This window comes from Martes martes (assembly GCF_963455335.1).
Source record: "Martes martes genome assembly, chromosome: X".
NCBI lineage: Eukaryota > Metazoa > Chordata > Mammalia > Carnivora > Mustelidae > Martes > Martes martes.
This window is the reverse complement of record NC_137897.1, coordinates 28097587-28169675: the sequence shown is the minus strand read 5'-3', so window position 1 is coordinate 28169675 and position 72089 is coordinate 28097587.

Here is a 72089-nt window from a genome sequence, read left to right as displayed (position 1 = left end):
ATGCAAAAAAATGCTCTGTTTTCCAATTTTCCATATTTTTATCATGAATCGTTAATTTAAGCTATTATTAATCTTAAATTTTAAAGAATTGTGTTTAGGGTGCTTGGGTGGCATAGTCAGTTAATTGTCCCACTCTTGATTTCATCTTAGGTCATGATCTCAGTGTCAAGAGATTGAACCCTACATCAGGCTCTGTGCTCAGTGCAGTCTGCTAAGGACTCTCTCTCTCTCCCCCTCCCTCCTGTGCTCACTCTCCCTCAAACAAACAAATAAATCTTTAAAAATAAGTATTGTATGTAGGGATTATGGATTCTATAATTTATAATTTATATGACACATTTATGTAAATGTTTGAACAAAGCTTAAAATGCTTTATTTTCTTCAGTTTCAATTTTCTAAATAGACTTATTATAATCCCAAGAAATCTTAATGTTATTTTTAAAAATGTTATTGATTTCAGAAGGAAAGGGGCAAGGGGATGAGGTAGCTAGGTAATGAATATTAAGGAGGGCACATGTGGTGATGAGCACTGGGTGTTATACACAACTAATAAATCATTGAATGCTACATCAAAAACTAATGATGTACTTACTATATGTTGGCTAACTGAACAAAATAAAAAAAATTCTTGATATGTTAAATGTTGAGAGATATGTTACATGTCCCTTAAAAATGTGTATCTGCAACTGATTCCCATGGTTCCCTTTTTTTGTTGTTGTTTTTAAATTTTTAAACATTAATCTGTGCTCAAGAATTTGTTAATGTAATGCCATCATTCTGAAGCAGGCTGTTAAAGGATAGAAAAATATCACTGTTTTCTTCTTAAATGCTGACCAAAATTTATTGTGTTTTGATTTTGATACTGCTATGACTGTTTGCTTTTTGCTTTTCAAGTGCATAACTCCCATCTATCCTTTTATTTTGAAATATCTCTGTGTATGTATACATGTGTTTTCTTGTTACAATGTATTATGATTTTGTTCTTTAAATGACTAATAGTACTTTTAATTTGGATAGAGGAATTCAATTTGTCATATTTTTATTCCTTATATTTTATTATCCTTATTTCAATAATTATTTATGCTCTTTGGTTCAGTCATTCCTTGCCATTTTTGTCTTTCTTTTTTGGTTATGTACTTATTTAATCCAAAATATATATTAAGGAACTTAAATGGCAAGACATGTGTTCAAATGTTATTTGAAAATCTGTCTTCCCCTAACACATGATAGAAATTTAATACATCTGTTTCTCTGCTACACCTGACCAAAGTCCATTCTTCAATAATTTTTAAACCTTAACCAGTTCACTATAATATACATTTATCACTGTTCAACTTTTTCCTTCTAAGATTTTTGTTTTTGCTCTTTTGTAATCAGGTTTTTTTTTGAAAGAAAGAAGAGAGAGTGTGCACGTGAATGAGAAGGGAGGAACAGAGGGAGAGATAGAGAGTGAATTTTTTTTTTATTATTATTGTGTTGTGTTAGTCACCATAGAGTACATCATTAGTTTTTGATGTAGTGTTCCATAATAAGCAGGCTGCACACCCAGTGTAGAGCCTGACATGGGGCTTGATCTCATGACCCTGAGATCATGACCTGAGCTACCCAAGCATCCCTTTTATACTCGATTCTCTAACCATATTTATTCCATGTATTTATATCCAAAACTGCTATCAGTACACACCTGTGATTTTTGAGGTTTCGTTTTTGACCTATTTGCCCATGAAGGAAGTTTCAGAGTGTGATATTTTGTGTTAACATCCATTTCAGAATGTGTTTTTATGACCCTGTCAATTTAATGGGTTAACTATTTTAGGGACCAAAAATAGGCTGCCCCCAAATATACCACTTTGGCATATTGATTATTTTAAATGAAAGCTACTTAGCAAAGAGCTCAGCAGGTAGTCTGCTTAAGGTTCTCTTTCTCCCTCTTCTTCTGCCCTCCCCCACCTCTCTTTCTCTCTAAAATTAATAAATAAATGTTTAAAAAGAAAAAAAAGAAAAATTTCCTCCCCAACACTATGTATGTAAGTACAAATTTAATTTTTTAAACCACAGAATACAGGGGATTCTTTTTCTTTTTCTTCAGATATAGAGATTAAGATTAAGAAACCTAAAACCAGATTATTGTAGAGGAAAATAGAAGAATGTTTTCTTAATGATTAGAAGACTTTTTTCATTATCACTAAATTTCGAAAAGGCTACCATGTACCGATGTTGAATATAATTAAAATGGAAAAAACATTGGTTATGTGGAGGAAAAAATGGTTTCTTCAAGGTAGAAAAACTTAAAGGATTAAACTTAAGCATGTTGTGATGTTATATTTTCCCCTTATATACAAGTCATGTGGTTTCATCTAATTTTGTTAATGCTTAATGATATTTAGTTTTAGTTTTTTAGAGGTCATGTTCCTTTGCAATTTTTAAAAAACATCCAGCGGTTGTTTTTGAATTTTTTTCCCCTGTCTTTTATAAATCAAAACAAAGCAAAGCAACCCCCAAAGCATAGCAGAGATATATTCTTTCTTCAAGGCAGCAGAGAAAGGTGTCTTCTCCATAGGACTCTACCTTCATTTTTTTTCAGTTGAGGAACTGAAAGCATCTTCATTTCAGATATAAATTTAAAGACAAATTAACCTTTTGATTAAAAATACCTAGCAGCTATTCATTGAGAATGGGGAGCAAAGATTTGAAGTTTAATTCTTTCCATATTCTGGACACTCCAGAGTCTTGCAGAATACTACTACTACTAGAATTTTTCCTAATTATACTCCTGCATTAGTACTTCATCTGTGAAAAATGACACTTCCCAGAATGTTTATCGTATATAGGGAGGAAAAATAATTTTCCCTCTACCCTTCTAGGTTCTTGGCTGAGAACCCTGGAATAAAAGATTAACAGGAGAAAAGCAAACAGTAGTTTAATAACATATATACCTCCTGAGTATATGGGAGATACCCAGGAAAACTAACTCCCTCAAATGGGCTTTAGTACCACCTTAAATACCATCTTCAGCAAGACAAAACAAGGTGTTGATGGAGAGACCACTTATAGGAGGTTATCAGAACACAGTAAACAAAGATGTGGGTGTTATGAAGATTTAAGTCCATGCTTTCTTCATTGACAAGAGTTTCTAGAGATTTAGAGTCATCCTAGTCTTCCCGATACAGAAAAGGAGACACCTTACAAGTGGAGGTTTCCCTTATACATATAAATGTCTCCTACAAAAGAATAACTTCTACTTGTTTTTCAGAGCTTGTCCTGTGTCTGCTCTTTCTTAAAAATAACCAGCCCAGGGACACCTGGGTGGCTCAGTGGGTTAAAGCCTCTGCCTTTGCCTCAGGTCATGATCCCAGGGTCCTGGGATCCCGCAGGCATCCATCCATCGGGCTCTCTGCTCAGCAGGGAGCCCGCTTCCCCCTCTCTCTGCCTGCCTCTCTGCCTACTTGTGATCTCTGTCTGTCAAATAAATAAATAAAGTCTTTAACCAGCCCAAGATAAACCTTATGCTAAGAGGCATATTTTGGGATGACAAATTTCATTCCCCTTCAGTCATCACCAGTTCATGTCCATGATCCAGTTTCCTGAACTACTATGTGTATGATGAATATAGATGCACCAAAATGAACCAGCTCATGATGCCTCAAATATTAGCTTTTGTTAGATAAATAACTATATAGTGTTCTGATTTTCACTGATGCCAAAGAAAAGAATGGATGGAAAGAAGTTGATGTAGCTCTGTACTGTCTTCTTTTTAACACTGGTATAGGGGTGCCTGGGTGGCTCAGTGGCTTAAAGCCTCTGCCTTCAGCTCAGGTCATGATCGCAGAGTCCTGGGATCAAGCCCCGCATCGGGCTCTCTGCTTGGCAGGGAGCCTGCTTCCTCCTCTCTCAGTCTCTCTCTGCCTGCCTCTCTGCCTACTTGTGATTTCTGTCTGTCAAATAAATAAATAAAATTAAAAAAAAAACAAAAACACTGGTATATTTGCTTCACAGCCTTTGATGTTAGTATTTATTCCAGATTCATGTAATTAACTGCCTAATTCCTTTCTCTCTCTCTCTCTCTCTTTTTTTCCCTGTGTTCTTGTAACTATTTTAGTCAAAAGTATAAGCAAGCAAGTCAGGGACAGCCAGATGTATGCTAATTGAATAGTCTTCAGTATTTCAGTTCTTGAAATAATCTTGCATCCCTCAGTGATTTTTTTTGTACCAAAACCAAGACAAACATCACTTTATTTAAGAAAAAATAAGTTCATTTTCTAAAGGTAAGATTTTATAAGACTGGAAATGTCATTATTGCACTATACTTTGTTTATTTATACCCTAAAAAGTTATTTTGAGAACTTCCTCCCAAGGTAGACTGTAAAATCCTGAGGACAGGTGAGAGATGGTGACTTATTTCCATACTAACAAGTAAGTTAAGAAAACCCAATAAATTTGCGTTGAGTAGAGTTTAAAAGTCATCTGCCTTACTTCTCACTCTTGTCCCTATTTTCCCAAGGGTTACCAGTGTTATTTATAGCCTTTGTTGGGAAAGAAACATTTTTCTCTCTCTTTCAAGATTCTTTTAGCTGGTCTAAGAATTAAACTGACATAAGAAATATTAACAGAAGGAAATCAATTATAATTATGTATGGATGGTGGCTTCATAAGAATATGAGGCCTACAGGCAGCCAAGTAGTTGAAGCTTGTATGCCATCCAAAGCTAAGGATATGGGGGTAGAGGTCTGGAGTTTCAGAGCGACAGAAGGCAATTCACAGGTAGATGAAGAGAGTAAATATTTGGCAAAAAATATGTGCTGGGCCATACAGAAATGATAGGACACAGAGATGAATTTTAAGATTTTTTAAAAAGTTTTTATTTATTTATTTGACAGACAGAAATCACAAGTAGGCAGAGAGGCAGGCAGAGAGAGGAAGGGAAGCAGGCTCCCTGCTGAGCAGAGAGCCCGATGTGGGGCTCGATCCCAAGACCCTGGGATCATGACCCGAGCCGAAGGCAGAGGCTTTAACCCACTGAGCCACCCAGGCGCCCCCAGAGATGAATTTTAATAAGTAGACTTTGCTAAATTCCTCCATGTCTATCAGCCCTGTGTTGTATTATACTGCATTTACCTATGGTGATAGCAGCTTCCTTCCTGAAGCAGGTCCTCTATCTAAATTATTTTAGGAATTTAGCAGAAAGGTCAAAGATTAGTCCCAAGGCTTCTGTTTCTTAAAAATAATCAGCCTTGAATAATCCACCTGACAAAGAGACACATTTTGAGGTGGCAATTTTTGCTTCCCTACACCTTTTTTACTAACTATAGCTAATATTTTGAAAATAAATAAAAATAAAGCCATTGATTGAAACTCAAAATTAAGAAGATAAAAAATTCCTCTGGCTAATATGGGTCCCACTACTTATATGGCATAATACTTTTAATAGCATTGTGAAAACCTATGTTCTAATGCTTTCCTCTCTATGGAAGTTTCTCTTAATACTATAATTTTATCTATATCTGCCTTAAGTCCTTTTTGATGAAAAAGAAACTCCAGAATAGATTCTGTACCAATCATCATGCTGAGAAAAATCAAAGATACTCTCTAACTACTCAGAGTATCCCTTTCATTCTTTCAGTGAAACTAAATTTTAAGCCTATACTCTCCCTGATCTGCCCTATTCTATTGTGAACATGTTAGTTCAGACGGAAAGAGAAGTAAAACCTTGCAAGTCAAACCAGCTTCAGAGCCAAGTAGTGACATTCATTCTTGTATAAGATAAATGAAAATTATAACTGGTGAGACCATTGCATACTTCAGTGTTTATTCAAATGAAATGGAAAATATGCATGTAGCATGGGAAATAAAACTAATTCCCAGCACCAGTACAACAAAATTATTTATACTCAGCAGCAAACATTATAAATGGTATATTTCAGCAATAATTCTTAACCATAATGCCAAACTATTACTGGCCATGCTTAGCTGTTACTGCATGCAATATTTGCATATTTCTACTCCTATTAATTCTGGAAAACAGTGCAATGCAAAAGACACACCCACTATTTTGATATAGAATTTGTATTGAACATATGTTCCTTCCATACTTTTAGTCTGAATATTAAATTAACACAAACCTTAAGTATGTGCAAAAGGAGTTGTTAAAATTTGTTACTAAATACATCTTGTGTGTACAGATACTAGTACAACCAAACTCCAAAGTTGTAATATGTTAATGTTTATAGATGTATAGATAAATAGAATAATAGATCAATATAAGTATGTCACCACTTCATGAGAACCTTTAAAAATATATAGTGTTTAAAATTTTAACCAAAAATCTGAATATATTGTTTCTTAAGGATATAGAAAAACTCAGAAGAATTAAAATAATATTTAAATCCTCATATAAGTCAGATTTCAGGAAGGAAAAGAAAGCCCTCACCAGATCGTTCAGTAGAAAATATTTAAACATGTTGGAAAAAATGAAACTGCAAGCCAAGAACCTGAAGTAACCCAGAGATTTTCAGTATTGGGAAGCTCTTTCCCTTCCTAGGGTTGGAGGATAATTGAAACAAGTCCCTTAGAAAATAATTCAGAATTGATTTAGGTCTTAAATGTCAAACCTGAAACCACAAAACTACAAGTAAACATTGGGGAAAATGTCCTTGACATTGGTCTTGGAAATCATTTTTTGGATATGACACCAAAAGCACAAGCGACAAAAAGCAAAAAACAACAAAGGGGACTTATCAAGCTTAACAGTTTCTGCACAGCAAAGGAAATGATTAACAAAATGCAAAGGCAATGTACAGAAAGGGAGAAAATATTTGTAAACCACATATTTGATAAGGAGCTGTTGTCTAAAATATATAAGGAAATAAAAATGACAACTGCAATGAGATATCACTTAACAACTGTCAGAATGGCTAAAATCAATAACACAAGAAAGAGCAGGTATTCACAAGGATGTGGAGAAAGGGGAACCCTCCTACAGTGTTGGTGGGAATGCACACCTGGGCAGCCACTGTGGAAAACAGTATGAAGGTTCCTCAAAGAGTTAAAACTAGAACTACCTTCTGATCCAGCAATTGAACTATTAGGTATTCACCGCAAAGAGTTCAAAAATACTAATTCAAAGGGATACATGCACCCTGATGTTTATAGCAGCATTGTCTACAATAGCCGAATTATGGAAATTTCCATATCCCTAGTGTCCATCAACTGATGAAGGGATAAAGAAGAAGTGGTATATATATATACAATGGAATATTACTCAGCCATAAAAAGAATGAAAACTTGCCATTTGCAATGATATAGATGGAGCTGTAGAGTACCATGCTAAGTGAAATAACTCAGAGAAAAACAACATATGATTTCACTCATATGTGGAATTTAAGAAACAAACAAATGAGCAAAGGGGACAAAAGAGAGAGAGAGAGAGAAAGAGAGAGGCAAGCCAAGAAACAGACTCTCTCTCTCTTTTTTTTCAGATTTTATTTCTTTATTTGACAGAGAGAGGGAGAGCACAAGTAGGCAGAGCAGCAGGCAGAGGGAGAGGGAGAAGCAGACTCCCCACTGAGCAGGGAGCCTGATCCAGGGCTCAATCCCAGGACCCTGGGATCATGACCTGAGCCAAAGGCAGATGCCTAACCATTTGAGCCAACCAGGTGCCCCTGAATCACTATCTTGCACATCTGAAACTGATATTACACCATATGTTAACTAACTGGAATTTAAATAAAAACTTAAAACATGTATATAAATGAAAGAAAGAGATCATACAACTATAGAGCAAAAACATGAAATAAGTCAATTAAAACATGTGCTAAAGACCTAAATAGACTTTTTTTTTTTTCCCAAAGAAGACATAAATGGCAACAGGTACTTGAGAAAGTGGTCAACATCACTATTAATCATTGGGAAAATGCAAGCCAAAATTTCAATGAGTTCTCATTTGACAACTGTTAGAATGACTATTATCAAAAAGGCAAGAGATAAGAAGTGCTGGTGAGGATGAGGAGAAAAGGAACCCTGGTACACTGTTAGTGGATCTGTAAATTGGTGCAGCTACTATGGAAAACAGTATTAATTAAATCACAAAATTAAAAAAAAATAGAACTATCATTTGATCCCACAATTCCACTTCTGGGTATATACCCAAAGAAAATGAAATCACTGTCTTGAAGAGATATCTGCACCCCCATCACCAACATTTTTATTATAGAAATATTTACAATAGCCCAGACATGGAAATAATCTACATGTAAACAGATGAAATATAAAGAAAATGTGGGATATAGATGTCTATCTATAGATATAGATCTATCTATCTATATATATAGATACCAATATAGATATAGATAGATATAGATACAGATATGTAATAGAATATTATGCTGCCCTACAAGGAAGGAAATCTTGTCATTGTGATGACATGAATAAAATTTAAAGGCATTATGCTAAATGAAAGAGAAGAAAAAGAAAAAGACAAATACTGTACGATATAACTCATGGGTAGAATGTAAGAGAAAACTCATAGAAAAGGAATAGATTTGTGGTTGCTGCCTTGAGGTTGGGATGAGGGAAATGGGTGAAAATAGGCACAGGGTGCAAACTTTCATTTATAAGGTGAGTTAGTTCTGAGGATCTACTGTACAGCATGTTGACCCTAGTTAACAGTACGCTAGTGTGTACTTGAAAGTTACTAAGAAAGTAGATCTTAAAAGTTCTCACCACAAAAAAGAAGAAAAAAAAGTAACTGAGGTAATGGATTTGTTAACTAACCTTATCAAGATAATAATTTTGTAATATATAGATACATCAAATCATTGTTTTGTATAACTTAAACTTATACAATAGAGTGTTAATTATATCTCAATAAAGCTGGGAAAAAATTAAATAAATAAGAAAGGAGATAAGGTAAGAAGTGGTATTAAAGTAACATAACTGGGGCAGAGAGGTATAACTGGAGACCATGAATGAAGAGCCTGTCTTTGAAAGCAGGAATCACAGAAGAAACATGTTGTGGAAGCAGCAACTTCATGGAAATACTGCTTATTCAGAGGGAGAGGGTGGATATACCTGGTCTTCTTTCTCCTTCCTGCCAATCTCCTGCTGGTACCTCTTATGGGTCGAATCTAACAGGAATTCTTTTGGCAAAGGAACCTGGGAAATGTAGTCTTCAATGGTTGATATCTGATTAGGCAGGATAAAGCAGGGGTAGGACAAGAATAGATCTGAGGGCAAAGAGATGACTGATCCAATCCTTAAAACCATGGCAGGGGTGATGTTCAACAGGAAATCTCAAGAGATCATAGATGGAAACTACAGTTAACCTGAGAAAAGATCATATAAATTCTATAAATGCTTATCAAAGTAATAAAGGCAGAAGCTTGTAATTAGAATTTGCTTTTTAATCATTTTAATATGGAGGACTTTCTGCCACTAGAAATTTCTTTCATGCAAAGACGGTTGAGAGAGAAAAAAAGGGATGTTTTTCTGATAGCTTTGCCTGGAAAGGAGGCATTTTCCTACTCAAATGGCAAGGTTTCCTGAGGAGAAAAAAAATGGTTCCTGCTGAGTATCAGAATGAAAACCACAGAGTGACTGAAGCTTGGGCATAATTACAGACAGCCTAGAAGAAGCTTGAAAATGGATAAGAGACAGTGAATTTCATTTATAAAGTTTACTTCTACGCCACATCTCTCTGAAGTTGTTTGAGGGGGCTTCAAGCAAAACCCATATACAATAAGAATACAGAATAGTCTCTGAATATTTGGTCCAAGGAAAGGAGTAATTAAAATACCCCCCCCAAATTATAGCTTTTTTTTTTTTTTTTTTTTTTTTTTTAATTTTTTTATTTTAATAAACATATAATGTATTTTTATCCCCAGGGGTACAGGTCTGTGAATCGTCTGGTTTACACATTTCACAGCACTCATCATAGCACATACCCTCCCCAATGTCCATTTCCCCACCACCCTCTCCCGTCCCCCTTCCCCCCCGCAACCCTCAGTCTGTTTCTTGAGATTGAGTCTTTTATGGTTTGTCTCCCTCCCAATCCCATCTTTTCATTTTTTCTTTTCCTACCTCCCCCCAAACCCCCCCACCTTGCATCTCCACTTCCTCATATCAAAGAGATCATATGATAGTTATATTTCTCCGATTGACTTATTTCGCTAAGCATGATACCCTCTAGTTCCATCCACGTCGTCGCAAATGGCAAGATTTCATGTCTTTTGATGGCTGCATAGTATTCCATTGTGTATATATACCACATCTTCTTTATCCATTCATCTGTTGATGGACATCTAGGCGCTTTCCACAGTTTGGCTATTGTGGACATTGCTGCTATAAACATTCGGGTGCACGTGCCCCTTCGGAGCACCACGTTTGTATCTTTAGGATATATACCCAGGAGTGCAATTGCTGGGTCGTAGGGTAGCTCTATTTTCAGTTTTTTGAGGAACCTCCACACTGTTTTCCAGAGTGGTTGCACCAGCTTGCATTCCCACCAACAGTGTAGGAGGGTTCCCCTCTCTCCGCATCCTCGCCAGCATCTGTCATTTCTTGACTTGTTAATTTTAGCCATTCTGACTGGTGTGAGGTGGTATCTCATTGTGGTTTTGATTTGTATTTCCCTGATGCCGAGTGATGTGGAGCATTTTTTCATGTGTCTGTTGGCCATCTGGATGTCTTCCTTGCAGAAATGTCTGTTCATGTCCTCTGCCCATTTCTTGACTGGATTATTTGTTCTTTGGGTATTGAGTTTGATAAGCTCTTTATAGATTTTGGATACGAGCCCTTTATCTGATATGTCGTTTGCAAATATCTTCTCCCATTCTGTCAGTTGTCTTTTGGTTTTGTTAACTGTTTCCTTTGCTGTGCAAAAGCTTTTGATCTTGATGAAATCCCAATAGTTCATTTTTGCCCTTGCTTCTGTTGCCTTTGGCGATGTTCCTAGGAAGAAGTTGCTGCGGTGGAGGTCAAAGAGGTTGCTGCCTGCATTCTCCTCAAGGATTATGATAGATTCCTTTCGCACATTGAGGTCCTTCATCCACTTTGAGTCTATTTTCGTGTGTGGTGTAAGGAAATAGTCCAATTTCATTTTTCTGCATGTGGCTGTCCAATTTTCCCAGCACCATTTGTTGAAGAGGCTGTCTTTTTTCCATTGGATATTCTTTCCTGCTTTGTCGAAGATTAGTTGACCATAGAGTTGAGGGTCTATTTCTGGGCTCTCTATTCTGTTCCATTGGTCTATATGTCTGTTTTTGTGCCAGTACCATACTGTCTTGATGATGACAGCTTTGTAATAGAGCTTGAAGTCTGGAATTGTGATACCACCGACTTTGGCTTTCTTTTTCAATATTCCTTTGGCTATTCGAGGTCTTTTCTGGTTCCATATAAATTTTAGGATTATTTGTTCTATTTCTTTAAAAAAAATGGATGGGATTTTGATAGGGATTGCATTAAATGTGTAGATTGCTTTAGGTAAAATAGACATTTTCACAATATTTGTTCTTCCAATCCATGAGCATGGAATATTTTTCCATTTCTTTGTGTCTTCCTCAATTTCTTTCATGAGTACTTTATAGTTTTCTGAGTATAGATTCTTTGCCTCTTTGGTTAGATTTATTCCTAGGTATCTTATGGTTTTGGGTACGATTGTAAATGGGACTGACTCCTCAATTTCTCTTTCTTCTGTCTTGTTGTTAGTGTAAAGAAATGCGACTGATTTCTGTGCATTGACTTTATATCCTGACACTTTACTGAATTCCTGTATAAGTTCTAGCAGTTTTGGAGTGGAGCCTTTTGGGTTTTCCACATATAGTATCATATCATCTGCAAAGAGTGATAGTTTGACTTCTTCTTTGCCGATTTGGATGCCTTTAATTTCTTTTTGTTGTCTGATTGCTGAGGCTAGGACTTCTAGTACTATGTTGAACAGCAGTGGTGATAACGGACATCCCTGCCGTGTTCCTGACCTTAGCGGAAAAGCTTTCAGTTTTTCTCCATTGAGAATGATATTTGCGGTGGGTTTTTCATAGATGGCTTTGATAATATTGAGGTATGTGCCTTCTATCCCTACACTTTGAAGAGTTTTAATCAGGAAGGGATGCTGCACTTTGTCAAATGCTTTTTCAGCATCTATTGAGAGTATCATATGGTTCTTACTCTTTCTTTTATTAATGTATTGTATCACATTGATGGATTTGCGGATGTTGAACCAACCTTGCAGCCCTGGAATAAATCCCACTTGGTCGTGGTGAATGATCCTTTTAATGTACTGTTGGATCCTATTGGCCAGTATTTTGGTGAGAATTTTCGCATCTGTGTTCATCAAGGATATTGGTCTGTAATTCTCTTTTTTGGTGGGATCCTTGTCTGGTTTTGGGATCAAGGTGATGCTGGCCTCATAGAATGAGTTTGGAAGTTTTCCTTCCATTTCTATTTTTTGGAACAGTTTCAGGAGAATAGGAATTAATTCTTCTTTAAATGTTTGGTAGAATTCCCCTGGGAAGCCGTCTGGTCCTGGACTTTTGTTTGTTTGGAGATTTTTGATGACTGTTTCAATCTCCTTACTGGTTATGGGTCTGTTCAGGTTATCTATTTCTTCCTGGTTCAGTTGTGGTAGTTTATACATCTCTAGAAATGTATCCATTTCTTCCAGGTTGTCAAATTTGTTGCCATAGAGTTGCTTGTAGTATGTTCTTATAATTGTTTGTATTTCTTTGGTGTTGGTTGTGATCTCTCCTCTTTCATTCATGATTTTATTTATTTGCGTCCTTTCTCTTTTCTTTTTGATAAGTCTGGCCAGGGGCTTATCAATCTTATTAATTCTTTCAAAGAACCAGCTCCTAGTTTTGTTGATTTGTTCTATTGTTTTTTTAGTTTCTATTTCATTGATTTCTGCTCTGATCTTTATGATTTCTCTTCTCCTGCTGGGTTTAGGCTTTCTTTGTTGTTCTCTCTCCAGCTCCTTTAGGTGTAGGGTTAGGTTGTGTATTTGAGACCTTTCTTGTTTCTTGAGAAAGGCTTGCACTGCTATATATTTTCCTCTCAGGACTGCCTTTGTTGTGTCCCACAGATTTTGAACTGTTGTGTTTTCATTATCATTTGTTTCCATGAATTTTTTCAATTCTTCTTTAATTTCCTGGTTGACCCATTCATTTTTTAGAAGGATGCTGTTTAGTCTCCATGTATTTGCGTTCTTTCCAAATTTCCTCTTGTGATTGAGTTCTAGCTTCAGAGCATTGTGGTCTGAAAATATGCAGGGAATGATCTCGATCTTTTGGTACCGATTGAGACCTGATTTATGACCCAGGATGTGGTCTATTCTGGAGAATGTTCCATGTGCACTAGAGAAGAATGTATATTCTGTTGCTTTGGGATGGAATGTTCTGAATATATCTGTGATGTCCATCTGGTCCAGTGTGTCATTTAAGGCCTTTATTTCCTTGTTGATCTTTTGCTTAGATGATCTGTCCATTTCAGTGAGGGGAGTGTTAAAGTCCCCTGCTATTATTGTATTACTGTTGATGTATTTCTTTGATTTTGTTATTAATTGGTTTATATAGTTGGCTGCTCCCATGTTAGGGGCATAGATATTTAAGATTGTTAGATCTTCTTGTTGGACAGACCCTTTGAGTATGATATAGTGTCCTTCCTCATCTCTTATTATAGTCTTTGGCTTAAAATCTAATTGATCTGATATAAGGATTGCCACCCCAGCTTTCTTCTGATGTCCATTAGCATGGTACATTGTTTTCCACCCCCTCACTTTAAATCTGGAGGTGTCTTCGGGTCTAAAATGAGTTTCTTGTAGGCAGCATATGGATGGGTTTTGTTTTTTTATCCATTCTGATACCCTGTGTCTTTTGATTGGGGCATTGAGCCCATTAACATTCAGGGTAACTATTGAGAGATATGAATTTAGTGCCATTGTATTGCCTGTAAGATGATTGTTACTGTATATTGTTTCTGTTTCTTTCTGATCTACTACTTTTAGGGTCTCTCTTTGCTTAGAGGACCCCTTTCAATATTTCCTGTAGAGCTGGTTTGGTGTTTGCAAATTCTTTCAGCTTTTGTTTGTCCTGGAAGCTCTTTATCTCTCCTTCTATTTTCAATGATAGCCTAGCCGGATATAGTATTCTTGGCTGCATGTTTTTCTCGTTTAGTGCTCTGAATATATCATGCCAGTTCTTTCTGGCCTGCCAGGTCTCTGTGGATAGGTCCGCTGCCAATCTAATGTTTTTACCCTTGTATGTTACAGACTTCTTTTCCCGGGCTGCTTTCAGGATTTTCTCTTTGTCGCTAAGACTTGTAAATTTTACTATCAGGTGACGAGGTGTGGACCTATTTTTATTGATTTTGAGGGGCGTTCTTAGCATCTCCTGGATTTTGATGTTTGTTCCCTTTGCCATATTAGGGAAATTCTCTCCAATAATTGTCTCCAATATACCTTCTGCTCCCCTCTCTCTTTCTTCTTCTTCTGGAATCCCAATTATTCTAATGTTGTGTCGTCTTATGGTGTCACTTATCTCTCGAATCCTCTCCTCGTGTTCCAGTAGTTGTTTGTCTCTCTTTTGCTCAGCTTCTTTATTCTCTGTCATTTGGTCTTCTATGTCACTAATTCTTTCTTCTGCCTCATTTATCCTGGCAGTGAGAGCTTCCATTTTTGATTGCACCTCATGAATAGCTTTTTTGGTTTCAACTTGGTTAGATTTTAGTTCTTTTATTTCTCCAGAAAGGGCTTTTATCTCTCCGGAGAGGGTTTCTCTAATATCTTCTATGCCTTTTTCGAGCCCGGCTAGAACCTTGAGAATTGTCATTCTGAACTCTAGATCTGTCATGCTACCTATGTCTGTATTGATTAGGTCTCCAGCCTTCGGTGCGGCCTCTTGTTCTTTTTTTTGAGGTGAGTTTTTCCGCCTTGTCATTTTGTCCAGGTAGGATTTGCTTTCTCCTGCTGTGGAATTCCGCTGTTCTTGGTGACTGAAGTTGGTTTTGGATGGTTTCTTGTTGATCTTCTGGGGGAGGGGCCTGTTGTAGTGATTCTCAAGTGTCTTTGCCGCAGGCGGAATTGCACCACCCTTGCCAGGGGCCAGGCTAAGTAATCCGCTCGGGTTCGCTTTCGGGAGCTTTTGTTCCCTGAGCGCTTTCCGTAGAGTTCCGGAGGACGGGAATGAAGATGGCGGCCTCCCAATCTCTCGGGCCCGGAGGAGCCGAGAGCTTGGGGTTCCGCTCCTCAGTGCACTCTCAGAGCAAAGCGCCCAATAGCCCCGCCTCCCTGGCTTGCGGTCGCGCCTCGAGGAAAGCAGTCAATTGTTGGAGCTGGAGAAAAGCGCCGGGTCGCTTTTGTCTCCGTGGCCTCCGGCCGCGCTCCGAGCCCACCCAGCCTGCGACCGGCACAAGGTAACCCCGGGCTTAGAGCTCACTCCTCGGCTTTGTCGCTATAGCCGGCTTCCCCGCTCTAATACCTGCGAGCTCTGCGGCACTCAGACATCCCCAGTCCTTCTGTGACCCTGCGGGTCCTGGGGTTATGCTGACCCCGCCTGGGTTTCCCCCCAGTTTAGCCTCTGGAGCGATGTCTCCCAGTGGAGCCGACTTTTAAAAGTCCCGATTTTGTGCTCCGTCGCTCCGCCGCTTGCCGGGTGCCGGCCCCTCCCCCCGGGGTCTATCTTCCCGTCGCTTTGGATTCACTTCTCCGCAGGTCCTACCTTTCAGAAAGTGATCGATTTTCTGTTTCTGGGATTGTTGCTCTTCTTCTCTTCGATTTCCCGTTGGATTTATAGGTGTTCACAATGGTTAGATAAGCTATCTAGCTGATCTCCTGCTACCCGATGTCGTCTCAGCCTGCTACTTCTCCGCCATCTTGACTCCCCAATACCCCAAATTATAGCTTTTTAAGTTTGCTATGAATGTACATGAAAATTTGACTTTTGACTTTTGGGCAAGGAAGGCCAAATGTGATATACTGACCTAGTTCTCACAATCAGCGTGGGAAAGTATACCATTTATTCAGGGGAGTTATAAGTATTTCCAGACATATAGTCCTAGAAATTCTCAATAGAAATTTATCTAAAAACATTGTATGATGAAGTGTACATTGACTACAATAACATTTTATAGCAAAGGTGAACGTTATATACCATAGGAATCTTTCATATTATCAAGTATGAGAGAATCTGAACATATAACATTAAACCATATTTCAGAGAAGTCAGTTGTTCAAGAGCTTGACTAACTTGATGTAGTAAACATTAATGGTTTCATTAATAGCCATGTCCATAATGCGCTCCAGAGAGTACAAACTCCATAATATAAAAGATGTTCAAAATGCCCACTTAAGTTTGTGAAATGCTGTATCATGTACTATAACCCTCCGGGATATTCTAATTTAATAAGACCATACAAAGGATATGAGTAGTTTCTCAGAGAGAAATCTATTGAAAGTTGTTCAGCCTAATGTTTTCCAAACACTTTTGATCACAGAATCTATTTGAGACTGAAGTTAGTTAATATTTTGGGGGACCAGGTTTTCACACTTCTCACTTTGGGGAATTCTAGACTCATTTCATCACACAAATAAATTTAGGATGTGTATAATAAGCATTATATGAATACCGTGTTCACTATTATCATTAATAGTAAACAAAGCGCTGCCCCTTATTAGATGCTACTTAGAAGCTATTAAGTACTGATAATGTTGAGCATCTCCTATAGATCAAGAAAGTGTGGCCTATGAATAATTTATCTCATCACAACCAATTAAGTAGCCATTGTGCCCATTTAATAAATGATAGTGAAATTTCTTTGAATACCAGAAAATAAAAATCACTTTTTATTTAGAAAACTGAAAAAATTAATAAAGTGGAACTTTCCAGAGCAAGGAATCTGCCTTTTGTCCCACAATGAGAAATGTCTTCATGAAAATCCAGGAAATTCAATAGTGCTCAAATTTGGAACTACTGTAGCATTTGATACCTTTGGGTTATATACATTTTGGTAGGACACACATGATGGTGCCCTAGGAACAGTATGGGGCAAGTGTGAACGGCTCTGGTCCTTAACTAGGAAACCATTACTAATGATAAGTTGATCCATTTTATTTTAATCACCAAAAATTCCCAGTGATTTTCACTCAGCCATATAGAAAAATATCTAACTCAGGGGTTTTGTGACAATTAATAGATTTTTGAGGGTTTGTTTTATTCCCCAGTTCTCTACCAATCATCTGTTGAGCACTATAACAATTTAACCTTACAGTGCTAAACAATAAAATGAAAATGCACTGACCAAACTATTAAGAAACTTCCACAGGAAGGCATTTAATAGATGTTCCATGATTATTTTCTTTTTTCTGCTTGTCTTTCAAAGTTCCAGATAATATACATAAGCTCAGAGGGCCTCAAACCTAAGTGCACATTGAAATCTTCAGCAGAGTTTTCAAGTGAAAAAAACATAACAGAGGCAACCAGAAATCATTAAATCAGAATCTCTAGTGTACCATCTGGACATAAATACTTTTTTTTAAAGCTTTCCACATTTTTCTAACAGCAGCTAAGATGGAAAACTCTGAATCAGTTGTAAATGTAGTCTCAGAAGTATCAAATGAGGAAGTAGAGTGAATAAAATAGAAAGAAACAACATCCAGAGATGACCAAGAAAGTAAAACATAAAATTATAACCTGTGACATTAGCATAATAAGTTTAATAGGAGCTAGGCAGTGAGGTACTACAGGGAAAATCTATAAACATCTTTAAAATATAACTCCAGCAGAAATTATCTACAGCAGTGATTAGCAAACCTTGTTGCTTAATTGAATCATCTGGGTGAGACTGTAAAAAGCCAGATGCCTAGGTTGCACCCCAGACCATATAAATCAGTATTTCTGGAGTTGGTGCCTTTTGGCTTGGGGTATTGGTACTTTTAAAGCTTCAATGCGCAATAATGAATGTTTCTCAAATTTCAATGTTCATATGAATAACTGGGGATCCTGTTAAAAATCAGATTCTGATTATGCAGGTCTGGGGCTGGACCCAAGATTCTACAGTCTCAGTATTTCCCATCTGCTGCTGTTGCTGCTGCTGCTCTAAGAAACACGCTTTACATAATAAGGATTTTAACACTGGCTCTCAAACTTGGCTGCATATTGGAATGACCTGGGGAACTTTAAAATTTGCTGATGCTTTGATCCCAACCCCAGATGGTCTGACAGACATGGAGACAGTATGGTATAAACCACTCATTGATATGCTTTTGATTGCCTTTCTCCCTTCCCATCCATCCCTTCTGTGCTTCCCTAATCTTTCAAATCAATTACCTGCACCCACATCCTTGTGTTAAAGTTGACTTTTAGGGGATCCCATGCCAAGGCCCCACCTTCAGCTTTGTAACACAACTCATCTGATATGATGTTCTTTTCCTGTTTCCTCTTTTTTCAAGGTTCAGTTTTTTTTCATGTCAGCATTTGCTCTATTCCTTCCAGTCTAATGCTTTCAGTCTGACAGAAAGAAAAAAAAAATTGAGGGGTGCCTTGGTGGCTCAGTCAGTTAAGTGCCTGCCTTTGGCTCTGTTCATGACCCTGAAGTCCTGGGATAGAGCCCCACATCAGGCTCCCTGCTCAACGGAGAGCCTCTTCTCCCTCTACCCCTCACCCTGCTTGTGTTCCCTCTCTCTTTCAACTAAATAAATAAGATATTTAAAAAATTGAAACAAAGTAGAAGCTGAGACTTTCTATTTTTGTCACTTTATAACATTGCCTTATGCACTCCCAATAAATTAAACTGATTTTTGATTGATGTGAGTCTTGCTCTGAAAATGATTGTAAAATCTTGTATGTTATTCTTTATATTTTTTTTTCAATTTTAGCTCAATTTTAGTTAGCTCTTTCATGAAATTACTCTAAGGAGTTCAGATCCTCCTCTAGTTTGTATTCATCATTGGTCATTTTCTTAGGGTTCACTAATCTGGCATTCTCATTTTTGACAATGTGAGAAAACAGGTAAATAATGAAGGAAAAGTCTGTAAGTAAAAGTCATACAACAGGGACTCATCCATCCATCCATGCATCCAATCATTCAGTCAGTGTTTAATGAATATCCACTATGCATCAGGGAGGTGTCTGAATACTGGAAAGCAGGGTAAAGAGGACAGACAGACAAGCATTTTGACTAATGATTAGTAACTGTAAAGCAAAAATATGATGATTTCATATTATGCCAGTTACTGTAAAGGAAATATACAGAGTGTGATAGAAGTAGGTGTGTGTGTTTGGAAGTGCAACTTTATAGACAATGGTCAGTGAAGGTTGCTCTGAGGAGGAGTTATTTGATATAAATTTCAAAAGATCAGCCCCTTTTATTCATAAGAGAATGTTTTAGGCAATCATCACATCTAGTAAATACATACAGTACAGTCCTAACTGGTTAGATTCTTTGATTTACAAAGCCAAACTAAATTATATGATGCTTGTATTTGCCTTATCTCTATTTGAACAGTCATAGAATATATTTAGAACATTACACAGCAAACTGTTATGAAGAATTACCTTAAAAGTGGGAGAATGGGGAGAAAGTGGTAAGAGGATTTTGCTCAGCGATAACTTATGCCCTCCAATTTTGATAGTATATTTATAATGTTGTATGTGGTACATGATGTTTACAATGTTGTATACAATAATTATAAGAAAGGGGAAGTAGACAAATAAGAAACAGTTGGTGGTAGATAGTACAGGTAGAAAGAAATACAAAGCACAAAAATTAAAGTTTTAAAAGATGAAAAAAATTGAATTAGGATTAAAAATAAAATAATTTGAATTTGAAAAAAATTAAACATTAAAAAGTAATTTAAAATGGGGTGTCTGGGTGGCTCACTTGGTTAAGTGTCTACTTTTGGCTTGGGACATGATCCTAAGGTCCTAGGATAGAGGGCCTGCATTGGGTTCCCTGCTCTGCCAAGAGTGGGCTTTTCCCTCTCCCTCTGCCCCTCTGCCACTTGTGTGTATGTGCTCGCTCCCTCTCATATAAATAAAATCTTTTAAAAATTAAAAAAAATAAAATCCATCTACACAAATTCCTGAAACATAGATCTTTCTTTCCATTTTAACCCATAAATAAATAGCCCTGTCCCTTAGAGAATATTATTGTTGTAGGTCATTATTGAAATTCAGTCAATAAATTTGATTTTTTTTCCTTAAGAAAAAAATCCTTTAGGAAGCTGGTGTTACCATTTTGGAAGCTTTCTATCACAAATATTTAAATACAAAAAGTTTGCTCTTCATAGAGATAAGCTTTAAACATGTACAAAATGGTCTCAGAGCATCTTATTATTTGACAGTGGAATGTAAATAAGAGACCCACCCACAAAGGATTGAAAATTTTCCTCTGTGGCCCTCACATACTTTTATACCTATTCCTCCCCATACTTATTATTTTTTTAATTATTTATTTTCAGCGTAACAGTATTCATTGTTTTTTCACCACACCCAGTGCTCCATGCAATCCGTGCCCTCCCTAAGACCCACCACCTGGTTCCCCCAACCTCCCACCCCCCATCCCTTCAAAACCCTCAGGTTGTTTTTCAGAGTCCATAGTCTCTCATGGTTATTGATAAAATTTAAATTTCCCAGCCTTCATCTGCAATTCACAAGATTGATTCCTTCCTCTTCTGAGAACCAATTTGAAGTAATTATTCCCAAACTAGCTGATATTTGACTAACCCTCTTGTTAAAGCTAAAGTTATAGTAAAAAAAAAATCTTTCCTTCTTCCTCTAAGACAGAACATTCCTTCAGATCATGCATGTTGAATTAAAGGCTTAAGTTTAATGGTTTTTTTGGCTTATCTTATTCTATAGGTAAGTGCTTTACATTAAATTATTTAAATATAAGTATAAAATATAGAGCTTAGTATAATTTCATAATACAATATATGAATAGAATGATATAATAGTATTAAAATAACAATATGAATAATATTGTGACAATGCAAATTTATTATCTCACAATTCTGTGGTTCAGAAGTCTAGGTTAGTGCTGCTGGTTTCTTGGCTCCAAATTACCCAAGGCTGAAATCAAGGTGTTAGCTGGCTGGACTCTTATCAAAGGTAGCAAAGACATGTTAATTTCTTCTCATACTTGGAATCTCTTTAACTTTCCTGTCATTCTCATCTCTCCTCTGCCTCCAAGCCAGAGGAACGTCTCTGCTTTTAAAGACTCATGTGATTATATTAGGCCCACATGAATAATCTAGGATAATCTCCCTATTTTAAAATCTATAATATTACTAGTATGTTCAGAGCTCCTTTTGTCATTGTAAGATAACATGGTCACAAATGTGAGGAATAAAAGAATGGACTATATTGGCTTACAGGTAATATAAATTTAATAGTCTCCTGGTAAAAAACTATATGCACATGTATATGTATGACATGCATAGAAGTAGTATGAAAGTTATATTCTATGTATATCTCTATTATCTGAATTTACCAGAATAAACACATTTTATTTGCAGTTTTAGAAAGAAATATTATTTTAAAATAAGGAAGCACAGGAAGAGGAAAAAATGTTTTATTTTAAATTTCCAGTTGACTTACATTTTAATTCCATATTTGGAAAAATAAGTGTTACCCTGTTTCCTTTTTGTGATAAATTAGAAATAGAGAGGTTGACTGCTTAATATGTGAGATTATAATACCTAATCCAGTGCACTCCTTATATCTTCTTGTTGCTAAGGAGTGAGAATTAGAAAGAATTACACGATATGTACTATTTTATAAAACATATAGTATCATAACATATAATACACTATAATCTCCTTGTAAAGTAAATCCCTACTAATTCTTGGTAGATACCAAGAGAATCTCATGTTTCAGAATAAGAAAAAAATAGAGTGATAATACAACTAAAGACCCTGATTCTACATTTATAATTGTCTTACCATATCAACTATGTAAGTTTTCCCCATACCCATAAGGATATTTATGTACTTTGGGTACACTTGTTTTCAGATTTTACTACTAGAAGTAAAGGAAATAGTTAAAATCATGTAGAAAAAAGTATCTTAAGTGTCTATTAATATTTGAAAAAAATACTAAAAACCTACAAAATTCACATATTTAGTGAATATTTCCATATATTAACAGTCAGATGTTCAGTCATAATTGCCTTGGTCAATATAAATTTAATCTTTCTTGAAGAAAAAAGTTAATTTTAGTTCATTCTAAAACAACTAAAGCAGGGTTAATTTGAAAAACAGTCATTTTCAAGGTAGACGTTACATGCTTCGGGCAAAGACCTTTGCACTATTTGCAGAGTAATGTTTCAGAGTTAAGTGTGAAGCTGTTTTTGATCCTGAAATATTTAGTACTCTATAAAAAGAATCATCAAACCAACATATTGCCATGCAGATTTAACTAAAATAAATAGTGCCTAAAATAAACAGTGTTGTGATTTTTAAACCAGACATATTCTTAGTGGGAAAAAAATGTGCATCTCTGTATTAACTAGATTTTTCCAGATTAAACTTAAATTAGGTAAAGTGGTCATCATGCAAATTGTGAAATAAATCTAGATAAACAAGTTTAGATAATGATGAAAATCACATTTTAGAGCTCTACAAATATAAATTTCCGAGGCTAAAAAGTAGCAACCTCTAATCATGGAAGTGCCTGTGGTCTGGAACAAAATGGTATATTTCTAAGCAGTGGTGAAGAATAAACTGTCCTCTAAATCAATAAATGCTTGCTAGTGCAATTGGCTTTCTATTAGTAAATACAATTAATTTAGACCTATTTCAGTTCTACACAGAAATAAATTCTAGATGGAATAGTGAGCTACACCATAAAAAAAATAATAGTTGAAAACATTAAATGTCACTTTGAGAAAGGCCTACTTAAATACCGGAGGAGTCATAAATAAAAATATTAACATCTTTTAGTATATATCATGTCAAATGGAGAGTTACGATGTAGGAAAAAATTGTAACTCATTTTGTAAATGAAGACAAATATTTTAAAAACTGGAGTTTCTACATATTCTATAAAAAGTGGCAGAAGTCAATTGTTAACAAAACATATGAGGGCAAGTCGGAAAGTACAAAATATAAATGACCAGTGAACATATGAAAATATGCACAAAGTTATAAAAAAATTGTCAGAGAGCAAATTAGAAAACTGCAAAGTATAATTTTTTCTTAATCATAATAAGATCAGTAACATTAGATGTTAGTGTGAATGTGAGGAAATGGGTACATGAATACATTCTCATTGGAATAAATTTGTTAACCATTTTTGGAAGGTAATTTATCGGTATCTATCAAAATGTGAAAAGCCAATACTTTTTTTAAAAAACAAATTCCAGTTCAAAGAAATTATTTTATGGAAACCCTACACATGTGTCCAGTAATCAGTATGCAAAATATTCCTTGGAGCATTGACTATATAGCCTAAATAAACAAGTAAATTTAAAACAGTCATCATAAGAGAGTGGTTAAATATATTGGGTTACACCTTCTCTATGTAATGTTTTGTAGTTAGTTTTAAGAAAATGAAGTATATATTGTTAGGGGAATAAAAATTTTATAAATCCTCGTGTAAGGAACAAAATATAGATGGGTGTCTGTGTATCCATGTTTAAGTAAAGGAAATTTAGATGGACAAATGGTCACCCATCTCAGGACAAATATGCTTCTCTAAATAGTAGAATACAAGAAGGAGGACAAAGAGATATTTATATTTCACTCTTTGCACTTTGTATCATTTGGATCTTTTACATGTATATTGCTGTATTATCTCTAGAAAGAAGGAAGGAAGGGAGGGGGGAAGGAAGGAGGAGGAATGGTACACTCCTGTGTTTTATAATTTAAGGAGAAAGACAGAAAAGAAGGGAGAAAAGAAATAAAAAAGGAAAGAAGTCTGGTTAGTCTGTCTTAAAGGGCAGGGATTTTGAATTTTTGTTCCCACTGTACTGATACATTATAATCACTTAAAAAGTACTTGTTAAATAAAGAAGGAAGGAGGGAGTGTAGAATGGATTTCTATGATTTCTTCTCAATACCTGGAAAATATACAAATAACAGTGTGATGATATCTCTTGTGATCACTGTATTTATCTTAAACTATGTGGTAGAATGTAGTTTTTTTAAATTCATATATAAAATATTATTTGTTTCGGGGTACAGGTCTGTGAATCGCCAGGTTTACACAATTCACAGCACTCACCATAGCACATACCCTCCCCAGTGTCCATCACCCAGCCACCCTATCCCTCCCACCCCCTCCCCTCCAGCAACCCTCAGTCTGTTTCCTGAGATTGAGTCTCCTATTCCTGTGGATCAACTGTTTTACAACAAAAGCATAAACATTAGAGTCTTAGAAATAAGACATAGAAACAGTATATCAGTTTACCTAGATCAGGCTTTTATTTTCAGTGGTAAGGCGGTGCTTGTTCTAAGAAAATACTTTGAAAAGCAATATCTTTTTTGTCCAAATACTTATTTTCTGTTAACAGTGTACTAACATTGTGGTGTATATTTCCTTAGTCATTATTTCTGTGAAACTTACTTACAACTTAAAATATACATTAAAGATTTGAAATTAAATTAAGAATTAAGAAGTAGTGGGTGGTAAAATTAAGACAACAAATTTGATTAACAATGAAAATTTTATCTATTGTATATTTCCATTGCTTCCTCCATTTCATATTTTTTGTTTCCTACATTTATATTAAAAAACTCATAAAAACAAAAAATAACCTATCATATTAAGTTAATCATTATGAAATGCCATTTCCTTTTAATTCTCACATATTTTGCTCTTTATTCCTGATATTTGCATTGGATCTCTAGACAAATGATGGCAAAGTTTAGTTGTCATTGTGAAAATGTAAATGCATACTTTATTTTTAATTAATTTTCCCCATCTGTTTATTCATATTCCCAGTTGGTCTATATTATCTTTTCCTATCCCTTTCTAATTATCATGCATTCCTTCTGTATGAAATTCTATGATTCTAATTATAAAATTATGATATATAATTGTTATGTATTAATCAGTTAATCCAACAAGTATTTATTGAGTGTACCCATTACTATTTTAGGCACTGGGGATCCAGTAAGAAAAATATCACTGTCCATCATGGAGCTTCTAGTCTAGGGGGAAATGACAGACCATAAGCATAATAATTCACATGTGCTAAAACAGATTGTCATAATTGCTATAAAAATGACAGGATGAGGGGCGCCTGGGTGGCTCAGTGGGTTAAAGCCTCTGCCTTCGGCTCAGGTCATGATCCCAGCGTCCTGGGATCGAGCCCCGCATCGGGCTCTCTGCTCAGCAGGGAGCCTGCTTCCTCCCTTCTCTCTGCCTGCCTCTCTGCCTACTTGTGATCTGTCTGTCAAATAAATAAATAAAATCTTTAAAAAAAAAAAAAGACAGGATGAAAGGAACAGGGAGTCCTGGGGAAGGAAACCTCTCAAAATGATAGGAAGTGAGGGAGGAAGCCGCTTAGGTATCTAGGGAAAGAGATTGCTAGGCAAAGGAAACAGTTGCAAACAACTGAGGGAGAAACATGTATGGTGAGATTCCAGGAAGAACAAGGCTAGAGCACTGGAATGGAGTTGGATAGGCATCGACAGATGGTGGATAAGATCACAGAAGCCAAGAGGCAGGGTGAGGCAGGTCCCCTGTGTAAGCCTTTTAAAGCATTTTTACTTTTACTCTAAATAGACTCTTGAACAGAGAAATGACATCATTTGTCATGCATTTATAAAGATCTCTCTGGCTGCTGCTGGAAAATAGACTTCAATGGAGCAAAGGCAAAAGCAGGGCAACAAGGAGGCTATGTTATAATCCAGAGAGATGATGGTGCTTGGACCACAGTGGTCACTTTGATGCTGTAAGATCATTTCAGAATCTATAAATATTTTGAAGTATATAAACTAGATATGGAGTAAGAAGGAGAAGAATTAATGATGACTCATGCAAACAACAGGAATTGACTCAGTTTAGCTCAGCAGAAAGAATTACTGTGGGGATGCCCATTAAGCTAAAACTAGAACTGAGCTGGTTAATCAAGAAACATGATGGTCCTTGGATTGCTTTCTCCCTCATGGCACCTCTGCTTCATTCTGAAAGTGAGAACTGCCCAGCCCAGGAGTTACTACTTGATGAAGTGTTTTTTGTTTTTGTTTTCTTAAATTTCTTGGTTGACTTCAATTAGTTCCTTGAAATATACTGGATTTAAATATAAAACCAGCGAGAGGCACCTGGGTGGCTCAGCGGGTTAAAGCTTCTGCCTTCTGCTCAGGTCATGATCCCAGGGTCCTGGGATCGAGACCCACATTGGGCTCTCTGCTCAGTGGGGAGCCTGCTTCCTCCCCACTCTCTCTCTCTCGGCCTGCCTCTCCACCTACTTGAGATCTCTGTCTCTCAAATGAATAAATAAAATCTTTACAAAATATAAAACCAGAGAGAATGTAGGAAAATAAAGGGAAAGGATCTTAAGAACGAAGAAAGCAGGAATGATAGATTTTGAAAATCGGTGACCAATAATCAAATAACTGAGGTGAAGAACGGAAAACAGTGAGAGAAAACAAAACAAACCCAATGGAATACTTTTAAAACACCACTCTTACATAGTATGACACTTGCATGTTTAATGGCTTTCAATTCAGTAGCAAACATCATTTTCACTAAAGGAGATGTTATTTTTTAAAGGCAGTTAGGGAAGCCTGGGTGGCTCAGTAGGTTGGGTGGCTGCCTTCAGCTCAGGTCATGCTCCCAGGGTCCTGGGTTGGAGCCCCGGGTTGGGCTCCCTGCAAAGCGGAGAGCCTGCTTCTCTGTCTCCCTCTGCCTGCCACTCTCCCTACTTGTGCTATCTCTCTGTCAAATAAATAAATAAATAAATAAATGGCAGTTAGATGGACTATATATACTGATGGTCTTAAACATCAGGTCACCCAACAGTGTTCTGTACCCTGAAATGGAGTTTATTACCTGATTTCACAAGGCCTTACCAGCTGGATATTACTTTTTTGTTTGTGTGTTTTTTATCAAATTGCCAAGTTCAGTTTGTTGATCTTCAAAATCAATTAGGCCAATATCTTCCCCTGTTGACTATTTGTATTTTAGTCAATTATTATTAATAGAATGATTATGCTTTGATTATGAAAAGGGGACTATCCCTACGGCCAAGACAAGTCTTATTATGGTAATTACTTTACTAGTTATAATTTAAATATTTGGAAACTTCGAGATCACACTGAATTTCAAATATATGGTACTAATAGAAGAGTGAATATCTGGCATTTGTAATGATGCTACTAATGTTCTCCTGAGGCATTTGGGACACAGTTGCTTTCTTCTTCAACCAACGTTTACTACTATTACTGATAAAGTAATTTCCATATTTTATTGTGGATATACTCATTGCAGGAAATCCAAATTCCACAGTAAAATCGTTCATTTTATTCTTTACAATAGATCCTTCTTCTTTGTACTAACTAGTGAGTATCCATTGTTACTGTAAAAATTTTAATCTTTGCAGTGCAGTCATTTTATAAGCATACCCATATTTAGTGTAAGAATAATATTTGTCCAAATTCTGGCCTAATACCTAATAATGGCATTTACTGTATTGTTCTTTTTAAGAGTCTCTATATTGAAATGTTATTGTATATAAAACTACTATTTAAAACACAAAGGATTTAAGAAATAGTGAGAAACAAAAATTCAATGGACATAAAGATGACAAAAAGTATTGCTTTGGAAAAAAGTATGCAGCTGGAAATATTGTCATGGTGATTTTAATTCTGGGATATCTTTCAGGAGTTTTAAAGTCATGAATGCCAAGTTGATGTTTAATAAATACCTCTGGAAAGGAGATTTAATTACATGGAATTTGTGGATTTTTTTCTGGCCTCTTTGACTTTGAAACAATACAAAACAACATGAAAACATTTTATTATATTAAAAAATGAGGGCTGGAATAATTAGGAGTGTAAGTTCAGAATTACATGTGTATAATCTAATTTTATATTGTATTACCCAGAAGAAGTGCTAATGTCACACATATCCAATTCTACCCATGACTTTTCTGAGGAGGACTTCAGGAACTTGGGACTACCTAGAATTGTTATTACCTTATAATATGCATTCTGTTAATTAATTAATGAAATTAATGAACATAAGTGTTATGAAAATTATATTTAGAATATTTAAAATGCAGGTAAATAAATTAATTGCTCCCGAAGGTCATTTTACTTTCAAACTCTACAAGTATCATTAATGTATGAAATGTTCTGTGACTTTCCACTTTCATGGATAAAAAGAATAAAAATAATGCTGGAAACAAACAATTCACTGGTAATATTAGTAAAAAGGAGAGCTAGATTAAAGGGAATTTTAGCCTCACAAGTTGTAATATCATACAGTTTGATTATAAGTAACATCTTAATTTGGGAAAGGTAAAACAAAACAAAATCATTAACTTTTCTTTGGAGTCTATATTCCAAATGTATACATACAAGAGAAAGATAAAACCCAAATAAGCTCTAGGAATATTAATTTTGTAGAGCAGTATGACCAAAATGAGGTTCTTAGAAACAACATGAAATGATTAAAAACCCAAATTTTCTTTAGTGTTTAATGTACTTGAATAATTTCTTCCTCCTGATTTCCATTGATGGAAATGTTTGATAATTGCACTTTGCAGTGCCATCAGAGAATAGGATTTTAGAGAGGAATGGTATATGCTTTCAAATAATATGATTTAAAACTAAGTGGAGTATTATGTAGTGCTATTAAGCCCCAATTTCTTCAATCCCCTACCTCCCTTTAAAGGACAACTTCTCCCAGCCTGATTCTCAGCATTCTTATGCTGGGACCACATATCCTTCTTCAGTAGAGCCTGAGATAAGTATCTAAAATGAATTCACACTGAGTTGTTGATAATTGTGTCAAGTATCGTTTCTTCACATGCATCTCCTCTTTCTAACTGTGAGTTACTTAAAGGCAGGAATTATGTTTTATTCATGATTATTTTTAGGACTGCTCATGGTGCTGAAGTTAGGATACAGTCACTACCTCAACAATTCAACAAAACAAAATTTTTTTTAATGCGGAACAACTCACCCTTCCTTATTGTGAACCATCTAGGATCTGAAGAAACAGGAAAGGGTAAAATAAAAAGAAAAATTTAAGTGATGATGGGGAAGGGGAGTGAGTGATTGAATAAACATGGTGCATGGAGAAAACAAGCAAAGGATGTTTGGGTCAGGCTGCTTCCATTTAGTAATAGGAGAAAGAGTATTTGGAAAACAAGGAAGAAAGAGACACGTATTGAAGAACCCATGAATGTGTTCCTCCAGCCAGGTATCCCCACTGTATTATTCATTTGATATTGTTAACACTATTTCACTTATGAGAAAACTAAGGTTCAGAGAAATGACCAAAATATGGAACTACCAAGAGGCAGAAGTAGGTAGGCAGTTTATGTCTTTCTAAAATCTGTCAAAGGAGAAACAAAGATCACTACAACATGATGATCTTTTTTAAATGAATGTACTTTAAGGTTTTTTTCAACAGTTTTATGTTCACAGAAAAATTGAAAAGTTAGTAAGGAGAATTAAAAAAAAAAAACCTCTCTCCCATTTTCCACTATTATTGACATCTCTTGAATTAGTGTGGTGCATTTGTTAAAACTGATGAACCAATATTGATATATTATTAAATTAAAAAAAAACATAGTTTACATTAGGGTTCACCCTTTGCATTGTACAAGTCTATAGATTTCAACAAATGTATAATGTCATGTGTCCACCATTACAGTATCTCACAGTAAAGTTCCATCACAGAATAGATTCATTATAACACCAATGCTTCACCTATTTATCCCTTCCCCTGGAAACCACTGATTTTTTATTTTTTTACTCTACAGTATTATTGTTTTGAAAATATATAGTTGAAATCATTCCGTATGTAGCCTTTTCAGACTGACATCTTGTACATAGGAATAACCTTTAAGTTTAAGTTTCCTGTATGTCTTTTCATGGCTTGATAGCTCCTCTCTTTTTTAGTGATTAATAATATTCCACTACATGGATATACCACTGTTTTATTTATGCACCTATTGAGGGACATCTTTATTGCTTCCAGTTTCTGGTAATTATGAATAAGGCTATAGTAACATGTAGGAGGTTTTGTGTGGATATAAGCTTTGAACACATTTTTATAAATACCTAGGGGTATGGTTATTGGATTGACTGGTAATCTTTTTTTTAGTTTTATAAAGAAATTACCAAACTGACTTCTAAAATGGCTATACCATTTTGCATTTCCACCAACAGTGGATGAGAGTTTCTGTTGCTCCACATCTTCACCAGCATTTAGTATCATCAGGTTTTTTTTTTTTTAATTTTAGCAATTCTAATAGGTGTGAAGTATTATCTCATTTTTAATTTGTGATTCCCTAATATATAATGTTGAGTATATTTGCATGTGCATATTTTCTTTTTTTTAAATTAATTTATTTATTTTAATAAATATATAATGTATTTTTATCCCCAGGGGTACAGGTCTGTGAATCGCCAGGTTTACACATTTCACAGCACTCATCATAGCACATACCCTCCCCAATGTCCATATCCCCACCACCCTCTCCTGTCCCCAATCCCCCCAGCAACCCTCAGACTGTTTTTTGAGATTGAGTCTTTTATGGTTTGTCTCCCTCCCAATCCTATCTTCTTTCATTTTTTCTTTTCCTACCTCCCCCCAACTCCCCACATTGCATCTCCACTTCCTCATATCAAAGAGATCATATGATAGTTGTCTTTCTCTGATTGACTTATTTTGCTAAGCATGATACCCTCTAGTTCCATCCACGTCGTCACAAATGGCAAGATTTCATTTCTTTTGATGGCTGCATAGTATTCCCTTGTGAATATATACCACATCTTCTTTATCCATTCATCTGTTGATGGACATCTAGGTTCTTTCCATCGTTTGGCTATTGTGGACATTGCTGCTATAAACATTCGGGTGCACGTGTCCCTTCAGAGCACCACGTTTCTATCTTTAGGATATATACCCAGTAGTGCAATTGCTGGGTCATAGGGTACCTCTATTTTCAGTTTTTTGAGGAACCTCCACACTGTTTTCCAGAGTGGTTGCACCAGCTTGCATTCCCACCAACAGCGTAGGAGGGTTCCCCTCTCTCCGCATCCTCGCCAGCATCTGTCATTTCTTGACTTGTTAGTTTTAGCCACTCTCACTGGTGTGAGGTTCATATCTCATTGTGGTTTTGACTTGTATTTCCCTGATGCTGAGTGATGTGGAGCATTTTTTCATGTGTCTGTTGGCCATCTGGATGTCTTCTTTGCAGAAAGGTCTGTTCATGTCCTCTGCCCATTTCTTGATTGGATTATTTGTTCTTTGGGTGTTGATTTTGCTAAGCTCTTTATAGATTTTGGATACTAGCCCTTTATCTGATATGTCATTTGCAAATATCTTCTCCCATTCTGTCAGTTGTCTTTTGGTTTTGTTAACTGTTTCCTTTGCTGTGCAAAAGCTTTTGATCTTGATGAAATACCAATAGTTCATTTTTGCCCTTGCTTCTGTTGCCTTTGGCGATGTTCCTAGGAAGAAGTTGCTGCGGTTGAGGTCAAAGAGGTTGCTGCCTGTGTTGTCCTCAAGGATTTTGATGGATTCCTTTCTCACATAGAGGTCCTTCATCCTTTTTGAGTCTATTATCGTGTATGGTGTAAGGAAACAGTCCAATTTCATTTTTCTGCATGTGGCTGTCCAATTTTCCCAGCACCATTTGTTGAAAAGGCTGTCTTTTTTCCATTGGACATTCCTTCCTGCTTTGTTGAAGATTAGTTGAACATGGAGTTGAGGGTCTATTTCTGGGCTCTCTATTCTGTTCCATTGATCTATGTGTCTGTTTTTGAGCCAGTACCATACTGTCTTGATGATGACAGCTTTGTAATAGAGCTTGAAGTCTGGAATTGTGATGCCACCAACTTTGGCTTTCTTTTTCAATATTCCTTTCACTATTCGAGGTCTTTTCTGGTTCCATATAAATTTTAGGATTATTTGTTCTATTTCTTTGAAAAAAATGGATGGGATTTTGATAGGGATTGCATTAAATGTGTAGATTGCTTTAGGTAGCATAGACATTTTCACAATATTTGCTCTTCCAATACATGAGCATGGAACATTTTCCCATTTCTTTGTGTCTTCCTCAATTTCTTTCATGAGTACTTTATAGTTTTCTGAGTATAGATTCTTTGCCTCTTTGGTTAGGTTTATTCCTAGGTATCTTATGGTTTTGGGTGCAATTGTAAATGGGACTGACTCCTCAATTTCTCTTTCTTCTGTCTTGTTGTTAGTGTAAAGAAATGCAACTGATTTCTGTGCATTGACTTTATATTCTGACACTTTACTGAATTCCTGTACAAGTTCTAGCAGTTTTGGAGTGGAGCCTTGTGGGTTTTCCACATATAGTATCATATCATCTGCAAAGAGTGATACTTTGACTTCTTCTTTGCTAATTTGGATGCCTTTAATTTATTTTTGTTGTCTGAATGCTGAGTCTAGGACTTCTGTACTATGTTGAACAGCAGTGGTGATAACAGACATCCTTGCCATGTTCCTGACCTTAGCAGAAAAGCTTTCAGTTTTTCTCCATTGAGAATGATATTTGCAGTGGGTTTTTCATAGATGGCTTTGATAATATTGAGGTATGTGCCCTCTATCCCTACACTTTGAGGAGTTTTAATCAGGAAGGGATGCTGCACTTTGTCAAATGCTTTTTCAGCATCTCTTGAGAGTATCATATGTTTCTTATTCTTTCTTTTGTTAATGTATTGTATCACATTGATGGATTTGCGGATGTCGAACCAACCTTGCAGCCCTGGAATAAATCCCACTTGGTCGTGGTGAAGAATCCTTTTAATGTACTGTTGGATCCTATTGGCCAGTATTTTGGTGAGAATTTTCGCATCTGTGTTCATCAAGGATATTGGTCTGTAATTCTCTTTTTTGATGGGATCCTTGTCTGGTTTTGGGATCAAGGTGATGCTGGCCTCATAAAATGAGTTTGGAAGTTTTCCTTCCATTTCTGTTTTTTGGAACAGTTTCAGGAGAATAGGAATTAATTCTTCTTTAAATGTTTGGTAGAATTCCCCTGGGAAGCCGTCTGGTCCTGGACTTTCGTTTGTTTGGAGATTTTTGATGACTGTTTCAATCTCCTTACTGGTTATGGGTCTGTTCAGGTTTTCTATTTCTTCCTGGTTCAGTTGTGGTAGTTTATATGTCTCTAGAAATGTATCCATTTCTTCCAGATTGTCAAATGTGTTGGCGTAAAGTTGCTTTTGTATGTTCTTATAATTTTTTGTATTTCTTTGGTTTTGGTTGTGATCTCTCCTCTTTCTTTTATGATTTTATCAATTTGGGTCCTTTCTCTTTTCTTTTTGATAAGTCTGGCCAGGGGTTTGTCAATCTTATTAATTCTTTCAAAGAACCAGCTCCTAGTTTCATTGATTTGTTCTATTGTTTTTTTTTTAGTTTCTATTTCATTGATTTCTGCTCGGATCTTTATGATTTCTCTTCTCCTGCCGGGTTTAGGCTTTCTTTCTTGTTCTTTCTCCAGCTCCTTTAGGTGTAGGGTTAGGTTGTGTATTTGAGACCTTTCTTGTTTCTTGAGAAAGGCTTGTACCACTATATATTTTCCTCTCAGGACTGCCTTTGTTGTGTCCCACAGATTTTGAACCATTGTGTTTTCATTATCATTTGTTTCCATGAATTTTTTCAATTCTTCTTTAATTTCCTGGTTGACCCATTCATTTTTTAGAAGGATGCTGTTTAGTCTCCATGTATTTGGGTTCTTTCCAAATTTCCTCTTGTGATTGAGTTCTAGCTTCAGAGCATTGTGGTCTGTAAATATGCAGGGAATGATCCCAATCTTTTGGTACCAGTTGAGACCTGATTTATGACCCAGGATGTGGTCTATTCTGGAGAATGTCCCATGTGCACTGGAGAAGAATGTATATTCTGTTGCTTTGGGATGGAATGTTCTGAATATTTCTGTGATGTCCATCTGGTCCAGTGTGTCATTTAAGGCCTATATTTCCTTGTTGATCTTTTGCTTAGATGATCTGTCCATTTCAGTGAGGGGAGTGTTAAAGTCCCCTGCTATTATTGTATTACTGTCAATGCATTTCTTTGATTTTGTTATTAATTGGTTTATATAGTTGGCTGCTCCCATGTTAGGGGCATAGATATTTAAGATTGTTATGTCTTCTTGTTGGACAGACCCTTTGAGTATGATATAGTGTCCTTCCTCATCTCTTATTATAGTCTTTGGCTTAAAATCTAATTGGTCTGATATAAGGATTGCCACCCCAGCCTTCTTCTGATGTCCATTAGCATGGTACATTGTTTTTCACCCCCTCACTTTAAATCTGGAGGTGTCTTTGGGTCTAAAATGAGTTTCTTGTAGGCAGCATATTGATGGGTTTTGTTTTTTTTATCCATTCTGATACCCTGTGTCTTTTGATTCGGGCATTTAGCCCATTAACATTCAGGGTAACTATTGAGAGATTTGAATTTAGTGCCATTGTATTTCCTGTAAGGTTACTATTGCTGTATATTGTCTCTGTTTCTTTCTGATCTACTACTTTTAGGGCCTCTCTTTGCTTAGAGGACCCCTTTCAATATTTCCTGTAGAGCTGGTTTGGTGTTTGCAAATTCTTTCAGCTTTTGTTTGTTCTGGAAGCTCTTTATCTCTCTTTCTATTTTCAATGATAGCCTATCTGGATATACTATTCTTGGCTGCATGTTTTTCTCATTTAATGCTCTGAATATATCATGCCAGTTCTTTCTGGCCTGCGAGGTCTCTGTGGATAAGTCTGCTGCTAATCTAATGTTTTTACCCTTGTATGTTACAGACTCCTTTTCCCGGGCTGCTTTCAGGATCTTCTCTTTGTCGCTAAGACTTGTAAATTTTACTATCAGGTGACGAGGTGTGGACCTATTTTTATTGATTTTGAGGGGCGTTCTTAGCATCTCCTGGATTTTGATGTTTGTTCCCTTTGCCATATTAGGGAAATTCTCTCCAGGAATTCTCTCCAATATACATTCTGCTCCCGTCTCTCTTTCTTCTTCTTCTGGAATCCCAATTATCCTAATGTTGTGTCGTCTTATGGTGTCGCTTATCTCTCAAATTCTCTCCTCATGATCCAGTGTTTGTTTGTCTCTCTTTTGCTCAGCTTCTTTTTACTCTGTCATTTGGTCTTCTATGTCACTAATTCTTTCTTCTGCCTCATTTATCCTAGCAGTGAGAACTTTCATTTTTGATTGCACCTCATTAATTGCTTTTTTGATTTCAACTTGGTTAGATTTTAGTTCTTTTATTTCCCCAGAAAGGGCTTTTATCTCTCCGGAGAGGGTTTGTCTAATATCTTCTATGTCTTTTTCGAGCCTGGCTAGAACCTTGAGAATTGTCATTCTGAACTCTAGATCTGTCATATTACCAATGTCTGTATTGATTATGTCCCCAGCCTTCTGTACTGCCTCTTGTTCTTTTTTTGTAGTGAGTTTTTCCGCCTTGTCATTTTGTCCAGACAAGATTTGCTTTCTCCTGCTGTGGAATTCTGTTGTTCTTGGTGAGTGAATTTGGTCTTGGCTGGGTTTCTTGTTGATCTTCTGGGGGAGGGGCCTGTTGTAGTGATTCTCAAGTGTCTTTGCCGCAGGTGGAATTGCACCGCCCTTGCCAGGGGCTGGGCTAAGTAATCCGCTCCGGTTTGCTTTCAGGAGCTTTTGTTCCCTGAGTGCTTTCTGTAGAGTTCCAGAGGACGGGAATGAAGATGGCGGCCTCTCAATCTCTGGCCTGGAGGAGCCGAGAGCTTGAGGTCCCGCTCCTCAGTGCACCCTCAGAGAAAAGCGCCCAACTGCTCCTGCCTCCCTGGCCTCCGGTCGCGCCTGGAGGAATGCAGTCAATTGCTGGCACTTGGAGAAAAGCGCCTGGACGCTTCTGTCTTCGTGGCCTCCAGGCGTGCCCGAGCCCACCCAGCCTGCGATGGGTTCAAGGTAACCCTGGGCTGAGAGCTCACTCCTCAGCTTTGTCGCTGTAGCCAGCTTCCCTGCTCTAATACCTGCGAGCTCTGTGGCACTCAGACACCCCCGGTCCTTCTCTGACCCCGTGGGACCTGGGGTTACGGCTGACCCCGCCTGGCCTTCCCCCCAGTTTAGCCTCTGGAGCGATGTCCCTCCGTGGAGCAGACCTTTAAAAGTCCCGATTTTGTGCTCCGTTGCTCCGCCGCTTGCCGGGAGCCAACCCCTCCCCCCACGGTCTGTCTTCTTGTCGCTTTGGATTCACTTCTCCGCAGGTCCTACCTTTCAGAAACTGATAGATTTTCTGTTTCTAGTATTGTTGCTCTTCTCTTCGATTTCCCATTGGATTTGTAGGTGTTCACACTGGTTAGATAAGCTATCTAGCTGATCTCCTGCTACCCGATGTCGTCTCAGCCTGCTACTTCTCCGCCATCTTGATTCTTCCCCCTCCATGTGCATATTTTCTGTTTAACTTCTTTGGTGAAGTGTCTGTCCATACCTTTTATTATTTATAACTGAATTGTTTGTTTGCTTATTGCTGAGTTTTAAGAGATCACTACTTAGTTTGGATACAAATCCTTTATCAGATATATGCTTTGCAAACATTTTCTCCAAGTCAGTAGCTGGTCTTTTCATTCTCTTAACAGTGTCTCACAGAGCAGAACATTTTAATTTCAGTAGGGTTCAGCTTGTCAATTTTTTTCTTCTATGGACCATGCTTTCATTGTTGTTTCTAAAAACTACTTACCAAACCCAAGATCACCTAGATTATCTCTTATGCTATATCTAAAAGTTCTGTATTTTTTTTGCACTTTACATTGAGGTCTGTGATACAACCTGAGTTAATTCTTCTGAAAAGTATAAGGTCTTTGTCTATATTTAATTTTTGCATGTGGATGTCCAGTTATTTCAGTACTATTTGTTGAAAAGACTATCCTCTCTCCATAGAATTGCTTTTGCTCTTTTGTCAGAGATCAGTTGGCTGTATCTGTGGGTCTAGTTTTGGGATCTCTGTTCTGTTTCATTGATTTATTTGTCTATTCTTCTACTAATACCACATTATCTTGATTATTGCAGCTTTATAGTAGGTCTTAAAATTGGTATTGCCAGTCTTCTAACATTGTTATTCTTCAGTATCATGTTGGCTATTATAGATTGTTGGTTTTTAAGTTACCAATCAAGATCACATATAATAAAGAAATGCATTAAGTAATTCCCCAAGAAAAAATATCTTATTCTCATTCTCTTATGGTTTTATTAATCAAGAAGTATAAGTTTACACTCTAGGTAACACATAATGAATCCAGTAGTCTAGTTTTGATTTATAAATCAAGAAATTCTAATATCCATTTTCTGGAAAGGGTTATAGTAGCAACCATTAACATGCCACTCAAATTTCCCTTTGAAAGAGGACTTGTAAGGGGAAGAGTAATTGGGTGAGAGCCTCCAGCTAACACACCTTTTGGATATACCTTTGCATTCTTTTAATGGTATACTTTTTTCAGGCCAGTCCCAGTAAGTGACTGAACACAGTAAGTATACAAGAGCCAACATATCCCTGCCCCACATGGAAATTTTCTAATGGGCATCTATGTTCTGGGACTGCTCATCCATCTGGACAAGACTTTCTCAAAGCAGCCCTGAAGTCTGAGGGTCTTTCTACCACATTCTCCTTCCTTCTTTCTCCTCTTTCACAGGGGCAGATCTGCACTGCAGTTGGAAGTTTCTCCCCATGTAGTCCTGTTCCCACTCTTTACTATCTTTCAGAAGTATTTCTCTTAATAAATCTTTTATGTGTCCAATACCATTGAATTGTCTGCTTCTCAGAGGACCCAAACTGATAGAATCTTCAATTAGATGGGGTAAGGTTGAATTAGACAGGGTTGCTCAAAGTTCGTGGATTCAAGGTATATGGAACTGAGCTTTGCAACTAAGTTTCTTGGCTCTCAAAATAGAGTGTACTAGTCAACTACTAGTCAATAACAGAGTCCAACTATAGAGCCAACCAGCTGAGTCTAACATAAACCAGGTGATGCCAGGGGATTCTAATAATAAATAGTTATTTTAAACCACTGGCTTTGAGTTAGTTATTCATGTAGCAAAACTAACTGATCCAGCGTTTCTCACCAATCTATTATCATCAGTCATAAAGTCATAGACTCAAACAGTTATAATGCAAATAGGAAATTTTATAAATGAAAAAATATAAATATAGTTTTATGGTATTTTCTCTAAGTTACCAAAATCAAGAGAAGCTTTAGCACAGAAAAAAACAAGCCTACTAGAAGAAAACTAAATGAGGATCTAGCTAGAATACAAAGGTGTAAGGAAAAATACAAGAACAATACAACAGGGAAGATTTAGCACATTAGAGGAAGATTTCTAAGAAGTCAGAATTCAACAGTTATGTGTTTGGAAATACAACCTATTCCATGCTCAGCACCTGACAAGATAAGATATATTAGGTTGCTACTACAGAAAGTAAATAGAATTGCTCTTTAATGGAAATTCTAAGAAGTTCTGATAGGCAAGGGCCAGCATTAGAAAAACAGGAGTAAATACATTGTACATACAACGTCAGCCACCAGCAAGATGTTAATGAGGGGGAAAGGTACAAATTTTTCTATTCCTTTTCATTAAAGTCAGTTCTCTTTCTCTCTCTATCTCTCTCTCTCTCTGCCCCCCCTTTTCCTCCCTACTCCCCCCCCATACTAGGAGAAAATTGCCTTATGTGAAGGAAATATAAAAGAGAAAGTGACTCAACTTGATATATTCACTATGATCTTACTCATTGTAAATTCTGAGTACTCTGAGTATCTGTGTACTAGGCTGTGTATATGTAGAAAAATATACATGAGCTCTTCAAAATATTATAGTGGTTACTGTGAATTTGGAAGAAAATATCACATAAGTGAATTGTCAGAGCTTGAAATTTGTGATGCAAAGATGTCTACAACATAGGCCCTATTGAAGAAAACTCTTATGCAGGGATCAATAATCACAATAAAATGAGATGAATGAAATTATAGAGACATGCATAGAATGCAACAGAGAGAAAAAGGACACTTGTCCATAGAAAATAGTAAGGAAGGTGAGTAGAGATGGCAAACTTGAAAAGAGGAGTTAACATTACTTTTGCTAGTCATTAAATTATGAGACAGAAGTGTTGAGAGATTAAGTCTGAAAAGAAAAGGAGGGACCATTCTTTGGAGACCATGCATGCCATGCTAAGGAATAAACATTTTACTATATTGTAGGTTACCAGGGACCAGTGTAAGATACAAGTGTTTATGTTGTGGAGGGGGCTCTTGAGGAGGGCGGAGGTTTTCGTATTTGAAAAGTTTTAATTTGAGATATATTACCTAGATTATAATATGGAAAGCAGATAAAAAAGTCTTTAAATATTTCCTCTTTAAAGATGCTTTGGGAACTAGCAGAGTTAAGACAAAATACTGATTTCAAAGATTGGAGCTGCAAAATATATTTAATTTGTGTTTCGAGAAAATTTCATAGCACAGAACTAATATGCTAAAAAAAACTATATATGGAACAGAGTTGTGCTTAATATTTGTTGTGTTTGGAGAGGCATATGAACATTCTGGAAATTTTGCTCTAGAGACTAATTAAAAAGATAGCTGAAGATAAGTTGCCAGGGAATATACTGCTCTTTAACTGACAAGCCTTACCACAGCTACAACTTAATGAAAGGGAAATAAAAGAGAGATACTATGCCATATAAAGCAATTTTTTCTAAAAATAAAGGATTTACTTTAACAATTATCCATTGTTAAATTAATTTCTTTAAGATAATCATTTGATAAAAGGGGAAGTTAAGTTTCTAAACCAAGATAAAATATTTTTGAAATACTAATCAATGTCAGATGTAAATTTAAATTTTTGCAGAAATCTACTTTTCCCCACTTTTGTTTTTTTCATTGCATAATCATACTTAACAAAGTTTACCATTTTTAATTTTTTATTGAGATGGAATCTAGATCTAAATTATCTAACTGAGTTATTTTTTTAACTTTGAGTTATTTTTAAGGATACAAAACAGGCCTATGAAGTTTCAAAATGTAACTGCTTAAGTTGATGATCAGCTTTATAGATGGTATCCTTTTCAGTATATATGTTTTGCACTGTTAATTCAATGACTTTTACAGATAGCTCTCAGTTTAATGGACATGGATCTAATTCCTTAGCCTGTGAATACATTTTTTTTTCACATAGTTACTCTCTTTATCGTATATCTACCTTAAGAAATAAAGTGACTTGGACTGAAAATGAAAAAGTTAAAAAATGGAAACTTAACCTTTATATGAGTTGCAAATACCCACTTTCCTTACAACCTGTAAAGTTTTATTTTTAGTTTATTTGAAAATCTGTAAAAGCTCAATGATCAATAGATGCAAAAGGGAAATGTTTGTAACCTAACACAAAGACTTGCATATGCATTTGGCATGCTTATCTTTTAAAAAATTTGGTTTGGGGAGATTATTAAGCTTTAATTTCTATTTGGAATTTTATACTACTTTTATGTTAGGATATTATTCTAAACAAATGACTCTCATAGTAATTGAATCTTTTTACATCAGCATATGCTGTAATAAAAATTTGGTATTCCTTTCTGAACAATGCAGTTTGTAATTAATGTTTCTTGGTGCCCAAATATGAAAACTAAAATCATCAAAAGTAAAACAATTCATTTCATGTATTTATAATTTTTTCTCTTCTTTGTGTTGAGGAAGATGGGGAAAATTAGAAAATGCTATGAAGTGCTAAATAGTGTCTGGCACATACTAAGTGGTCAAAAATGATAGTTATTACTATTTTTCATAGTATATTTGAATATACTATTTGTATATTATACAAATATAATAGATATTTGAATTGATTTATCTTTCCTTCCTTTTTGATATGTCTAATAAATGTTTGTGACTTAAACTCTGTGACAGATCTGGATATATACCATTCATATTCTTCATCAGATAGGAATTTACTGCCTAGCTCCAAGGATTATGGTTAGTTGACACCCTCCAGCTAATTAGCTTCACCAACATCCATGTTAACTTGTAACCAAAGTTATGATCTCCTAGGGCAGTAATGGAGAGGTGGCGGTCCAAGGGCCTATACAGCCTCCCAGTGAGGATCTCCTTATTGAGTAATCTTTGTCTGGAGCTCCCAGTTGGCCTGTTAGAAATTCTGTCAGGTCAGAATTGTGGGGGAAGAAAAATTTCTCTCTAGCCTTGTAGTTTATTGGCTGAGACCACCCCCCCAAAATAAAAGATTAATAAGAGAAAAACAAGTGGAAGTTTAATAACATGGTTACCTCCTGTATACATGGAAGAGACCCAGGAAAACTGAGTAACTCCCCAAAATGGCCCAAGCTACCACCTTAAATAACATCTCCAGCTAAAGACAAAAGATGCTGGGGGAAAGAAGGGAGACCAGTGATGGGAGGTTATCAGGAAAAGCACACTAATCAAGGGTAAGGTTATCGTGCAGATTTAAGCCATTGCCTTCTGCATTGATAAGAGTTTCTAGATTTAGAGTCAGCTTCCCCTTCTTTGTACAGAGAAAGATATACCCTTACAAACAAAGATTTCCCTTATAAATGTAAATATTCCTTACAAAAGAGTAACTTTGACTTGGTTTTCAGAGCTTCTTCCATGTCTGCTGTCTTAAAAATAACCAGCTTAAAATAATCCTTATGCCAAAGAGGCATATTTTGGGGTGACAAATTCTACTTCCCTTCACAATCATGTTCTGTCAGCTCCTTGTGTCTAATCTTACTTCCTCCCTTTTCTTACTCCATCTGTTACTCTACAATAAATGTTTTTACTCTTAACTCCATCCTAGCATCTACTTCCCAGAGAACTCTACCTGAAACTAACATCAAATTTCTCTTTGCATATATCTGAAAAAAAGTGCCATGTGAAGTTTGAAATAGTTGGTCTGTTGAATCATATTTTTTAAATAGAGAATGGAGAATGAACATGTCAAATATTTATTTGTGGGGCCAGTAAACCTACCAAGATATAATTTGGAAATTATAAAATATTATAAATATATATTTATATTTGTATATATAAAGTATATGATTTTAACATATATATGTAATATAAAATATTATAAATTATAAAAACATGGTTCTTACATATTATGGGCTTAATTATGTCCTGCCAAATTTATATGTTAAAGCCCTAAGCCCCAGTACCTCAGTATGTGAATGTATTTGGAGATAGGGCCTCCAAAGAATGATTAAGGTAAAATGCGGCCATTGGGGTGGCCCCAATCCAATTTGACTGGTGTCCTTAAAAGAAGAGGACATTTGGATACGCAGAGAGATACCAGTGATACCAAAGTTGCTTAAATAGAACATTAGATACCCACTTCTCCCCAAACATCTTTCTTATTTTCCAAAATAATATTAATCTGCACCAAAATTTAACTCAATGCAAGATACAAGAACCAAACCAAACCAAAAAAAAAAAAGGTATTATCCTTCATTTGTCCTCATTCCTTACTTCTTGCCTCCCACATTTATCACCAAGTCTTATGAATTTTATCTCCAAAATGTATTTCAAATCCATCGACTTATCTCCATCTTCACTGAAAACTCCCTTGTTCTGGATGCCATTATCTAATACTTGGAATACTAAAATAACATTCCTGTTTCTACACTTGCTCACACTCCATTAATTCTCCCATATAGTGATGTTTGAAATAAATATTGGACATGCCATTCCCTTAATCAGACATTGAATGGCTTCTCATTTAACTCAGAATGAAGTATAAAATATTTCATAATTTACCTGGTTCCAGCATACATCTCCCAAAACATTTCTTCTTGTTCAATATGCTTCAAGCACATTACTCACGTTTATTCCCGAACAGGGCAAGTCCTTTTCCATGTCAATATTTTTATATTTACTGTTCCCTCTGTTTGAAATATACAGCTTGCCCAGCCCTATGCATGTGTTGCTCCTTCTAAGTCAAACATCAGATCACAACAACCTCTTCAGATAAGACTACCCTGACTACCTTATTTATCTGCACATGCATTCAATATCTATAAAAAACATATGGTGTCCTGCCTTCTTTTCACTTACTACAACATATAATTTTTTGCTGGTTTTTATGCTTGAGTGGATATTACAAAATTTTTGCCAAACATATCTTCTACCTTCTGAACCTTCTTCATGATCTGAAATTAATATACCAGCCTGGTATTAACATCTCAAGTGAACTTGAAAGGAAACACAAGCAACAAATATTTTTAAGCATTTTTGAAATCCTTGAAACAAAGTCTGCATAAGGGCCTTTGAGAGTTCTGCTGGACTTGGTATTACAGCTTAGCATTTACCCTATATATTGATAAGATCCTTGAAGATGAGGATCTGCTCTTTACCACAGGGATTCACAGGGGAAAAACAACGATTACTGGATTTTCCATAGATCATATGTCTGAAAGAAAGATGTAATCTATTTACAAACTAAGATTTACATGCTGAAGTGGAATCCTACTGATTAGTTCAGAGGATGTCTTCAAAGTGAACCTTTTCAAGTTTAGACTCAATACAGTAAATTCAGTGCCAAGCAATGTTGCCATGACTCAGCTTCTACCTCATCTGTGGGGAAAGTAGAGGAGAACTCGACAAAAAAAAAAAAAAAAAAAAAAAAAAAACCTACAGTAGTTGGAGGGAGTTAGAAGAGAAGTTCTTCCAAGCAGGGACATTGAGAACTCTGTCAGTATCAAGATAATTGTTTGAAGTATACTAAACAGGAGTATGAATCAAGTGAGTGCTACACCAGGTAGTTCTGTACTCATCAAAGGTGCCAGGCAAACAATTGTGTTGTTTTTGTTGTTATTGTTTTACCTCACGTATCTACTTCACACTTCTGAGGACCATGCATACTTTTGGCTTTGGGGAATTGGGTTGAACACAAAATTAATGTGGGTCCAAGAAAATGCTGAATGTATTTTGTGAGTTTAAGGGAAAATTTAGAGACAATAATAAGAAATGATCCTTCTTCTAAAAATTCAAAAAGCTTAAATTATTATTTTTATTCCTAAAGCTGGTCCTAAACAGAAAGCTTCCACTAGGATTTTCTTGAATATACCAGTGAACATGTGAAGTTGAAAAGATGTCATGGAAGCAGTATGAAACATGCAGATAGTGTTCATGCATATAGCCTAACAGAAAAAAGCACCACTTGTTTTTCATCCTGTATGTTGGTATTTGTCAGAGTCAAAGACTTCCCCTGAAACTTTGATGAAAAGTAAGAAATAGTGTGGAAATGTCAACAGTCTCACCCAAGTGGAGGTAACTGTATCAGCTCAGAGGACAATGAAGAGGTAGCATCCCTCCACACACAACCTTTAGTTCTAAAGTGGCATTTTTTGAGCCATTAAACATGTTCAGAAGGCCTCATTGCTAGATAATGCTGCTACAAAAGAAGAAGAAAGTATTCAGGAGAATGGGAAGGCCTCATGTAGTCAGAAAAGAAGGAAATTCTTATAATATTTTGTGTGAAATAATATGAGCTGAATGAAGCTGGACAAGCATGTGTGACATCTATGTAATATGTAAAGGGCAGCAGTAGGGAGCTGTATGTTTGACAAGAGAGCCAATATTTCTAAACATGATTTCATGTTGTTTTGTTTTGACTTTTTGAAACTAAATCAAAGACCAATTACTTAATTCAGTTCCAAATGTCCAGGCTTATACTCTGACAAGTCTTATGATTGCCATATAAGTAGGATTTCATAATTTCAGAAGTTGAGCTTCATATCTTGCCATGCAAGTATTACAGGGGAAAATACTGTTATGTCTGACAACCACCCTTTCTCTTTGCAACACTTTGTTAAAATTGTCACATTGAATTGAATATAAAATATGTTTGCTACTTTTATGAGCATTCATTTAATTACATGTATTGGGCTATTGTTTCAGTGAACAATAAATTGTGATTTTGCTAAGTTATTGACTCTTCCTTCTTTATGGCAGTTAGGCTACCTTGAAAATGCAGTGAGGATATAATCTTTGTTCTGTTTCATTTGCTAAGAAAGATCTGGTTGAAGGTAAAAAGTAAATACTACACTCTTGAGGTAGAGCAGCATATGGTGTCCCAAAATGTGCCACTTGGGCATGGGGATTGTTTTGAGCTGAAGGCAATTAAGACCCAGCAGACTCAGGAAAAGCCTTTTGCCTCTCCCGTAGCTGCCTATAAGAAGGTAGATAGAGGGCTTGTACGAAGACAAGAGCTACTACCAGAGATAATTTTTTATCTGAAAGACTTACCTATATATCATGGCAAGCATTTGATTAACAAACATCTATAAGTTGCCCTTCTCCTCTTTAAAGTCCCGGGTTCCTATCCTGCTCCTTAATTCAGGCTGACATATAAACCTCAATTACCTGTCTGCCTTTGGGGTTCATGTCTTTCATGCACATATATGACATTGGTTTTTTTCTCTTGTTAATCTCTCTTATGTCAATTTTATTATCAGACGAGTCAAAAAACCCAGAATGGAAGAAGGGAAGTTTTCCCACCCCTACACTCTCTCCTTAACGAGAACATGTATCTGTCTTAGAAAACTGTAGATAAAAGTTATTACATTAAGATCCCATATTATTCATTTATTGATATCTCTGTATATATTGATTTTGGTTCCTGATACTAAGGTGTGGAAAGATCTGAAAAAGGTTTTAGTTTTATGGTTATGTGTGTGTGTGTGTGTATGTGTGTATGTGTGCATGTGCACATGTGTGTCTGCATGTGTGCATGTGAGCATTGGTTCATGCATCTACCTCGATGATTTGTATTTTTACTCTGTCCTTTTCAATATTTTGAGTGTAAAATACATCCAAAATTTTAATGATCTGGGCTCTGGTTCACTGCCACCACCAAGCAATTACCACTATTTCCAAAAACCCTTATAGCCACTTACTACATATGATGGCTCATCCAGTTACCTTTGTTATCTGCAGCATTATTTGGGAAGGGGCTCTTCAGGGACACTGTTCCAAAGTCTCTTCTGAGAACTTGGTAAGCCAAATCACATTGTAAGGTCTCATTTTCAGTAGTTAGTTGTCAGTATTAAAAAATACTCTATACCAACACAATATAAAGTTTAGATATATTTTAAAATGTCATTTATTCATATGCCATATTTTCATCGGGCTCTTTTCTCCATGTAGTGAATTATTTCCCTCTTAAGCCTTCAGGCTTCGGTTTGAGGCAAGCTCATTTCATAGACCATATGCCCTAAAATCATTGGAAGAAGAGTGAGTGGAAGGAGAAACATTCAACTTGGGATTTATGAATATAAATATTAATGCCTCTTATATTCTCCATTTATCTTGGGTCTGAAGTGGGAGAAACTGTTTCTATAGAAACAAAGCTTTCAAAAAGCCTCTTTGTCACTTCCTCCCTGCTAAATCAAGTCAAAATGTCATGAGAGATCACTCTGTGACCTCATAAAAATTAACACCAAGAACATGCAATGCAGGAAGAAAGTGAATTATTTTAAAACATCAAATAATTTATATATTTTTAATTATTTTTTTAAAGATTTTATTTATTCATTTTTGCATGTGCATTCATGCAGAGGGGACAGAGAGCATGAGAGAGAGCATGCACACATGCGGGGAGGAGGCGCAGAGGAAGAACAAGAGAAGTATATTTCCCACTGAGCAGGGAACCTGATGTGGGACTTGATCCTAGGGCTCTGGGATCATGACCTGAGCTGAAGGCAGACACTTAACCAACTGAGCCACCCAGGCACCCCAATATACATTTGTAATTCTTATTAACCAATAGTATATTGAGTTTTTTTAAATGTCAATACTTACTTTAAAATACTTTAAAAACTCATCTGATTCAAATAATTTAGTTGAATATCAGTAGAGTAAAACTGAAGATGGACATGCATTCCGATATTTTAACAAAAAGTGTTATAGTAATCAGCCTCCTGAAAATTGAGATAAAAATATTCTTTATATATAATGGGGCATTATTTAAGTACTGATGTCAATATTTTAGTATATGTGCTGCCGAAGCGAGCACAAGTACTGATGTCAATATATGCCTGACGACTTGGAAAAAAACAAAGTAGAGAGAAGAGAGGGTGATGATTTATAAAATGTTGGAAAGATTGATTTTATATGTAGGATTTCCTATTCTTTGTAGCTTCAGGTGTGGGAATGAGAATTTTTTGTGTCAAGAAAATAAGGCACCTGGAGGCTACAATCTTATTTGTAGGCACCAATATTTTCTCAAACCTATAGGAGTCCTTGAATCTTTATCTTGTCATTTGGTTAAACAGTTTCATAGTCCACTCATAACATTGGGATTTTTTTTCCTCTCTTGCAAATCTGTTATTAACTGACTTTAGACCAGCCACTCAGACACTCTGGGGCCAAACCTGATTATTAAGGTGTTGCCCTTGTCCTAGATTCTTTTTAAATGTCATCCCAGATCTAACATTCTAGGATACCGCCAGAAGATCCAGAGATCTTATCTTGATAAAAGAATAGAAGACAAAGGAGGGAGGGAGAGTGGGGATTTCCATTTATTGCGCCAGGCAATGCTTTGCCTTGTCCTTTAATTTGCCTCTTTGCCACCATAGGACCCTAGGGCTGACTGCCCCAAGATGGGCCACTTTGGCATGAACATTATTTTTGAGTTAAAAGCAGTCAAAATCCAACAGATTCAGGAAAGCTCTTTACCTCCCTCTCAACTGCCTCCTTGTATCAGGAAGAGAGCTATTAACAGAGTTAAAAAAGAGGCTCTCTGTTACCTAAGTGGCTTATCTGTTCAATAGGGCAATCTTTGTTCTACAAACATCTCCTTTCACCTTCCTGCTAATGGCCTCCCTCCCCTTTGTGTTCTCAGTCCCCTACTTCTCTCCTTAGCACATATGATCTTCATGATGCCTCATTATATTTGGAATTTTCACGTCTGTGTGGATTCCCCATATTTACTTCTATTAAATTTGATTTTCTCCTGTTAATCTCTCTCATGTCAATTTGATTCTAAATCCCACTAGAAGAAACTCAAAGGGCAGAGAAAAGTCTTCTTCCCTGACACCACCCATAGATAATGAACATCCTAATGTAAATTTCTAAGGAGACTTTTGCTGGTAAAGGAGAGCAATAATAATAATCACAAAAAGATTAAAAACTGCAAAGGATCACATTTCTGTAACACTTAATCTCTCAGGCACTGTGTTAAGGATTTTATATGCATTAAAGCTCTTAATCCTCATTAAATTCCTCTGTGACAAACATTATTATTCCCAGTTTATAGAATAAGTAATTTAGGCTTATTCCTGAACAGTAGCATAGATTACAAGGTGATGCCTAAAGAGGTTCAAGGTTTCAGAAAATAGGAGTTAAAGGGACTCTCAAAAATATTACATTTAACCATATTTTTATAATAAAAATCTTTCTAAATAAAAGTTCTTTAAGACTTCAGCTTCAAAAATAATGATGTTTTATTGGTCATAATCCACCCCCCAAACATTCTTTTTTTTTCCTCCTGATATACCTTGTATACTCAGGAAGCCTTATAACTTTGTCCTGTTGTGCTGAATCCAATTCTTTTTAGAGATTTTTCTATGCAAACTATATTTCTCTTTAAAGTTTCTAACCAGTTTTTTTGTTGTTGTTGTTCAATCTTATCGTATGTTATACTTTCAATCTCCCTGGTTTTATTTTTGAAAGTCTCAGCAAAGTACTTATATGACCTCTGCTCCAGGCCTTTTCACAAATTGTCAGGCTGCTAAAGGGCCCATTTTTCATGTCTCCCTCTTGTTATCTCAGTAAAATTGCTTCAATTCCCATTCAATACTCTGTGTAAGCTCCAGCCTTTCCTAAATATTTCTGAAATTCCAAAGAAGCTTCTATTTTCATGATGACTTCTGGTTTCTAACTTTGGCTTCTCACTTTCCAGTTTGTTTTACCACTCCTCCATGCTTGACCACTCAGACACATATTGTGAGAGTTGGAGACTGGTTATGAAGATACCATTTAGATGGGGGCTGACATCATAGAGCCTCAAAACAACTGAATATAACAGATCTGTTTTATTAATTATAATGTGGCTATGCTACCTCTGGGGAAATATCACTGGCTATCTATGCCACTTAGACTTACAATAGGCTCCCAGGTTTTCAGGTTGCTACCCAACATTGGTTCCATTTAAAGTAACTAAGTTCTGATGGCATCTGCAGATTTTCAGCTTCAACATGGAGAGTGGGTTTATCAAGTTACATCTGTAGTGATGACTAAGGAAAAAATAGGATTTGCACTTTTTAATGTTTTTTTTTTTTTTTTTTTTTTAAGATTTTATTTATTTGTCAGAGAGAGAGAGAGAGAGAGCGCGGATCACAGGCAGACGGAGTGGCAGGCAGAGGCTGAGGGAGAAGCAGGCTCCCCGCTGAGCAAGGAGCCCGATGTGGGACTCGATCCCTGGACGCTGGGATCATGACCTGAGCCGAAGGCAGCTGTTTAACCAACTGAGCCACCCAGGCGTCCCAGATTTGCACTTTTTAACAATATTGGGAACGCCAGTGGGATTCTTAACCATTTCAAGGAAGTTGAGAAGAGAATAGAAGAGAGAGAGAAACAGAAATTCTTTCTAATATGGGATTTTGAGGGCTCCAATGTTATATGTGTGATGATCGGGGAGTTTGTTATCTACACCCTAACTTTAAACTTGGCACATAAAAAAGAGCAAGCACAAATAAAATGACATACATTTTGACAAAACATCAAATTGGACACTTATAATTTGTAAAATTTGTTGTATGTAAATTAAACTTTGAAAGATGATTTTTAAAGTGACATGCAAAAAAAATTATATTACCTCAAAGCCAAACATATTAGTCATATTTAATCCAGAGAAAACAGAACCAATAGGATTTAAGGAATTTGCTCATGTGACTATGGAAGCTGAGAAACCACACAGTCCACTGTAGGCAGGCTGGATACTGAAGGAAGCTGATAATGTTCAGCCTTAGTCAAAAGGCCTGAAAACAAGGCAAGCCAATGGAATAAATTCCTAGTAGGGGCCAGGGGAAGTTGGGGATAAGAGATGAGATGCTCCAGCTCAATGAGGCAGAAAAAAATGGGAAGAATTCCTCTTTCTTCTGCCTTTTGTTCTATTAAGACCCTTTAGGGATTGGAGGATGCCCAACCACATTAGAGATGGCAATTTACAGAGCCCACTAATTCATATACTAATCTAATCCCAAAATGCCCTCAGATGCACCCAGAAATAATATTTAATCTGAACATTACAGGACAAGTGAAGATGACAAATAAAATTACCCATTAGAAGTCCACTCCTTGTCAATTTAGCACCCATATTCATCTCCTTAAGCTATACTTAATCTCCAAACAAAGACAAAAACAAGGTCACAGTTCTACCTAACATGATACAATTCTCCTGTATACAACTGAAAACTTACTTACCCTTCCTCAGAGGAGGAGGTAAAGTCCTTGAGGGATGGTTAGTCTTCTTGATGTCCCATAACTTAAATACTATTATGAAAAAGTAACAGTATTTAAATGTTATGATATAAAAATCAATAAATCTTAAGTTACATAATAAGGGACTAAGAGAAAAAAATCAAAAAGCAAAAAGAATACAAATACACCCAAATGTATTTATAACAAAGTAAGTAGGAAATACTCATAATAATTACAGTTCTGTCTGTAACTGATCACATGGTTTTTGTAACTAAATTTTGTAACTAATTTCTTCCACTTCTCGTTTTCTATTCCCTTGCCCCATGGCCCATCAAGTTGACAAATAAAATTAACCATCATACCAAAACTGGAAAGGAATGCTTCCAAACCCAACTTGAATTATTTCATTGATTGAGAATAATAAGTAGTAATTTCAGAGGCCTAAGAGAAATCATAGGGGTGCTATATAGGAGAGAAGGAAGCAAATCAATAAACTAAATTCTTTGTGTCTATAAGTCTTACAGGCAAAGTGGTTTGCTTAAATGACAATAAATTTTTTGCTTGGGTAAAAGTAATGTCTGTTCATTTCAGAATGCTCCAAAAATTATAAAAAACTTTAAAAATCATCATAAGCTGTCATTTCTGAGTGAATTCATATTAATATTTTAAGAATTTTTTCAACTCATTTTTTATGGTTTGTCTTAAATTTATTATGTATTTTTTTCTAACATACTCATCTCAAGTAATATAAATATTTTTAAATGCAATTTGTATGTCTGTAAAATATAATATATATTGTGTGGATAAAATATATTGACCATTCCTTTATTTTGGTCACTTGTATCTGCAGTTTTAAAAAATTATTACAAGTTATGTTGCTATCAACATCATAATATATACATTTTGCCTATGTAGCTCTTTATCTCTTTAGGTCTAGACTTTGATTTCATGCATCAATGGCTGAGAATGCTTTCTAAGGTACAGACTGTAGATTTCCAGGAAAGTTCACATTTTAAACTCTCTGCTGCAGTGTGCACAAATGTCTAAATTATCATAGTTTCAACAGTAATGACTATTAAACATTTTGTTTTTATTTTAGTACTCTGATAGCTTAGAATGATCAAAACTATTTTCCCTTTTCAAGTTTTTAACTAGTTAGGAATTTAAAACATGTTCATGTGTAATGACATATACATCAGAATCTTAGAGCTTTTTTTTTTTTAAGATTTTATTTATTCATCCGACAGACAGAGATCACAAGTAGGCAGAGAGGCAGGCAGAGAGGGAGAGAGGAGGAAGCAGGCTCCCCGCCAAGCAGGGATCCCGATGCGGGGCTCGATCCCAGGACCCCGAGATCATGACCTGACCCGAAGGCAGAGGCTTTAAACCACTGAGCCACCCAGGCGCCCCAGAATCTTAGAGCTTTAGTGGTTATTTTGTCCAGCCTCTAATATAACTATATATGCAGTTCAAATCTGAAAACAAATTTGTGGAACTCATTACTTTCTTTCATATGATAATTAAATGAAATAATTAGATCTGGAGATCTATCCAATTAGGAAAACTCTACCACTAATGAAAACATACTTAATAAAAAGCAACTTTCCCAAAATGGAAGATTAGTATCAATTATACAGAATATCTCAATGCAATGCCTATGTCTTTCCATGTGCAGTTTCAATGTCTCTTAAAAATAGGATATTAAAATAGTTACACTTAAAAATTGCATTAAGGTGAATATAAAACAAAATCTTGTTACTTGGTTTTAAGAGAGACTGCTAAAAGGGAATTAAGAATTTCAGTGTTAAATAAGTTTATGTGGAAAATAAGTTAAGTCAACTTTCATGCTATTCTACAAACAATATTGTTAAGTGTAAAGGGAGGTTCCAATCTCCCAATATTGAAGAAAACATATAGATACATTGTAATCAGGTTGTCCCAGGTTTAAATCCTGCTGCTTACTGCTCACATGACTTCAATTTCTGTGAATCTTGTTTTATTTTGCAATAAAATAGGAATAATATTATTTCCTGGGCTGCTGTTAGAATTTAAAGGGATAACATATATAAATATCAGTGTCTGGCTTATAATAACTGCTGAATAAATGTTAGATCCCTTTTCTACCTCTCTTCCATTGTTCAGAAAGACCCATTTTATTTTTCAGATATAATGCAAACAATTTAGTATTCCAAGATTTTCTACCTGGTTGCTCTCTTTGCCCTCCAGATGTATAAAGCTACACTATGATAGTCTTCAACAAAGTACTAGATTGTCTCCTGGATCTTTCGACATGCTTTGTCTTCTTTTTTTTTCTTTTTCTTTTTTCTTCTGCTTAGAGTGATGGTTTATCAATCCAGATTTATCAAGAAACCCTCTCAAATTAACAGTATCCTGGATTAGTTGTATCTGTATTTTAAGTTTGTTCAACACCTCTCTCTGAGTTTTATCATCATGAAGTGCTGTCTTTTAATCCAAGGTTTTCTTCTCCAGGATTATAACCCTTTGAGGGCAGTATTCAATTTAACAAGCATTTCTATTGAGGACATTTTACTTGTTATTCAGTAAGCTCTCTGCTTTAGGAGACAGAAAAGCAAATTAATTCAAGTTAGAAGGTCAGATAACCAAAAGTTTAGTTATAAAATTAATATAAATAATATGAGTTAAAAAAGAAATATGAACATTCAAAAAGAGAAAAATTATACTGATACTTTGTGTTTTCATTTGACTTAAGTCAAGATATTAAAAGGTTCATTCTCAGCTGGAACAAGTTCTCAATCAGTGATGCAGCATAAAACAGCTAACTGAAATCCTTTTACATCTTTTCTTAACTTGGGTTTCTTAGATTTTCTTTTTCCAAAAAAAAGAAAGTGACTGTTTAGATTGACTCAAAATCATATGGCTTTACACCCTGAGTCATTGTTGCTGAAACAGACAAAGAAATGGTAGGCTGTGATTTTTTTTAAAGGGAAAAAGTAGATCCTTCCCTTGATGATGAATGAATATTATAGTTATTTTACAATGCTTGAAGTCTTATGAGAACAATGTGTGAGCACTGGGAATTTGAGAATCACTTGATAATCAATGTTTCAGGCACCCTGTTGCTTATGAAAAAGTAACTGCCATTACCACTGTAATTTGGCAAAGATTGTGAAGGGAAAGTCTGAGTATAAAAATAAATCTAAAGGATTACTGTTTGGTCTTGCACATAGAGCATCTAGTTAAAGTGACACAGAAACAGGAGTAGTTAGTTCATTTTGTCTACTTTTTGGAATTGCAGGGTATCCCAATAAACAAGGGTGAGAGGTGAAACCATATTTCAAATCTAGGATGATGTAGGCTATAGGATAAACTGAATTTCATTTGTTTAAAAAAGAAATAAATCATTTTCTAAAGAGATGTATCATTCCAGAACATTCCAAAATCATAGGACTATTTAAGTATCTTTAGTAGAAACTCAGTTCTTTTTTATTTTAAAATAAATTCACTCCAATGAAAGTCTTCTGCAGAAAATGTTTGTAAAGAGAATATATTAGCTTTCTCTTGCTGCCACAAACTTATAGACTAAAAACAACACGATTTATAACCTTACAGTTCTGTAGCCCCTAAGTCTCATACGGGTCTCTTCAGGCTGAAATCTATGTCAATGGGGCTGCATTCCTTGCTGGTGGCTCTAAAGGGGAATCAATTTTCCTCTTTATTCAGGATGTTGGCAGAATTCATTTCCAAGCAATTGTTAGGACTGAGACCCTCTTGTTCTTGTTCATTATCAGATAAAGGTCGTTCCAAGATTCTGGAGACTGCCCATATTCCTTGACACATGACCCTCTTCCTTCATTTTCAGCATAGTAATAGCAGTAAAAGTCTGTCACATTTCACATCTCTTCTTCCCCTGCTTTCATTGTCTCATTTCTCTGACCCAGTCTTCAAACTTCCTCTTTTAATTTTTTATTGATTATTTTTATTAACATATAATGTATTATTTACCCCAGGGGTAAGGTCTGTGAATCATCACGCTTACACACTTCACAGCACTCACCATATCACATACCCTCCCATATGTCCATAATCAAACCACGTCCCCACAATCCCCTCCCCCAGCAACCTTCAGTATATTTTGTAAGATTAAGAGTCTCCTACTGTTTGTCTCCCTCCCTATCCCATCTCCTTTCATTTCTCCCTTCTCTACGACCCAAACCCCACACTCTGCCTCTCAAATTCCTCACATCAGTGAGATCATATGAAAATTGTCTTTCTCTGATGGACTTATTTTGCTCAGCATAATACCCTCTAGCCATGTCATTGGAAATTGCAAGATTTCATTTCTTTTGATGGCTGCATAGTATTCCAGTGTGTGTGTGTGTGTGTGTGTGTGTGTGTGTGTGTACCACATCTTCTTTATCCATTCATCTTTTGATGGACATCTAGGTTCTTTCCATAGTTTGGCTATTGTGTACATTGCTGCTATAAACATTCAGGTGCACGTACCCCTTCAGATCACTACATTTGTATCTTTAGGGTAAATACCCAGTAGTGTGATTGCTGGGTCATAGGGTAGCTCTATTTTCAACTTTTTGAGGAACCTCCATTCTGTTTTCCAGAGTGGCTGCACCAGCTTGCATTGCCACCAACAATGTAGGAGGGTTCCCCTTTCTCCTCATCCTCACCAGCATCTGTCGTTTCTTGACTTGTTTATTTTAGCCATTCTGACTGGTATGAGGTGGCATCTCATTGTGGTTTTGATTTGTATTTCCCTGATGCCAAGTGATGTGGAGCACTTTTTCATGTGTCTGTTGGCCATCTGGATGTCTTCTTTGCAGAAATGTCTGTTCATGTCTTCTGCCCATTTCTTGATTGGATTATTTGTTCTTTGGGTGTTGAGATTGATAAATTCTTTATAGATTTTGGATACTAGCCCTGATATGTCATTTGCAAATATCTTCTCCCATTCTGTCAGTTGTCTGTTGGTTTTGTTGACTGTTTCCTTTGTTGTGCAAAAGCTTTGATCTTGATGAAGTCCCAATAGTTCATTTTTTCCCTTGCTTCCCTTGCCTTAGGCAATGTTCATAGGAAGAAGTTGCTGCACAGAGGTCAAAGAGGTTGCTGCCTGTGTTTTCCTCAAGGATTTGGATGGATTCCTGTCTCACATTGAGGTCTATCATCTATTCGGAGTCTATGTGTATGGTGTAAGGAAATGGTACAGTTTCATTCTTCTGCATGTGGCTGTCCAATTTTCCGAACACCATTTGTTGAAGAGACTGTCATTTTTCCATTGGACATTCTTTTCTGCTTTGTCGAAGATGAGTTGACCATAGAGTTGAGGGTCTATTTCTGGGCTCTCTCATCTGTTCCATTGATATGGGTCTGTTTTTGTGCCAGTACCATACTGTCTTGATGATGACAGCTTTGTAATAGAACTTGAAGTCTGGAATTGTGATGCCACTAACTTTGGCTTTCTTTTTCAATATTCCTTTGGCTATTTGAGGTCTTTTCTGGTTCCATGAGCATTTTAGGATTATTTGTTCAATTTCCTTGAAAAAAAAATGATGGTATTTTGATAGGGATTGGATTAAATGTGTAGATTGCTTTAGATAGCATACACATTTTCACAAATATTATTTCTTCCAATCCATGAGCATGGAACGTTTTTCCATTTCTTTCTGTCTTCCTCAATCTCTTTCATGAGTACTTATAGTTTTCTGAGTATAGATTCTTTGCCTCTTTGGTTAGGTTTATTCCTAGGTATCTTATGGGATTTGGGTGCAATTATAAATGGGATGGATGCCTTAATTTCTTTTTCTTCAGTCTTTTTTTGGTGTATAGAAATGCAACTGACTTCTGTGCATTGATTTTATATCCTGACACTTTACTCAATTCCTGTATGAATTCTAGCAATTTTGGAGTGGAGTCTTTTGGGTTTTCCACATAAAGTATCATATCATCTATAAAGAGTGAGAGTTTGACTTCTTTGCCGATTTGGTTGCCTTTTATTTCTTTTCATTGTCTGATTGCTAAGGCTAGGACTTCTAGTATTATGTTGAACAGCAGTGGTGATAGTGGACATCCCTGCCATGTTCCTGACCTTAGGAGAAAAGCTCTCAGTTTTTCCCCCATTGAGAATGATATTTGCTGTGAGTTTTTCATAGATGGCTTTGATGATATTGAGGTATAGTACCCTCTTTCCCTACACTTTGAAGAGTTTTGGTCAAGAAAGGATGCTGTACTTTGTTGAAAGCTTTTTCAGCATCTATTAAGGGTACCATATGGTTTTTATTCTTTCTCTTATAAATGTATTGTATCACGTTGATTGATTTGCAGATGTTGAACCAACCTTGCAGCCCAGGAATAAATTCCACTTAGTCATGGTGAATACTCCTTTTAGTGTACTATTGGATCCTATTGGCCTGTATTTTGGTGAGAATTTTTGCATCCATGTTCATCAAGGATATTGGTCTGTAATTCTCCTTTTTGGTGGGGTCTTTCTCTGGTTTGGGGATCAAGGTAATGCTGGCCTCATAAAATTAGTTTGGAAGTTTTCATTCTATTTCTATATTTTGGAAGAGTTTCAGGAGAATAGATATTAATTCTTCAAATGTGTAGTAGAATTCCCCCGGGAAGCCATCTGGCCCTGGGCTCTTGCTTTTTGGGGAATTTTTGATGACTGCTTCAATCTCCTTAATGGTTATGGCTCTGTTCAGGTTTTCTATTTCTTCCTGGTTCAGTTTTGGTAGTTTATATGTCTCTAAGAATGCATCCATTTCTTCCAGATTGTCAAATTTGCTGGCGTGTAGTTGCTCATAATATGTTCTTATATTTCTTTGTTATTGGTTGTCATCTCTCCTCTATCATTCATGATTTTACTTATTTGGGGTCCTTTCTCTTTTCTTTTTGATAAGTCTCACCTGGGATTTATCAATCTTATTAATTCTTTCAAGGAACCAGCTCCTGGTTTCATTGATTTGTTCTACTATTCTTTTGGTTTCTATTTCATTGATTTCTGCTCTGATCTTTATGATTTCTCTTCTCCTGCTGGGTTTAGGCTTTCTTTGCTGTTCTTTCTCCAGCTCCTTTAGGTGTAGGGTTAGGTTGTGTACTTGAGACCATTCTTGTTTCTTGAGAAAGGCTTGTATCGCTGTATACTTTCCTCTCAGGATCACCTTTACTGTGTCCTACAGATTTTGAACCATTGTGTTTTCATTATCATTTGTCTCCATGATTTTTTTTTCAATTCTTCTTTAATTTCTTGGTTGACCTATTCATTCTTTAATAGGATGCTCTTTAGCCTCCAGGTAATTGGGTTCTTTACAACTTTCCTCTTGTGATTGAGTTCTAGCTTCAGAGCGCTGTGGTCTGACAATATGCAGGGAATGATCCCAATCTTTTGGTACTGGTTGAGACCTGATTTGTGACCCAGGATGTGATCTTTTCTGGAGAATGTTCCATGTGCACAAGAGAAGAAGGTATATTCTGTTGCTTTGGGATGGAATGTTCTGAATATTTCTGTGATGTCCATCTGGTCCATTGTGTCTTTTAAGGCCTTTATTTCCTTGTTGATCTTTTGTTTGGATGATCTGTCCATTTCAGTGAGGAGTGTGTTAAAGTCCCCTGCTATTATTGTATTATTGTTGATGTGTTTCTTTGGTTTTGTTATTAATTGGTTTATATACTTGGCTGTTCCCACGTGAGGGGCATAGATATTTAAAATTGTTAGATCTTCTTGTTGTACAGACCCTTTGAATATGATATAGTGTCCTTCCTCATCTCTTATTTTAGTCTTTGGCTTAAAATCTAATTTGTCCAATATAAGGATTGCCACCCCAGCTTTCTTTTGATGTCCATTAGCATGGTAAATTGTTTTCCACCCCCTCACCTTAAATCCGGAGGTGGCTTTGTGTATAAAATGAGTTTCTTGTAGACAGCATATTGATTTTTTTAAACCCATTCTGATACCCTGTCTTTTGATTGAGGCATTTAACCCATTTACATTCAGGGTAACTCTTGAGAGATGTGAATTTATTGCCTATAAGGTGACTCTTACTGTATATTGTCTCTGTTCCTTTCTGATCTACTACTTTTAGGCTCTCTTTGCTTAGAGTACCTCATTCAGTATTTCCTGTAGGGCTGGTTTGGTGTTTACAAATTCTTTTAGATTTTGTTTGTCCTGGAGACTTTTTTTATCTCTCCTTCTACTTTCAATGATAGCCTAGCTGGATGTAGTTATCTCAGCTGCATATTTTTCTCATTTCGTGCTCTGAATATATCATTCCAGTTCTTTCTGGCCTGCCAGGTCTCTGTGGATAAGTCTGCTGCCAATCTAATATTTCTACCATTGTATGTTATAAACTTCTTGTCCTGGGCTGCTTTCAGGATTTTTCCTTGTCACTAAGACTAATACCATTTTTATTAGATGATGGGGTGTGGAGCTTTTCTTATTGACTTTGACAAGGTTCTCTGTGTCTCCTGGATTTTGATGCTTGTTCCCTTTGCCATATCAGGGAAATTCCCTACTATAATTCACTCCAATATACCTTCTGTCCCCCTCTCTGTTTCTTCTTCTGGAGTCCCAATTATTCTAATATTTTTTCATCTTATGGTATCACTTATCTCTTGAATTCTCCCCTCATGGTGCAGTACTTGTTTGTCTCTCGTTTGCCCAACTTCTTTATTCTCTGTCATTCGGTCTTCTATATCACGAATTCTCTCTTCTGCCTCATTTATCCTAGCAGTACGAGACTCCATTTTTTATTGTACTTCATTAATAGCTTTTTTAATTTCAACTTGTTTAGATTTTAGTTCTATTATTTCTCCAGAAAGTGCTTTTATTTCTCCACACGGTTTCTCTAATATCTTCCATGCCTTTTTCAAGCCCAGCTAGCACCTTGAGAATTGTTCTGAACTCTAGTTCTGACATCTTACCAATGTCTATATTGATTAGGTCCTTAGCCATTGGTACTGCCTCTTGTTTTTTTTTTTTTTTTGTGGTGAGTTTTTCTGCCTTGTCATTTTATCTATATAAGAATATATGAATGAGAGAATAAAATCCTATAAGGGTGGCAAAGACCGCATAAAAGTATACACTAACCAAATCAGAAGAGATCCAAAACCAGGGGGAGGAGAGAAGGGGGGAAAAAAAGAAATAAAAATTATATATATATAGTTGAATAGAACAGAACCACCCACCTGATTTTGTGTGCATTTTGGTCTCTTAGAAGAAACTACCTCTTAAAATTTTAAAGAAATACAACCATATATATATATATATATATATATATACACACAAAAATAAGGGTAAACACGATGAAGGGATGGAATATGACTGTAAAAATGAAAAAAATTTTAAAAATTCTTAAAAAGTAATTGATATGAAAAGTTGGTTGTAAAAAGAAAAAAAAAAAAAAAAAAAGGAGGGAATATGCTCAGGCTGGAGACCAGAACAAAGCCATGTGCTTGGTTAGGGTATATTTTGATCTGTTATATGAAATTGTATTCCATAATTTTTTAGAAAAAAAAAACTATATGTATACAAAATATAATGTTAAATACTATGAAGGGATAAAATTTGACTATAAGAATGAAGGTTTAAAAAGATTTTTTTTAAAGAAAGGTATCGTTAAGATAAACTAGTTTAAAAACGTTAAAAGATAAAAGAGGAAAAGTTTAAAAAAATACAATAAGAAATAAAATAAAATTTAAAAAATTAACTTTTCAAGACTAAAGGATCATGGGGAAAAATGAATTCTATACGTTGCTTTCCCCTAGCTCTGGAGTTGCACTGTTCTCCTTGATCATTGAGCTTGGTCTTAGCTGGATGTTCTTGCTGATCTTCTGGGGGAGGGGCCTGTTGCTGTGATTCTCAAATGTTTTTGCCCAAGGCAGAATTGCCTCACCCTCGCCAGGAGCCAGGCTAAGTAATCTGCTTTGGTTCACTCTCAGAGCTTTTGTTCCCTGTACGCTTTCTGTACCTCTTTGGAGGACAGGAATGAAAATGGCAGCCTCCCAATCTCTGGCCCAGAGGAGCCATGAGCTTGAGGCCGCACTCCTCAATGCACCCTCAGAGAAAATCAGTCAATCCCTCCCATCTCTATGGTCTCCGGCCACACTCTGACATCACCCAGGCTGTGACCGAGCATTTCTATCTCTGGTGCTCGGCCCTGTTTGGAGTCTCCAAACTGAGCAGATTCCTGCTGCACTGCTCCTCCCAGAGGAGAAAGGCGAGTCTCCCTGGATCTGCCACTTGTGTGGTCCCTTTTTGAACAGCAGTGGCCCAACTGGCCTTGGATCACGGTTTAAGGTAACCCCAATCTGAAAGCTCACTTCTTGGCTCTGTCTCTGTAGTCGACTTCCCCACTCTGATACTTGGCAGCTCTGCCACACTGAGACACCTCCAATCTTTCTGTGACCCTGCGGGACCTGAGACCACACTGTCCCCATGAGGGCTCCACCCCTGCTTAGCCTCTGGAGTAATGTCCCTCAGTAGAGCCGACTTCTAAATGTTCTGATTTTGTGCTCCACTCCTTTGCCACTTGTTGGGAGTTGGCCCTACCCTGGTGGTCTATCTTTCCGTCGCTTGGAATGCACTTCTCCACAGGTCCTGCCTTTCAGAAAGTGGTCGATTTTCTGTTCCTAGAACTGTTGTTCTTCTTCTCTTGTATCTCCTGTTGAGTTTGTAGGTGTTCAGAATGGTTTGATTCCTATCTAGCTGAACTTCTGGGATCTCATGTCATTTCTTTTTTTTTTTTTTTTAATTTTTTATTTATTTTCAGCGTAACAGTATTCATTGTTTTTTCACCACACCCAGTGCTCCATGCAATCTGTGCCCTCCCTAATACCCACCACCTGGTTCCCCCACCCTCCCACCCCACCCCTTCAAAACCCTCAGGTTGTTTTTCAGAGTCCATAGTCTCTCATGGTTCACCTCCCCTTCCAATTTCCCTCAACTCCCTTCTCCTCTCCATCTACCCTTGTCCTCTATATTATTTGTTATGCTCCACCAATAAGTGAAACCATATGATACTTGACTTTCTCTGTTTGACTTATTTCACTCAGCATAATCTCTTCCAGTCCTGTCCATGTTGCTACAAAAGTTGGGTATTCGTCCTTTCTGATGGAGGCATAATACTCCATAGTGTATATGGACCACATCTTCCTTATCCATTCATCCGTTGAAGGGCATCTTGGTTCTTTCCACAGTTTGGCGACCGTGGCTATTGCTGCTATAAACATTGGGGTACAGATGGCCCTTCTTTTCACTACATCTGTATCTTTGGGGTAAATACCCAGCAGTGCAATTGCAGGGTCATAGGGAAGATCTATTTTTAATTTCCTGAGGAATCTCCACACTGTTCTCCAAAGTGGCTGCACCAGTTTGCATTCCCACCAGCAGTGTAAGAGGGTTCCCCTTTCTCCACATCCTCTCCAACACACGTTGTTTCCTGTCTTGCTAATTTTGGCCATTCTAACTGGTGTAAGGTGGTATCTCAATGTGGTTTTGATTTGAATCTCCCTGATGGCTAGTGATGATGAACATTTTTTCATGTGTCTGGTAGCCATTTGTATGTCTTCCTTAGAGAAGTGTCTGTTCATATCTTCTGCCCATTTTTTAATATGATTATCTGTTTTGTGTGTGTTGAGTTTGAGGAGTTCTTTATAGATCCTGGATATCAACCTTTTATCTGTACTGTCATTTGCAAATATCTTCTCCCATTCCGTGGGTTGCCTCTTTGTTTTGATGACTGTTTCTTTTGCTGTGCAGAAGCTTTTTATCTTGATGAAGTCCCAGAAGTTCATCTTTGCCTTTGTTTCCTTCGCCTTTGGAGACATATCTTGAAAGAAGTTGCTGTGGCTGATATCAAAGAGGTTACTCCCTATGTTCTCCTCGAGGATTCTGATGGATTCCTGCCTCATGTCATTTCAGTGTGCTACTCCTCTGCCATTTTCCACAATGGGAATCCAAACTTCCTCTTTTACTTTTAAGGACTCATGTGATTACATTGGGCCCATTTGATTAATCTAGAATAAGCTCCCCCTCTTGGGGTCCTTGAAGTCTTTAAAATCTTTTTTGCCACTTAAGGCTACATATTTATACATTCTGGGTATTAGGGTATGGACTTTTTTTTATTAGAGAGGGTTATTCTGCCTGCTTACCACAGGGAGATAAAAGGATGCCAGACGTTCTCCCTCTGCTTTTCTTAAATTGCTAAGTGGGAATTCAGAAGCTTTATTTATCACATGATTTGAGGAGATAAGTAAATGCTTAGAAAATGATCTACTTGTGTTGTTCAGGGTGGTTGATATGGTATTAATTTTTTATATGCAATCAGTTTATCTAGTGTTTACAGCCACAGTTAGGTTAATGTGGGTGTTTGGCTGTGGGGGGAGGTTGGGGAGTGAGGGGAAAAACTCTAAAGTTCCCAGCTCAGGATTTTACTTTCTTTTTGAAAAATTCTCCCTATTTATAAGTTGGAAAAAATGCTTTTGATAAAAATAAGTAGTATGTGAGTGTTTGTTTATGTATATACACAGAGTGGGTATGGGAGCCAACAGAATTTGACATTTTTAGGTTTAGATATAATATTATTTGGTTTGAGAAACTAGTTTTGTTTTAAAAAGTTAAAAGTAACTCTTTCTGAAGATAGGACACTAATAAGAGGCAAACTATATATCTTTTTATTTAAAGATTTTTTTTAAATTTATTTGAACAGAGATAGACACACAGAGAGAGGGAACACAACCAGGGGGAATAGGAGAGTTAGATGCAGGCTTCCTGCCGAGCAGGGAGCCCAATGTGGGCCTTGATCCCAGGACCCTGGGGCCATGACCAGAGCTGAAGGCAGATGCTTAATGACTGAGCCACCAAGGTGCCTACAAATTACATATCTGACTATATTTGTCTCCCAGATACAGCTTAACTTACTTGACTAATGTTCTATCTATATTTAAATTAGGAACCCTTATTTATATTGATATAGAACAAGAGAAGGGCTTTTTTGTTTTTCTTAATTTGTCTACCAGAATTAGGCACTAAATAATAATACATTATCAGTTCCTAAGTCTGTCAAGGAAAGTAGTTTTTGTATGTGTGTGTCAATAGACACTCACTGGAAAAATTTTGTTTTTCTCTATAACAAATGTAATTTTTATCTCATTTATACATGCTTATTAAGGGGTAATATCCTTTGAGGTTTGTGCCTAGTCATGTCAGAAACCTATAGTTGAAAAGTAGTTATAGTAAGGAATTACACTAGTTTTAGAAAAACATTCAATAAACTTGAACAGGTATTTTGAAAAATAATATCTGAAATGAATCTTATTTCAACATATTTTAGTTTCAGTAAAAATGAATGTTACTCTTCAAGTACTGGTGAGTGAAGAAGGCTGTGTTATGCAGCTATGTTTCCACAATCTAAACTTCAAAGGCACTTTCTGTGAATCATCTGAACAGAAGGAAAAGAAAAGAAGAAAATAAAAGTCACAGAAACCCTTCAAGTGTATTTTTTCCTTGAATCTGAGCATGTGCCAATTAGTTTTCCAGAATGATTATGTTAATGATAGCTAATCAAATGGCTCATTTTAGATTGTTCTCTTAGTGACAAAAAACATAAATCTGCTTAAATAATTGAACTTCAAAGACAGTTGATCCTCAGCTTTAGCATTTTTTGAAGTCATCAAAAAAAGAATAGAAGATCTCAAAAAATATGGTCCATTTTTTCCTCCTTCCTGAAGAAAGGAAAGGGAAAGAAAAGATGATGTCTAATGTGCAACCCATATTAAACAATATAGTATGAAACAATTCTTCAGAGTAATCCCCTTCCATAGCTTCTCTGGAACAGTATATTTGCATGACTTCTCTGAAAGTTCTAGTTCAAGAAGTTCTTGTGATACAAAAAGAAAAGTTGTTGCTACCTAATGCTTAGAGATGCAATGTCTAAGGAATCATTCTGTACTCCTCAACTCAGTCTGTACCAATGGTTTGAGATCTTTGAGTTTTCCCACTTTTTAAAATAACTGAACTCAAAGGACATCTAAACTTAGTGTAAACCACAGTATGGACAGTAAAATTGTAGGTTAATGTACTTACTACAGTACCCAAACCCCTACAGTCTAGTTGTGTGTGTGTATGTGTGTGTGTGTGTGTGTGTGTGTGTGTGTGTGTATAGGAGGATAAACTTTATTTCTATTCTCAAACTCTTATGACTTTGCATAAAATCCTCAACCCTACCTCAGAGATGGCAAAAATAGAAGTGATCCACCCTCATGCACAACACAGTGAATTTTACTGTTTCCTCCCCCTACTTTGGGGAAAGGAGGTCACACTACAAAATTTTAGAGATACCCCAAGGCTGGCACTTTGGTATAGAAAGGATTTGGTCCTATTTCTTGCTGGCTTAGGATACTAAAAGGCACATAAAGTTGGTTGCTCAAACCCTCTGGACTGAGGTGGGACAGAAGATGTACAGAATGGTGGTCTGGAACAGAAGGACAGAGCATGGGTCTGGGCTCAAGTACTTGTTGACAGAGGTAAGTGATCCTGGGTGGCTGCTAGGGTGGCTGAGGGCAGCCTGAGTGCTCAGACTGGGTGGGTGCTGCTCTAGTAGCCATCTTCTGCCTAGTTCACTAACTCACTGATCTGGAACCAAAGCTGGATCTCCCTCCGGGCCCCCTCCACATAGTTGCTGATGTGGATGCTGAAGTACCCCCCCCCAAGACCCCTCCCTCATGTTGTTGGGAGCAGCCTCAGCAGAGTTGGTGTGTCCTGTCATGGCCCTTGATGAGTACACCACTTTGGGGCTTTCCCAGACCATGGCCACCATGGGGCCGTAGCTCATGTAACTGCTGAGGGCTGGATAAAAGGGCTTCCTTTTCAGATCATGGTTGTGCTCAGCAAGGACTCTCGCTGGTGCCTTCAACATCTTCCTTCCCACTAGCTTGAAGCCCCCTCGACTCCAAGTACAGGATGACATCCCCAACAAACTGCTGCTGCACTCCATCTGCTTTCACTGCAACCAGGGTCCACTCCCTGATCCAGGAGAACCCTCTGGACTTGGGGCATGCAAGTAGTCTCGGTAGTGCTGCATTCCCAAGAGGCAGACCATGGCCCTCTGTCAGCTCACCAGCTACTGATGAGCATAGAATGGAGCACAGGCAACAGAGCCCCTTCTAGTCTAGTTTCAATTTGACTTGACAAAACATAGATTCTGAGTTTGATGCTTTCTTTCATTTAGATAATGAAACTAAACCAAACTTCTTTAGTTTATTTTGCCATTATTATTTAGTATTGGTATCTGTTGAAGTCCATTATAATTAGAGGTGGTTGATATTTAAGTGAACATTATTTGTTAATGTAATATGAAATATTGTTATTGTTAAGAAAGAAGCAGATATAAGGCATGCCTAGGTGGCTCAGTAGGTTAAGTGTCTTTCTTCAGCTAGGTTGCCATCCCAGAGTCTCCAGATGGAGCCCCATGTCAAGCTTCCTTCTTAATGGGATGTCTACTTCTCCCTCTCCCTCTCCCTCCTCTGCCCATCCCCCTGCTCCTTCACTCTCTCTCTCTCACACTCTTTCTCAAATAAATAAATAAAATCTTTTAAAAAAGGAAAAAAGATTTGAAATAAGACTCTAAGTAACTATTAAATGTTTTATTTTTAAACATCCTCCCACCTCAATATAGGTTATAACTAAAAGGGTTGTACCACTTGAGCATACATAAGAAATAATTTCTACTACCATATTTTAGCCATAAAGAGTTGTGCTTTTCCCTTGGGGTGTGTCAATGGCTCTCAGTCAGTCGAGTATTGGATTCTTGATTTCCACACAGGTGTTGATCTCAGGGACCTGTAATGGAGCCCTGTGTTGGGATCCATGATCAGTGAGGACTCTGCTTGAGGATTCTCTCTCACCTCCTGCCCTTCCCCCCACTCTTTCTCTGTCTCTCTCTTTCTCAAGTAAGTAAATAAATCTAAAAGAAAAAAAAAGAGTTATGCTTTTCCCTCTCTATCTTTTAGACTTACATAAACAGAGGGGGAGGATTTCCTCTTCCACATGTAAAGATCTTGGAAGTCACTACTCCATCATAACAACAGGTAAAAACTGAATGGACTGAAAAATTAACAACTCTTAGATCCATAAAGGATGGAAAGACATAAGACAAATTACTGCCCCCAACAAAGAAGAGACAGAGGAGAGGCAAATAGAGGGAGTCATAGCTTACCAGGGCTGAGACTGTCAAGCAGAAGCCACCATGGGGACCACTGCAGGGTTAGAAAAACTTAACTGACAAATTGCTAAAAGTTCAGTGTAGATAACTCTGAGAATGTAAAATTCTAGGGGGACCAGTCCTAAAGGAGACCCACAATATTGTGAAATTCATCTCCAGGAGCTTGAGTAGGTGCCCACACAAATTATCAGAGAAATAGTCCCTCCTACTCTGGCAATGCTTGGGGGGAAGGAAGGCTTCTGAAATATGCCAGAGTGCTCTGTTCTTCTTGACAAGTCCTGCTTTCAAGGGAAACTAGTTAACAAAGCTTACAAAGTTCATAGTCCAGAGATATAGGTGCACAAATAGACTGAGACATAATCGTAGGACTGTGGAATGCTTCCCATTCCCTCACACCTTACAACCAATTTGCTAAAGGCTGTTATACCAGTATCATAGGTTTTGGACCAAAGTGTCTTCATTCTTGTTGGTTTCCATGAATTGTTTAAGTTCTTCTTTGATTTCCTGGTTGATTCAGACATTCCTTTTTTTTTAAGATTTTATTTATTTATTTGACAGACGGAGATCACAAGCAAGCAGAGAGGCAGACAGAAAGAGGGGGAAGCAGGCCCCTTGTTGAGCAGAGAGCCTGATGTGGTGCTTGATCCCAGGACCCTGGGATCATGACCCTTGCTGAAGGCAGAGGTTTTAACCCACTAATCCACCCAGGTGCCCCTGATCTAGACATTCTTAAGCAGGGTGGTCTTAAGTCCCAAGTGTTTGAATTCCTTCCAAACTTTTTCTTGTGGTTGAGTTCCAGTTTCAAATCATTGTGGTCTAAGAATATGCAGGGAATAATCTCAATCTTTTGATATCAGTTGAGCCCTGATTTGTGACCCAGTATGTGGTCTATTCTTGAGAAAGTTCCATGTGTGCTCAAGAAGAATGAGTACTCTGTTGTTTTAGGGTGGAATGTTCTGTATATATCTATGAGGTCCATCTGGTCCAATGTGTCATTCAATGCTCTTGTTTCTTTATTGATTTTCTGCTTGGATGATCTGTCTATTACTGAGAGTGGCATGTTAAGATCCCCTAATATTAATGGATTCATATCAATATGACTGTCTTGATTAACAGTTGTCTTATGCAGTTGGCTGTTCCTGTATTGGGGCATAAATATTTACAATTGTTAGATCTTCCTGGTGGATAGACCCTTTAAGAATGATGTAGTGTTCTTCTTTATCTATGACTACAGTCTTTAGTTTAAAATCTGATATGAGAATCACTACCCCATCTTTCTTTTGAGGCCCATTGGCATGAAAGATGTTTCTGCATCCCTTCACTCTCAGTCTTGGTGTATCCTTAGGCTTCAAATGGGTCTCTTATAGACAACATATGGACAGGTCTTGTCTTTTTGTCCAATCTGCAACCCTGTACCCTTTTATGGGAGTGTTTAGGCCATTCACATTGAGAGTGATTATTGAAAGGTGTTTTTATTGACATCATATTGCCTGTGAAGTCCTTGTTTCTATAGATTGTTTATGTAAATTTCTGTTCTATGACACTCTTGGGTTCTTTCTTCTTTTATAGAACCCCCCTTAATATTTCTTTTGGTGCCAGCTTGGTGGTCACATATTCTTTTAAACCTTGCTGGTCTTGGAAGCTCTTTCTCTCTCCATCCATTTTGAATGTCAGCCTTGCTGTATAAAGTATTCTTGGCTGCATGTTCTTCTCATTTAGTGCCTTCAATATGTCTTGCCAGCTCTTTCTGGCTTGCCATGTTTCTGTGGACAGGTCTGACATTATTCTGATGGACCTTCGTCTGTATCTAAGGAATCTCTTTCCCCTAGCTCCTCTCAAGAGCTCTTGTCTAAAATTATGATTCATCAGTTTCACAATTAAAGTGTCTCAAGGTCTTTCTAGATTCATTGATCATGGGGGGAGACCTTTCTGCCCCTAGGACATGAATGCTGGTTCCATTCCCCAGATTGGAAAAATTTTCATGGAGAATTTATTCAACTATGTCTTCTCATCTTCTCTCTTTTTCCTCCCCCTCAGGGATCCCAATAGTTCTGACATTGGAACGTTTCATGGAGTCATTTTTCCCCCTAATTCTGTTTACATGGCTTTTAAGCTGTTTGTCTAGGCCTCCTCCTGATCCTTCTTCTCTATCAGTTTGTCCTCTAGAATACTAATTCTATGTTCTGCCTCAGTTACCCTACTTGTTAAGGAATTAGATTAGATTTTTAACATCTTCCTGGGTGGCTTTCACTTCTACCCTACCCTACCTTAATGTTTTAATTAATGGTTTTCTCAAACCTATCCATTGCCCGGATAATTGTTACTCTAAATTCCCTTTCCAACATATTATGTCCATATCCAATAGCTCTCATGGAGAGGGCACAGTCTCTGAATTTTTCCTCTGTTGGGCATTCCTCCTCCTAGTCATTTTGGTGAGAGGTGGTTGAGGGGAGTGTAGCTGATTATATCAGCCATGATCCAGGCAAGGTGCACCCTGGAACACTTCTGAGCAATCAGAAGTCACCAGCAAGACAAATGAAAAGAGAAAAAAAGAGAGAGAGAAAGAGAGAGATAGGAAAAAAAGAGAAGAGAGAGAAGACCCAGGCAGAATGGGCCCCCAAGTAAGATCTGTAAGATATACAAACAAAAACGGACAAACAAAAAGACCAACAAAATAAATGATAAAGAAAAAAAAAGAACTCAGCCAAAATGAACTCCAAGTTTAAGATTTATATAATACCAGAACCAAAACAAATACACAGAAACACTAACAGAAGGAAAAGATGGGAGGGTGGTTATAAATCCTCAGTGTGGGTGGAGAAGATTATTTTGATTCTTCCTGGGTGTATCTTGATATCTTTGTTAAAGGACTCAACTTTCCAGAGATAAAGGGAGATTAAAACTGGTTTATATATAGAGGTAGTATTGATTAGGGAAAGAGGATTACCTTGAAGCTTATATCTATATGTATATTAAAAAAATAGAAAAGCAAAAGAAAAACACAGGTATATGTATGAAAAAATTTCAAGTTAAAAGGTTATTATGGAATATATTGTATTGAAACTCTCGTTGTCATGGTAAATAGGTTAAAAAAATTTTAAAAGAACAAGAATAGTGAGAAAGAATTAAAAATAAAAGTTGTATCTGTGAAATACATAGGTTTTGGGGCAATACCGGGAGCTCAATATCTCATTTTCCCCTGATATTGGGGTTTTACAGTTTCATGGCGACCCTGTGGTGGTTGTTCTCTTGTTAATTCAGCTGGCTTTCTGGGGGAGGGGACTGCTGTGTTGTTTTTCAGTCAGTCTCGCTTGGATTGAGTCCTCCTGCTCCCTATCAAGGGGCTGGGCTCTGTCAAAATGGGTTTTTCACGCTTTTGTTCTCTGGAGGTTTTTGTTCTTTGGTGGCTTTTTGCAGCTTTTCAGAGGTTTAGTGGAGAGCAAACTGCGCCAAGACCTCCATCTCAGAGAGCAGCCTCAGTCTGCTCCCCTCTGTGTAGTCCAGAGCACACAGACTCCCCTTCTGCAAACTCCACTGAGCCATGCAACCTCCCACAGGCAGTGCACGCCCACAGCCACCAACTCAGGGGTTGCCCAAAGTGCCCGCTTGTCTCTGCACCCCCATACCATTAAAACCATGAGCGATATTGGTCCAGGGAGCCCACTTCCAGTGGCTGCCTTTGCTGGGACTGCTGTCTGGGGTCCAGACCGCCCAAGAGATCCCAACCAGAGATGGTGCGTTGAGATTTTCAAGCCTGGGCTGGGAGTGTTCAGACTCTGGGCCAGTCCTAGAGACCATCGGCTAGTGCCTACATGGAGCTCTCTCAGGGGAGGCCCTGGTTGCACAGTGTGTGTGCAGAGTGCAAAAGGCTTTGGTTCTAGAGAGCACTGCTTGGTGTCCACACCAGACTCCCTCATGTGTGCCAGGAGTGTGCCTAGCCCAGTGCTGGTGCAAGCAGTGGAAAGCAGGGGCTTAGGGACCACAGCCTGAAGGCTTCACTGCACTCTCTGGCATGGGTGGTTGCCAGCCTTGGCCATCCTCGGTCCGTGGGCTTAGGCCCATGTGCATGATCGCCCTATTCTGCCAGTTGCCCCTTAAGATCTTTGGCTCTTTTTGAGTGCTTTTAACTGTACTCCAAGTTAATGCTGGTCCCCAATCATAGGACACTCTCGTATTGGGGTATTCCTTTCCAATGAGGTGCTTCTGGTGGCTCCCTTCCTCTTCTGTTTATCCTGCGATATCAGTCCGATCATTTCCAGTATGCTTTACCTCTTCACTGGAGTCTTCTGCCCCCATGGAGATCCAGAAGTGTGTAATCCTACATCTCAGGCTGATTTCATGGGTGTTCACAGTGTAGGGGACAAATGAAACAGGGTCTCCTACTTCTCCACCATCTTGCCCCCATGATATAAATGAACTACTTTAGTGAAAAGGAAAATAATGCAGATTAGAAATGCAGATCCACACAAAGAAAGAATATCAAAGAAGGAATAGGAAGATAAAATAAATTTTTCTTATTCTTGATTAACAGAAAACCATTTGTTCAAAATAATAACACCAACAATGTATTTAATTATATATGCTTAGGTATATATCTTACGGATATATATATGCCTATGTATACTTATACCTAAGTGAAATGAATGACAGTAATGATACAAGGGACAAGAAGAAATAATCAGGATTATTTTGCAATTATAACATGATCCATGATGTGTGGGTATACAGTTATTGGAAAGTGGATTGTATTAGCTGTAAATGCATATTATAAACTCTCTAAGACAAACACTAAAGAAAATAAAAGAAGGACAACAACGGTAACAACAATAGTAACCACCACCAATATGCTATGAAAGGAAAGAAAAGAAAATAATATAAAATGCATCTTTGATGAATGTAAGTTTTCAATTTACATAAATTTGAATTTGTGATTTTTTTTTCTTTATTTTTAGGGAATTTTGTTTTCCATGAGAGAAATATTTGCTTAACTTCTGGTCATAAACATATTATACTTTTTTTCTTTTAGAAACTTCAAATTTTTATCTTTTATAATTATACTTATGATCCATTTATATTAATTTTTTGTCTCTAGTCTAATGTAGGGTCAAGGTCCATTATTTCCCATAACTATATAGAATTCCCAACAATATTTAATGACTGCTGAAGACTTTCTTTGAATCTCTTTGGCATTTATATCAAAAAGATATATAGGCAGTTCTATATTCTGTTTCATTATTCTATCTAGTGTTATGCTGAAACCACACTGTTTTAACTACTGTAGATTGAAAATGATTCTTAAT